The sequence below is a fragment of the Schistocerca piceifrons genome, chromosome 5, assembly GCF_021461385.2.
Source record: "Schistocerca piceifrons isolate TAMUIC-IGC-003096 chromosome 5, iqSchPice1.1, whole genome shotgun sequence".
Taxonomy (NCBI): Eukaryota; Metazoa; Arthropoda; class Insecta; order Orthoptera; family Acrididae; genus Schistocerca; species Schistocerca piceifrons.
The window spans coordinates 72,659,726-72,731,814 of NC_060142.1; the positions used below are offsets into that span (position 1 = coordinate 72,659,726).

The 72,089-nt window shown below is 43.0% G+C and overlaps 1 protein-coding gene across 1 annotated transcript; it reads left to right on the forward strand.

Annotated features, from left to right (window-relative positions):
* Positions 1-5,881: 5,881 nt before the first annotated feature.
* Positions 5,882-51,335, forward strand: LOC124798743 (cytochrome P450 6k1-like; the record flags this gene model as incomplete). Its single annotated transcript, XM_047262271.1, has 7 exons — positions 5,882-6,023; positions 8,213-8,451; positions 18,100-18,362; positions 28,893-29,083; positions 34,382-34,600; positions 40,255-40,506; positions 51,132-51,335. Coding segments are annotated over 7 exons (1,473 nt in total), but the record flags the coding sequence as incomplete, so codon positions are not given.
* Positions 51,336-72,089: the final 20,754 nt, after the last annotated feature.

Below are 72,089 nucleotides of genomic sequence, written 5' to 3' on the forward strand. Positions count from 1 at the left end.
AAATACTTTCAGAAAATACGATTTCCTTGCCATTGTTAGTCTACATTTTATGTGCTCTCTACTTCGACCATCATCAGCTATTTTGCTCCTCAAATAACAAAACCCATCTACTACTTTAAGTGTCTGATTTCCTAATCTAATTCTCTTAGCATCACCTGATTTAATTCGACTACATTCCATTGTCCTCGTTTTGATTTTGTTGATGTTCATCTTACATCAACCGACTTCTGCAATCGCCCCTGGTGCGACGTGAGTACGATGACGTCGTATATTTTCACCTAGAATTAACTAGAGTTTTCGCGAAAAGAATAGAAACACAAGAAACTGAATTAAACTCTCCAAACTGGCTGCTGTTGCGCTGCATTTCATTAATGCGAGCGTTGTGCTACAGCGAGGCTCTCCTATTCCGCAGCTACAGTCCCTCCTAAATAACAACAGCACGACTCTCCATGACATACTGTTCCCACGACAGACGAGCGTTTTCATATTTCCATTCTGTTAAAAGGAATTATTTTGGTCCCAGTTATCGTTTCCTCACCATTGCTTTCGACATTTGAACATCAGAACCTCGATAATTCAAGAAAATCAAGAGTTTGAGGTAACACAACTTTGGTGCATACACTTCCAATGAAGCACTTACTGATTCGCAAGATCCAGCCGATTTTTCAGTTCCCTCCTGTAAATCCTTCCAATGCCGTTTATTTTTATACTACATTGTGTATGTTACCAGCAGGCGCTATTTCTGTTAATTTTTAATGCGCCACTTGTTTCTTCACGGGGTCGGTTATCTTACTGTAGCACTGATAGCCGCCTACGTAGATAAACAAGGACATGGCGCCATGAGGTTAAAAAAGTCGTATCGAAGAATATGATACATCTACTGCCTCTTTAGCTCCCTCTTATTTTTACTTCTATTTGACAAGAAAAGATACGAAAAGTCATTCCACACTAGCGCTGCCTCTCGACTCCCGCATTTGTCCGTGTAGATTACAGAGCCGAACGGAAAACAGGGAGACTGTTTCAGCGCATGATTTACTGCGTATGACGACCGAACATTGGAAGCTGTAAGATAGGTATGCAGTATTTTCCTGTAATTAGCTGCTTAGCAGACATAATGTTTCTATTGCCTTTTTTCGTAGTTGCAGTGTGCAAATATCTGAAAAGCTGAAACATGCGATGCGCAATAGCGCTATAAAAGACTCCTTAAACAACGCAGACTATATTACTCAGGATCGTTGTAATCGCGGACTAATATCGAGAAGTTGTAGATTGTTTATTAGTAAGTAAAGTAAATACGTAGCGACTGATTTCGAATGTGTTCCATCGTGAACGTGATATTATGTCATGATCGATTATCAAAGAAAAGTCGGTCGCAACACCTAACAACAACCAGTTTGAAACTAAACAAACATTTTATGTCATGGGTATTTTACTTTTTATACATGAGACGTATTTATGATGAGACTACATTATTGTTGATCGCTTGCTGTATGCATTGATACAATTCGATCCTTCAGAAATTATATTATAGGATTACTGTAAAAAAAAAACAAAAAAAAATGTTCATCTGCGCGAAGACAATTTCTGATCATCATCATCATCAGTAAACACTTCCGGGCTAAGTTGCCGTGGTCGAACTGTAGAAATTCTTCTCCCTGACGTTTCGTTCTCAACTACGGAGAACACCTTCCGAGGTGAGTCGACGACTGGCTGCTAGGAGATGGGACCGCCGCTTATATGGAGATCGTAGAGGACGCCACACGACGTATCATCCCAGCAGATTTGCCACCTGTCAGCATCGGTGGCACACCTGTTCCCTGGAGACATCATCGGCTGACTTGGCACCTGCACAACCAGGAAGAGGAATCCAATCCTTTAGACAAGCTATACCCCTTTTTGAACCCGACTTCAACGCTTCTTCCACGTGTCGGTGTCTTACTGTACAAGGCGCTCTTCCGCCTTGTCATCAAGTATGCCGCCGTCGTCTGGGGGAAAGCAGCCGAAGATCACATGAAGAAGCTTCAATCTCTGCAGGATCGCGTTCTCCGCCTGGCTCTGCACCTACTAACAGATTTTCCATCTGGACCCTTCACGATATCGTTGAAGTCCCACGCCTGCGCCGGCCGGAGTGGCCGAGCGGTTCTAGGCGCTACGGTCTGGAACCGCGCGACCGCTCCGGTCGCAGGTTCGAATCCTGCCAGGGGGATGGATGTGTGTGATGTCCTTAGGTTAGTTAGGTTTAAGTAGTTCTAAGTTCTAGGGGACTGATGACCTCAGAAGTTAAGTCCCATAGCGCTCAGAGCCATTTTGAACCCAATCCTGCAAGACCGTTTCTGGACGACTGCCTGTACCTTCTAAAAGCAGAGTCAGCAGTCGCAGAAGATGAAGAAACATACGCTGGAACGAAAACTTCAGCGCAGCGTCACAACAAGATGGCCGCATCTCTTGTTGTGCAAGCAGCCCTTATAGAAGAAACCAAAAGATGGACAGATACAAGCTAATCCAAACCTAAAGACCACGTTCATCAACGTTCCAGTGGGAGAAACTCTACCACTTTCAGGCGGCCAAGAGACACCGTGAAGTCCCAGCAGCAGTGAAGCATCACTACTTGAGCACCTGCCTCCGTGGGCGAGGTCGGTGCATGCCGGTGTATTACGTTTTACAAGCTGCGCTCGAAAACAATCTCGACTCGTATTTTCACCTGACGACGACTCACGAGGCCTTGCAGCGCCGTGCACTGTACCGGACACGACTAGCGAATTATTCAGGCGCATTATTCGAGGATCATTCTGCCCACTGCTGCGTTCCGAGTACGAGAAGGCACACTTGAAGAGGACTCACGGAACGTGATTGACCCTCCGAGAAAGCTGTTTAAATGGACTCCCCCCTTCATTAATTTGTGAGAAGACGACTCGGAAGCTTCAGATGGCGGTAGGCGGAAGTAGGATCCGGTGGGAGCTGGGGAACAAAAAAAAAAAAAGTCGCTAATGCACGGCTGTGCGGTGGCGCTTCTCAACCCAGAGGTAAGCTGGTTCGAATCCTGGTGGCGGAAGAAATTTCCACTGCCAGTATCTGGCCTGCAGCAGGACGGGAGGTGGCGGTGTAAAGTTTCTGATCAGCAGACTCTGAGACAAGGTACTGGTTTAAATACCAAACCTCTCCGGAGTCGCTCAGAAGTAAAGGCATGTGACCCTGCTAATGGTGATCCGTCCATCGATTGAGAACATTAAGATCAGCGCGGCCCGCATATTGCTTTTCGAGAGGGGTAGGCTATGTGCCAGCATCAGGTTTCACCTTCTCCCTTCTGACATCACCTCTAACACGAACATGACACTGCACTACGCACACCCCCATTACAATCACCTACACTTAACTTGCGCACATTGTTCTCATACTTTGCGAAGGAAAGGTGCTTCCTTGCACGAAGGATAGGAAAAATCTTTCCAATTAAGATCAGATTAATTACAGCAAGCAGAGGCATTTAAATGATCATTACTCCCAGGCTCCATACGTGAATGGACCGTAAAGAAGCCGTAATAACTCGTACAATGGGAAGTACCCTCTGCCGTGCACTTCACTGTTGTCCACAGTTAGCGGGTGAAGAGTTCTTTTTTTTATTTCAGATTGCCTTTAGACGAGTACCAACAGCGATAACTACGTGTAATCTACTAAATCTCGCTGAATTTTATCTTATCTATGAAAATGCATTGCAGACAATCGAGGCTACGATTACAGCACAGACATTTCGGATGCGCTTCTTTTCATACCGTTACTGCCGCTTCGTCACAAACATTTCGGTTCGCAGCATTTCTCCTTCTTTGATGTATTAATCTTTGGACAGATGTGCACCGTCTACTCTCCACTTTGAGCACGTACAGTACATCCATCCGTTCCAACACTGATATATCTTGCCTTATCAAGATGATCGTTTTCCACTACGTTCAAAATGGTTCAGATGGTTCAAAAAAAAAAATGGCTCTGAGCACTATGGGACTTAACATCTGAGCTCATCAGTCTCCTAGAACTTAGAGCTACTTCAGCCTAACTAAACTAAGGACATCACACACATCCATGCCCGAGGCAGGATTCGAACCTGCGACCGTAGCGGTCGCGCGGTTCCAGAATGAAGCGCCTAGAACCGCTCGACCACACCGGCTGGCGTTCAGATGGTTCTAAGCACTATGGGACTTAACATCTGAGGTCATCAGTCCCCTAGTCTTAGAACTACGTAAACCTAACTAACCTAAGGACATCACACACATCCATGCCCGAGGCGCAATTTAGAACCTGCGAGCGTAACAGCCGCGTGGTTCCGGACTGAAGCGTCTAGAACAGCTCGGCCACCGCGACCAGCTTTCCACTACGTAGGTGGAACTCTATGAAGTATTTTGGCATTCTGAGGTGAAAGCTGGTAACAGTAATTTCTAAGAGATCTCGGCGCAACGAAAAATGCCTTTGTTTTCATAATTGCCAGCTGAACTCGCTTATCAAATCTGTGACACACTCTCCTTTATTACATAAAGAGCTACACTTCACTGAACTGTTTCGGTATCCTCCGTCCACCGTATCTGGTAAGGATCTTACACCGTGCAGCAATACTACAGCAGATGACAGAAAAACGAAGACTAGGCAGTGTCTTTAGTAGATTTATCGAACTGCTAAGTGTTCTGCCGTTTATACACAGTCTTTAGTTCGCCTTCCCCGCAATATTTTCTATGCAACAGATCCAATTTAAGTTGTTCGTAAATTATAATCCTAGAAACTTATTTAAACTGATAATCTCTAAATTTGAGTGATTCATCCTGTAACGAAATTTAACGAATTTTTATTATTTTCTGCTTATGTACGGCGTAAATAATAACTGTTAACAGCGTACCACAGTCGTGTAGGTGAAGTAGAGACGAACAGATTGATGTAGAATACTTGTTGGCAACAGCCTCAAATCGGCCTACAAAAGCCACGTAAGTTACTATGCTTACGTGGTAACACGGCTTCATTTTTTTTCTCGCTAGAATCGTCCTTGACTATTAACAATTTATTCTTCTTGCACCTACACAATGTAAAACTGACGTTTGTGTAAATGTTACCTCAAAATATGGTGAATTTTCACAGCATAAAATTACATCCATTTGTTGTTTGGCCTTCCTAGTACTAAACTACTGTGCTTCTAACAATTTAGGTCCAATTGTAAACGTAATTAGTTTTTTTCTTTCATTACCCTCACGGGAAAGTTTCATTTAAATTGTAACGAAACAGCTGATTAAGCCGGTGGCGTAGGAGAGCTAGAAGACACTGTCAGTAGTAGTCATGCAGTGCGCACTCTATGTGGCTTACGTGGCGCTTGTAGGCCAGTTTGAGGTTTGTTTCCGGGCTTGATCGACCGCAAGTATTTCGTGAATTCGTCCTCACTGCATTTCCCTGCAACACTGTGCTATGTTGTAAACAGTTTTCGTTTACGCACTGTACCGCTCTTTTACTTTACACGTTTCATAAGCGCTCTGCTAATTACTCCTTAGCCGGCCGAAGTGGCCGTGCGGTTAAAGGCGCTGCAGTCTGGAACCGCAAGACCGCTACGGTCGCAGGTTCGAATCCTGCCTCGGGCATGGATGTTTGTGATGTCCTTAGGTTAGTTAGGTTTAATTAGTTGTAAGTTCTAAGGGACTAATGACCTCAGCAGTTGAGTCCCATAGTGCTCAGAGCCATTTGAACCATTTTTTTGAATTACTCCTTACTGAATGTTGAAATTATACTTTAATCGCATGGAATGATAACGCCGTTTATTTATTTGTGTTCCAGACTGAAGATGGGTCTCTACTTCGACTCCTGGATGACAGAACTGTTCGTCGTTCTGTCGGTGGCCTTTTTCACTTTTTACTTGTGATTCGACCGTGCTTACAAATACTGGAAAAACAAGGGAGTGCCCTATGTGGAGCCAAGCTTCCCGTTCGGAAACGTGCAGAAGTGCTTGCTGGGCCAGCAGACTCTTCCAGACTGGGCTTACGACTTGTACAAACAGTTACCAGGTAGGCAATTCGTGACAGATCTCTCCTCGCGGTAACGTCTGCTTATCGACGCGATGACGAAAGTCACTCTTGTTTAATTATAAAGGAAACACCAACACATCAACAACTTCCTGCCCTACATCGTGTAAGGTGATCCCATTTCAAAGTCATCTCATAGTTCTACTAACTTCTCAATAAGTAAAGCTATAATATATGCAAATAAATCCGCTCTGAACTCAACCCCATTTTTATTTACAAGTTTGATAAGAAAAATCGTCTTTCTGGAAAGAAACTGTTTAGAAGAGTGTTGTAGTTACAGGCACATCATCTGAAGCATGTGGTAAATCGGTGGAAATCAGAACGGGGAACGTAAGGAAGGTAAACCACTGGGGAGGGGCATCAACGCAGCGTCGGTAGAGGCAGAACAGAGAGAGCAACCTCTGATGTAGAAATGGTTGTGGTGAAGCGGCAAGGGTTATGATAACGGTCGCTGACAACAAGAACAAAAACTAGAAATAAGAAGTGATAAATGAAAAGTGTGGTCAAGTGTCTAACTGGAACGCTGTGAGGCCCACACATCTCTAGGAGTGGTACCTGATAGATCTCTCACTTCCAAGAGGCACTGCATTGGTTGAAAGTGAAAAGTCTCCACAAGGAACGATATTGTACGGAAACTGACAGGATCACAGCAAGTTAGTCAAAGTGAAACTCTACGGACTTCTGTAATGGCACGTTGCTAGCCTGTAGCAGCATGTTTTGTTTGGTATATTTCAAGATACGCCTAACACGTGAACGTAGCTTTCAATGACATCACGTCGGTAAATGCCAAACGACGCATCGCTTGGTTTAAGGAGCGTAAACATCAGACGATTTAACAGTGGGAACACTTTGTGTGGAGTGACGAATCACGGTACACAAGGCGGCGAACCGGTGGCAGGGTGTGGGTATGGTGACTGCCTGGTGAACGTCATCTGCCAACGCGTGTAGTGACAACAGTAAAATTCGGAGGCGGTGGTGTTATGGTGTGGTCGTGTTTTTCATGGAGGGGACTTGCACTCCTTGTCGTTTTGCTTGGCACTATCACAGCACAGGCATACATTGATGTTTTAAGAGCTTTCTTGCTTCCCACTATTGAAGAGCAATTCGGGGATGGTGATAGCATCTTTCGATCGAGTACCACTTCATAAATGCACGACCTGTGGCGGAGTGGTTACACGACAATAACATCCCTGTAATGGACTGGCCTGCACAGAGTCCTGACCTGAATCTTATAGAACACCTTTGGGATGTTTCGAAGCCCGAATTCGTGCCAGGCCTCACCGACCGACATGGTTACCTCTCCTCAGTGTAGCACTCCGTGAAGAATTGACTGCCATTCCCCATTCCTTCCAGCACCTGATTGGATGTATACCTGCGAGAGTGGAAGCTGTTGTCAAAGCCAAGTGTGGGCCAACACCATATTGAATTCCAGCGTTACCGATGGAGGGCGCCACGAACTTGTAATTCATATTCACCCAGGTGTCCGGATACTTTTGATCACATAGTATAGCTGCGAATAAGCAAAGGAAGATAGCGCAGCAGGAGAGAACCTATCCTGTGTATGGACACGAACCGCACCCGCAACGACTGAAGTCAAGGAGGATTTTCCATGAAACATCGACGGCTCTTAGAACCGTTGCTGAAATACACACTTGAGACACATAAGCACCACGAAAGAATATCCGAGTGGGACAGAAATCGGTAGATCTGATGTACATGAACAGACAAAAAAATGATTAAAATTTCAGAGAATTGGACGATTTATTCAAGACAAAGAGCTTCAGAAAATGAACAAGTCAATAACGCGTTGGTCCACCTCTGACCATGGAAGCTGACGGCTGAAGAATCACTGGAGGAAGTGCATTATGCTAAATGGGTGAAAGGGGGGCGGGGGGGGGGAGGAGAGAGAGAGGAGATGAACAAATCGAAAAATATAATCAAAAATACCGTGACGCTGCCTTCTTGAGATCTTCACAGACTTGCGAAACATAGCGTAATACAAATATCACTCATTAAATGTATTATGTTCAATTTATTACCTTTTCCTTAAGTTTAATCAGCACAGAATCGCGTAGTAGCAGTCACACATTTGTACATGTTTAATTTAGTGCGTAAGCTGTTCTTCCAATGCTCTCACTCACTTGCCTTTTCTGCGTTTTTCTTTTTCCCAGGAGGACGCTTTATTGGGTTCTATTCCTTCCGCCGGCCACACCTTCTGGTACGCGATCCAGACCTGATACGCCACATACTCGTGAAGGATAGTTCAACCTTCGTAGACAGAGGATTCTTCATCGACGATGAAGAGCCTCTCAACTACAACCTGTTTCTCCTGGGAGGGCACAAGTGGAGGCAACTGAGAGTCAAGCTGACGCCTACGTTCACGTCCGGCAAGTTGAAGGGCATGTTCAAGGTAAGCTGAAAGTAGTGCCAGTACAGTGCAATTCACTACGGAGGTGGCATTTCTGAATGAACTGTGGTCTCTGACTGCTAAGAGGGAGAGTAAAACTGTTAGCATAAAACAGGTCAACAGCCATTACTGGCATTCCTCATTCTGTTCTGGTCAGGTCAGAATAATGGGAGACAATTCAAAAACCGAATGCGACTCGGCGAATAAAGAAAAATGGTGGATTCTGAGAGTAATTACGAGAGGAAGGAAAATAGGCAAAAGGAACAGCTAACTTACTAGAGACAAAACGTAATTACGAGTGTTGTTCTTGTGTTCTTCAGTCCAAAGACTGGTCTGTGCAAACCTCTTTATCTCTGCATATCTTCTGCAGCCTACATCTATTGGAACCTCAGTTTTCCTCTGCAATTTATATCCCACACACTTCTCTCCATTACCACAGTGACGAGTCCTTGATGCTTCAGGAAGTGTCGTATCAGTCGACCACCTCTAATGGTAAAGTTATGCCATAAATTTCTCTTTCCTCAATTCGACTCAGTACCTCCTCATTTGTCATTCAATTTACACATCTGATTCTCAGCATTCTTCTATAGCACAGTATTCCATATTTTCTAGTCTTCTCTTCTTTGAAATGTTTACCGGGAACGTTTGTAAGGGGTACTACTACAGTCAGAGGTATGGGCTAGTAAATGGCACCATTCTCCCCTCTCTGGTTCTCTGGAACTATCGGAGCTGAGCACATTTTTTTTTACAGCAGGGGCATTGTCTCGCGGCTAAGTTCAACAATGGCCAAGTGTCACCGGTCAAAACGCGAGGAGGGACACGATTTTCGGATTTCTTGCCTAACGGTAGCGAGTAATTACGTAGCATCCAACTCATTTGAACAGTTTTGTAAAGCGATGAATTATAAGATTGTAAGAACTACGAGATTGGTTTGATAATTGTGAGTAATGACTTACTTTATTTCGCCGAAGTTGCGCATAACTGAATATGAAACCAGAAGAGAAAATACTATCGTCATTCGTAACCAATAGCTTCCATTGGCGGAATGTACTATTATCTCTACACTAGCTGAATATTGGCGTTTCCCAGGCATGTATCTATTCTAGTTTCCCATCTCCTCATTTCACCTCTCTTTGTCCGTCTCCTCTTTCACCCCTCTCTGTCCACGTACCCCACCCTCTCTCTCTCTGTTCACGTCTTCCAACCTCACCCTATGTCCATCTCCTCCTGGCCCTCCCTGTCCATCTCTTCCCTCCCTTTCTGTCAGTCTACACCTCTCTCACTCTGTCCATCTCCTCCTCACCCTCTCTCTGTTCGTCCTCTCCTCCCCCCTCACCGTATTCTCGTCTTTCCCTTTTCTATCAATCTCCGCTCTCCCCACCCTCTGTCCAGACAGACCTCTTCTCTTTCTCTGTCCATTTCCTCTTCCCCTCTTAACTGTTCACCTCATCCTCCCTCTCTCTCTGCCTATCTTTTCCTCCCCCTGTCTCGGTCCATCTCCATTTCTTTCCAGATTGTAACTAATATGTTACATATAATTGGTTAAAACCGTTCCAGGGGTTTATAATTACCTTCTTATCCATGACTTTGCCCACGTACATACATGTCAAATGTATTACACATATATGTTTAAAATACTGCATAGGTATTTGCACACATATTTTACCTGTATCTCTGGCCAATTTCGCCCTGCAGTTTCATGTCCATGGAGCTCGACGTTTATGACCATCTCCTGAACTACGTGCTGTAAAAAGATACAATTTTGCAGCTACGTTCAGTGGCAAATGTACCTACTGTTTGCAAAATGTGTTGGGAATAAAGATAGATGTAAAGAAGTAATAAATTAAAACGATATGCAAGATGCCGCAGTTTTCCACTCATCTCCGTACTCACGACGTCATATCTCCTGACTTATGTCTCGTTCAGTTATATAGTTTTCTGGATACATTCAGTGGCGTATGTGGATACTGTCTGAGAAATTTGTTGTGAATATAGTAGTAAAGAAGTAATGAATTAAAACACCATGTATTATGCGGAAGTTTTGATGCATCTTGGTTCTGACGTCGTATTTTCTGAACTATGAGTCATGCAATGACATATCTTTGTAGGTCCATTCAGCAGCAGATGTGGGTGCTGTTTGTGAAAATTGTTGCGAATAGAGTTTGTAGTAATGAAGTACTAAATTTAAACATCTTGCTTGACGCAGCACTTTTTGACGCATCTCAATGTTTATAACGTCATATCTCCGGAACTATAGTAAATTCTGTGGTATATGAAAATATTGCCTGACAAATGAGTCGTCAATACAGTGAGCAGTAAGAAAGCAATGTATTCAAAAGTCATGCGTCATGCGGTAGATTTTCAGTGTGAAGAGCGAAAATGTAGTAAGCAATAAACTTTTTCCCTCTCATCATTTTGTGGCTGTTGTCAGTGAGAAAAAGGTTCGAAAAGGTTTCAGTTAAGTAAAACGTTTGTTGCAAGTCTCTAGCGATCTAATTCTCAAATAGTGAATGATTGAATTATGGGTATACGCACATCGCGGGCTACTGTGTGTTTTTACCCCCACCACCACCCCGTCGACACGTAGGTCTCCTTACCCCCAAAGCGATGATATCCATACAGCGATAAATGTACCGAGTTTGGTTGAAACTGGACCATAGTTTAGTAGGTGATGTGGAACATATATACAACATCCATTTTTATAATATGGATGGATTTATCAAAAGGCTACTACGAACAGTTGTAACATAAAACATTAATTCGGAAAAGCAATACGGAAACAGCAAACTTTAAGGAGAAAGTGGAATACTTGCATGGTCTAGGCTTTATTAGGAAGGGGGCTACTTGTAAAAAGTCAATGTTCGTGTAGCGGTCTCCAGTCCAAAAACTGGTTTCATACAGATCTCCATGCTATTCTATCCAGTGCAAGTGTCTTCATCTTCAAATAACTACCGCAACCAACAGTCTTCTGAACCTGCTTACTGTATTCATCTACGACCTTTAGCCCCCACACTTATCTTCAGTACTAAAATTCGTGATCGCTTGATGTCTCAGAAGGTGTCCTACCAGCCGATATCTTCTTCTAGTCCTGTTGTGCTACAAATGTCTTTTTTCCCAGTTCTAGTCAGTACTTCCTCATTAGTTGCATGATGTACATATCCAGTTTTCAGCATTCTTCTGTAGCATCATATTTCAAAACGTTCTATTCTCTTCTTGTCTAAATTCTATACCGCCCACGCTTCACTTTCATACATGGCTGCACTCCATACAAATACTTTCAGAAAAGACTTCCTAACACTTAAATCTACATTCGATGTCAACAAATTTCTCTTCTTTAAAAACGCTTTCCTTGACATTACCAGTCTACATTTCATATCCTCTTTGCTTCGGCCATCATCTGTTATTTTGCTGCCCAAATAACAAAACTCATCTACTACTTGAAGTACCTCGTTTCCTAATCTAATTCTCTCAGAACCCCCTTATTGAACTCATCTACATTCCACTACCCTTGATTTGCTTTTCCTGGTGTTCATCTTATGTCCTCCTTTCAAGACACTGTCCATTCCATTCAACTACGATATCCTTTGCTGTTTTTGACAGAATTGCAATGTTATTAGCAAAACACAAAGTTTTTGTTTTTTCTCCTTGGTCTTTAATCCCTACTCCAAATTTTTCTTTGATTTATTTTACTGCTTACTCACTGTATAGATTGCATAACATTGACGGAGTGTCCGAGCGGTTCTAGGCGCTACAGTCTGGAACCGCGCGACCGCCACGGTCGGAGGTTCGAATCCTGCCTCGAGCATCGATGTGTGTGATGTCCTTAGGTTAGTTAGGTTTAAGTAGTTCTAAGTTCTAGGAGACTGATGACCTCAGAAGTTAAGTCCCATAGTGCTCAGAGCCATTTGAACCATTTGAATAACATTGGCGATAGGTTACAACCATGTCTCACTCCCTGCTTGCTCAGTGTAGAGACTGAATAACGTTAGGGATAGGCTACGACGCTGTCCCACTCCCCTCTCAACCACTGCTTCCCATTCATGTTGAAACACCCCCTTAGAAAAATTAAGAATGACAGTGCTGGTAAACCTCTACGTTATTTTATTTTCAAACAGCTGAGCAAAACTGAACATACTCAGACATTTCTCTCTTTACTTATTCTGATCAACACTAAACTGACACAATATTTTTAGCGCAACGCAATCTGACTTTCAATAATCCCTACAAAAGAATGGCCCTGACTAACAATAACCTATACCTTTCATGAGTCACTTACCTCACAAAAACCTTCGTTACTCGAACTACTGCAACACAGCGAGCGCCAATACTGCCAGCTAAATAAAAGATTCTATCTACTGAAGGCACTAACTACTGATAGGCATAGTCAGAAAATGAAGGATTTTGATAGAGAACAAACAATGTATTTACGAGGGCAGTTCAATGAGTAATGCAACACATTTTCTTTCTCAGCCAATTTTGGTTGAAAAAACCGGAAATTTCTTGTGGAATATTTTCAAACATTCCCGCTTCGTCTCGTATAGTTTCATTGACTTCCGACAGGTGGCAGCGCTGTACGGAGCTGTTAAAATGGCGTCTGTAACGGATGTGCGTTGCAAACAACGGGCAGTGATCGAATTTCTTTTGGCGGAAAACCAGGGCATCTCAGATATTCATAGGCGCTTGCAGAATGTCTACGGTGATCTGGCAGTGGACAAAAGCACAATGAGTCGTTGGGCAAAGCGTGTGTCATCATCGCCGCAAGGTCAAGCAAGACTGTCGGATCTCCCGCGTGTGGGCCGGCCGTGCACAGCTGTGACTCCTGCAATGGCGGAGCGTGCGAACACACTCGTTCGAGATGATCGACGGATCACCATCAAACAACTCAGTGCTCAACTTGACATCTCTGTTGGTAGTGCTGTCACAATTGTTCACCAGTTGGGATATTCAAAGGTTTGTTCCCGCTGGGTCCCTCGTTGTCTAACCGAAGACCATAAAGAGCAAAGGAGAACCATCTGTGCGGAATTTCTTGCTCGTCATGTGGCTGACGGTGACAATTTCTTGTCAAAGATTGTTACAGGCGATGAAACATGGGTTCATCACTTCGAACCTGAAACAAAACGGCAATCAATGGAGTGGCGCCACACCCACTCCCCTACCAAGAAAAAGTTTAAAGCCATACCCTCAGCCGGTAAAGTCATGGTTACAGTCTTCTGGGACGCTGAAGGGGTTATTCTGTTCGATGTCCTTCCCCATGGTCAAACGATCAACTCTGAAGTGTATTGTGCTACTCTTCAGAAATTGAAGAAACGACTTCAGCGTGTTCGTAGGCACAAAAATCTGAACGAACTTCTCCATCTTCATGACAACGCAAGACCTCACACAAGTCTTCGCACCCGAGAGGAGCTCACAAAACTTCAGTGGACTGTTCTTCCTCATGCACCCTACAGCCCCGATCTCGCACCGTCGGATTTCCATATGTTTGGCCCAATGAAGGACGCAATCCGTGGGAGGCACTACGCGGATGATGAAGAAGTTATTGTGCAGTACGACGTTGGCTCCGACATCGACCAGTGGAATGGTACCGTGCAGGCATACAGGCCCTCATTTCAAGGTGGCGTAAGGCCGTAGCATTGAATGGAGATTACGTTGAAAAATAGTGTTGTGCGGCTAAAAGATTGGGGAATAGCCTGGTGTATTTCAATGCTGAATAAAACAACCCCTGTTTCAGAAAAAAAATGTGTTGCATTACTTATTGAACTGCCCTCGTACATTAATAATCTTCCAAATATCAGTTCATGATATCCAGTATTACAAATTTCCTCTTTCTGACGGACACACGTCCAGATCGTCTACTCTCCAAATTCCGTCATCTCTCTCCCCACATCCACCACTGCTGGCGGCTCACCTCCAACTGCGCAACGCTACGCGCTGTCCACATCCAACTGCCCAACACTACAATAGCAAATATTCCAACAATACAAACCAGCCACAGACTGCACAGAGTACAATCAGATCAGTGATTTTCATACAAAGCGCTACGTGTCGTTACCAACATAAAAACCTAAACAGCCTACTTACATAGCACCTCCAACTGCGCAACGCTACGCGCTGTTCACATCCAACTGCCCAACACTACAATAGCAAATATTCCAACATTGCAAACCAGCCACAGACTGCACACAGCACTGTCAGTGATTTTCACAAAGGGCACTACGTTGCGTTACGAACATAAAAATCTAAACAGCCTAGACTTCCGTAGCCCCTCAAATCAAAAACATGTGCACGTGAACGTTTCACTAGGTATATCACTGTAATTGGAACTGAAGTAGAAACTTTCTTTCAAACTGAAGTAGACAGGCTACCTACTGTGAGCTAGTATCGGTAGAGGTTATATACGACAGCCAGATTATATTAATAATTAGTTCCTTTCACCGATCGTCCGAAATTGTTTTATGCGATAATTATTTTGAGCAAATAGTTCAGGAGCCCAGACGAAGCGTGTATGGTTGTGATAACATATTAGACCTGGTGCGGAGCGGTAAACAGTGCCGCCGCAGCCTCTCAGCGACAAACAGTCCTAAGGAAACAGAGAACGTCATGACCAGCGTCGTTGGTGACCACAAGATCGCTGTAGCCAAACAGAATACCGTAACATCCATATCCACCAGAAATAAACGCAAAATATATCTGGTAATGCGTGAGATCGTCAGGAAAAGAAAAAGTACTCATTAGTTAGTTTATTAAAGAACGAAATATTCACTCTACAGCGGAGTGTGCGCTGATATGAAACTTCCTGGCAGATTAAAACTGAGTGCCGGACCGAGACTCGAGCTCGGGACCTTTGTCTTTCGCGGGCAAGTTCGCTACCAACTTTTATTTATTTATTTTTAATTTTTTTTTTATATTAGGGCCTCCCATCTCCCCTTCTAGCCCTTCCATTCGCTCTTCTTCATGCGCCTTCTTCGGCGAGCTTCAATGCCTCACTTCATTTTTTTTGTTGTTTTTAGTGGGTTATGAAACTGAATTGCATCTTGAAGACAATGTTAGAAAATTGTAAATTGTAATCCGAACTGATTACGGTGAAAATAACTCTCTCTATAATACTATTGACTGCATTAACGGAACGCAAAATATTCTTCCATTAGAATTTAAACAAAAGTGAGAGAGAAGCAAAGTTAAAAGTAAGATAGGAAATTAAACTTCTTCAGTGATGCACGTCTTTTGCATGAGAATAGTTTTTCCTTACTATTCTTATGCTATGGCATGACTCTGTTCCTTCTTGGGAAAACATGCTTTTTCGGGGTTCTGTTGAGGCCTTCACGGCTACCGTATCGGTCCCGGGGCACACGAAGTCCCCACCGTACTCCACCCTCAACAGCAGTCCTCTACTTTGGCAGTCTATCTTGTCGGGTCGTTTTCATATTATTTAGGTATTAACCGATGCCTTGTTTCTGAAACAAAATTTGCATCATATTTCCGAACTTCTTTTTATGGTCTTTGTTGCGGTATATTTTGAAGTATCCGTCTTTCATATATTCTCGATATTCTTGTAGATTGTCATTGCCTTTGTTGTTAACGACATAATTGACAAAATTTCCGAATAGTCACAAGATGGCATTGTTTTTTTGTGGTGGAAAGGAAATTTCTTCTGGGAAGAGTATATCGATTAGTGTGATTTCTCTTCCATCGGTCCGTTTGAGAAAAGCGACTTGCAATACAATGTCATTCCAAATATTCTTGTATCCATTACAGATGAAGCGATGCTTTAAGGAGTCCAAATTGTGACATTTTTGGCACACATTGGTTGCTTGTAGTCCTATTGAATAGTTTTTCATTGGTACTAATAATGTTGGTGACAACACTATACCATGTACCAACTGAGCTACCCAAGCACGACTCACGCAGTGTCCTCACAGCTTTACTTCTGCCAGTACCTCGTCTCCCACCTTCCAAACTTTACAGGAGCTCTCCTGCGAACCTTGCAGAAGTAGCACTCCTGAAAGAAAGGATATTGCGGAGACATGGCTTAGCCACAGCCAGGAAGTTTCATATCAGCGCACACTCCGCTGTAGAGTGAAAATTTCATTCTAGAAACATCCCTCAGGCTGTGGCTAAGCCATGTCTCCGCAATATCCTTTCTTTCAGGAGTGCTAGTTCTGCAAGGTTCGCAGGAGAGCTTCTGTAAAGTTTAGAAGGTAGGAGACGAGGTACTGGCAGAAGTAAAGCTGTGAGGACAGGGCGTGAGTCGTGCTTCGGTAGCTCAGTTCGCCGGCACGGTAGGTCAGCGTGTTTGGTCAGAGGGTTAGGTGCCCTCTGTAATAAAATAAAATTAAAGAAAACACAAAAACAAAAAAAACTGAGTTAATCGATCAACAACGAACTTAAACGGGTGTCTTACGACGTCCGCCCCGAGCAGATGCAACGAACAAAAGCGAGCAAAATGAGATTTTTTTTAAAAGAAAGAAAAAAAGAGGTGGTAGCGCACTTGCCCGCGTAAGACAAAGGTCCCAAGTTCGAGTCTCGGTCCGGTACACAGTTTTAATCTGCCAGGAAGTTTAGTTTATTAAAATTTATTAAGTTATTACAAAAATTTTAGTTCCTAGTCAAATGGTACAAATGGCTCTGAGCACTATGGGACTTAACTTCTGTGGTCATCAGTCCCCTAGAACTTAGAACTACTGAAATCTAACTAACCTAAGGACATCACACACATCCATGCCCGAGGCAGGATTCTAACCTGCGACCGTAGCAGTCCCGCGGTTTCGGACTGCGCGCCTAGAACCACTAGACCACCGCGGCCGGCGGTTCCTAGTCCGCATTTTCATAAAGCACATAATTTTAATTTCTTTACGTAAAAGTGGTCTAGGCATGAAAGTATTTTGTAAAAGAATAAAGTTTTAGCGAAATATGTTAAAAAACGAAAAAAACATCCGTTTGACGCCTTCCTGAGACAAGCACTCCACTCCTTCAAATTTAACTACATTGACGAGAAAACATCAAAAATAATTAATGCAAAGTAATGAAATTTCGGGAATACGTTTGTCTAGGTAACATATTTAAGTGACTAACACTTCAAGATCTTCTTCAGTATCTTCCGGTATGCATTACTGCTAGAACACTGTCAGAGAGCGGTGTCTCTTTTTTTCTCCAGCAGTAAAACTTCCCTTTATAAGAGAACGCGACACTGGTCTCCGACAGTATTCTAGTAATAGTGGATACCGGAAGATACTGAAGACGATCCAAGCAGAGGGGTCCAAACGTCGACTATTTTAGAGGAAACATGACGCGGCCCAACACCCCAGAAGATTTTAACTTTAGTAACCAGTAAGTGTTGTTGCTGATAATTCTTCCGGGTTATATGGCCGTGGTCCATGGAATTTTTCTGTTCCTAACGTTTCGTCCAATACTACGTTGGACATCTTCAGAGGTATGGCTGGTCCTGCTGAGTCGGCAGCCATACCTCTGAAGATGTCCAACGTAGTATTGGACGAAACGTTAGGAATAGAAAAATTCCATGGACCACGGCCATATAACCCGGAAGAATTATCAACAACAGTACCATCCGGTCGTGAAAGCCTTCATTGTATAACTAGTAAGTGTGTTGGCGGGAAGTCCAGTTCGGCAGCTGAACTCTGTGGTCGGTGCGGGCAGACGCTGCAGGTGTGCGGCCAGCAGATGGTGGAGGCGCTGGAGACGCCGGCGGCGCGCGCCGAGGTGGTGGAGATCCGCGAGCTGGCGGCGCGCTTCACCACCGACATCATCGCCTCCGTCGCCTTCGGCATCGAGGTCGACAGCCAGCGCCAGCCCGACAACGAGTTCCGCCAGTGGGGCCGCAAAGTGTTCGAGCCCTCCGTGCCCGGCTACTTGGCCGTCGTCATGAGCTTCCTCAACCCGGATATAATGAACCTGCTAAGGTTGGTGTTTCTACACAGATGACCTCATTAAACAGTAACCACATTGTTGACAGTAATAAAGCATTATGAGGGGTACAACCGACTGTTATCTCCTCGCCGTCTCCTTCCACCATTGAAGGGGTGGCCAAGAATTCGGCTGACGAGCTCGGGGGGAGTGGCGCGGCGCTCACCCTGGACGGCACGCTTCCCACACCGCCGTGGAGGGGGAAAAGGAGGAAACTGAGGATGCGTCGCATTTGAGTGGCGGTGCAGTTGCACAGCATGCGACTTGGGTGTTATATTTCACGTTTCTCAACAGCACAGATAAAAAATAAAACAAATTTCCAGTATTATTCAACAATTTCACAGTGTTTCACACTAAAGTTGCCATCTGATCGTGGTGGTGGTGGTTAGTGTTTAACGTCCCGTCGACAACGAGGTCATTAGAGACGGAGCGCAAGCTCGGGTTAGGGAAGGATTGGGAAGGAAATCGGCCGTGCCCTTTCAAAGGAACCATCCCGGCATTTGCCTGAAACGATTTAGGAAAATCACGGAAAACCTAAATCAGGATGGCCGGAGACGGGATTGAACCGTCGTCCTCCCGAATGCGAGTCCAGTATGCTAACCACTGCGCCACCTCGCTCGGCCATCTGATCGTGACCTATATAGTTTAACCCTTTCAGACTCTGTGGTTACAATTGTGTACTTTAATTTTCACGACGTCTTAACAGCAATAGAAATATTTTTCCTCAATTGGGACCTGATGTACACATTTGTGAATGTTCATTCCTTTCACCGTGCACAAGTGCTGCCATCTGTTATACAGCGCTATAAACATATCAACAGATTAATGTAGCAGGGCAGAGCAGTTTGTGACCTTGAAAGTACCTGGTTTGTTTGATTTATTTATTATAACAATCAATATTTCAAAATCATTTGTTTTAGTCAACAAAAAGAAGCGATGTTTTTCTGTGTGCACAATTGTAGCCATGAGGACTCAAGAACAGTGTTTTAGATAACACTGAGTATCTTGTGTTTCCTTCACATGAAGTGCTTGTTGGAACAGTTTTTTTTTATCCTGACGATTGTATGAGTTTTGACTGGGATTTATTCAAAACATATGAAGTAAGTTGTATTACTAGGTATTGTTACGAGCAACAATTAGGAAAATAGACATAGCATTGAAGCTCCAGTTGATGACAATGTCGTTAGGTCTACTGTCAATTATTATTTTGGGGAAATACCACTACTGATATTATTATTTGTGAATATTTCAGTTCTGTTCATCATGTCGAAGAAACAGTATTTCAACACTGAGCGAGATGCAGATGCAATTTTAGTGATGCTCCTGAATGGAGAGGTATCAGATTTCGATTTATCATCAGATGAAGAATCAGTTCCTGATGAAGAATCCTACTGTACTTCAAGAGAGAAGGAGGCGAGAGCGGGGGCTGACAAAATAAACAGGGGAGAAATCAATGATGAGTCAACTGCAAATAATGAAAGTGATGTGTGCAGTGACAATGATAACAACGATAGTGATATTCAAGACAGTGATCCACTTACCAACAATGAGCTCAGTGATGTAAAATACATTTTGTCTGAAAAAAAGGACATCAAGTGGCGTCATCGTTCTCTCTCTATACTGGATTCATATTACGAATGCGAACAATGTATTCAAGAACAGGAAATACTTTCTCCTTCAACTTATTTCAGCAAGTACATTACCGATGATCTGTTCAGTACTATGGCTGATATGACAAACCTATATGCCTTGCAGAGTGGAACAATTAGCAATTTCAAACAAACTATAACAGTGGAACTCCAAATCTTGTTTGGGCTTCATATAATTATGGAAACTCTAAAATTTCCTAGACTCCGAATGTATTGGGACACAACATTGAAAATGCAATTATTATTGGAGAGTACGCCCAGAAAAGATTCTTCCAACTTAGAAGAAATTTACATCTTGTTAACAACATGGCTATACCAGCAGACAATAAAGACAAGTTCTATAAAGTTTGGCCTGTATATACTGCCATCTGTAACAGATGCCTGGAGTTATCTGTGGAGGAAGAGCTTGCTGTTGATGAGGCAATGATCCCATTCACAGGGAAGCTGTCAGTAAAACAGTATGTGAAGGGAAAGTCTTCTCCGTGGGGTATCAAAATGTACATGTTATGTGTTAAGAGTGGACAAGCCTATGATTTTATTCTTTATCAGGGAGAATCGACTGAATTTCAGACATCTTTGTTGAAGAAATTTGGCCAAGGTCCAACAGTAGTTTTACAATTAGCGCAGAGAATAATAAACCAAATGGGGCATAAGATATTTTGAGAATTTCTTTTCTTCATACAAGCTTTTCCAAGCGTTGAAACAAGAAAAAATTTGTGCTGCTGGAACTGTCAGAACTAATCGTTTTGCAAATCCTCCTCTAATACCAGATAAGGAGGAAATGAAGAAGGAAAGAGGATTTTCAGAAGAAATTTGTAGCACAGATGACATAACACTGGTAAAATGGGTTGACAACAAAACAGTTGTTCTAGGCTCTAATTTTATTGGAAAAGGAGAAATTGACAAAGTTGAACGCTGGGACAAAAAAGAAAGTAACTATGTTACTATCGATAGACCAGAGATTGTAAAATTCTACAACCATGGCATGGGCAGAGTTGATCTTTTTGATCAATTGATGTCATAGTACAGAATTTGTATAAAGTCAAAGAAATGGACACTTTGAGCAATTTTCCATGCTGTAGATTTTGCTGTGGTACAGAGCTGGCTCGAATACAGGAAAAATGCCAATGCAGTTGGTCTACGAACGAAGAAAATAATGGATCTCCTACACTTGCATATGAAGCTGGCTGATGTTCTAGTGTTAAGTGGGATGGATACCTCAAATAGAAAACGAGGCCGACGATCTACCACACCCCAGATACATCTGTTCAAAGATGACAAGGAGAAACTAGGCCTCCTGAAGAGATTCAGTATGATGGAACACAACATTTGCCTCTTCAAGAAAGTGGTGCTCTGCCTATCAGGTGCAAATTTCTGGGATGCAAGGTGCTTTCACGAATAAAATGTGAAAAATGTAACGTACACCTTTATTTGTCAAAGGGAAAAAAATTGTTTCCGTTCATTTCATGTCAATTAGAACCACATAATGAACATAATTCCTGACTCATTTCATTTTTAATCAAAACTAAGGTGAATTTTGCATGTCTTTTGTTTGTAAATGATTTCAAATATATGTGTGATGTTTAAATAAATTAGTTTTGTCTGCTATGATTTCAGTGTTGATTGAGACACAGTGTACACAAATGTGTACAAAATATTTTTTTAAAATGGTAACATATATTTTTATAAATGTTGCTTCTAAAATCATCAAAAATCAAATGCACGAATTTTCGTCGAAATATTGTTAACACTTTTGGAGCCTCATTATGGAGACGTGGAAACTCTACCTGAGGAAACCGACGTTGACGCCCTAGGCAGTTTTAGTGTTAAAGGTATTTGTCTGTAAAACAGGAATTACCTTGCAGATCAAACAGTTACATCTTCATGCATAGGGGCGCTTTCAGCTGGATCGGCAGACGGTCTCGAAAGCAGCTTGAAAACAGATGTAATACTGGCAGTGTCCTCGAAACGATTAGGAAACCATCCCCGAAATTAATATTTTGAAGGATCAGCCTCAGTTTCGCAAATTTTCTGGTCTTTATCAGGTTTCGGCTAAATTAACCTAGCCTTCTCCAAAAGCATAAAATTACTGTAACATGCCAGAGTGAGGCACAGTCAACATTACAATTAAGACCTATAGTACCATGGTCCCATGTCGAATTAAAACTACTGAACTGAAGTGCAACCCCGGCATCATTTCACGACGTGGTTGGTTGGCAGCGGCAACTACGTTGGCACTGACCGTTGCACGCGGAATTGCACTGAGCACATAGCATCTCGTGCGCGTGCGCATACGGAGATTCAAGGCTGTATGTCATTGGCTGTCTGTATATCACGTGTTGGGGCCTGATAACCGTAATTGTAAGCAAACTAAGCATTATGTAGATGAAGTCCCTATGTGTGTTAACCATACGCAAATTGCATTAAATGGTAGGAAATTTGCTTGGTTGGGTGTACAAAGTTTAAGGTTAATCTTTACGACTTTAAGCACATATGGTTATCGTGTAAAGTATCCCCACTAAACATGCCTAATAGCGAGCACCTTACTTGTCTCACTAATTTAAAACCTCAATCATTAACTACAATTTAATTAGGGTGTAACTGGGCGCACAACGCCCCTGTCATCACACTTAACTAGTACTGACCGTCATAGGTCACGCATATTAAATAGAGTGTGGCGGAGGGCACAAGATCTCCGTCATCACGCTTATGTGCTATTGACCGACATAGGTCAAGTGTACTAACATATAATCTACAATGTACCTTGGAGAGGAATGTGGTGGTCGATGTAACAGGTTGCCGCATACCATGTTCAGACATCAAGCCTCACGCTTCTCTTTAAATTTAAATTTGCCCCACTACTCTTTCACGAGAGTTTGAACGCCATTATAGTTGAATTTAACAATTATGCAACACAGTAAGTAAAACTTAGCTGCTTCAAATACTTCTCCTTTCTATGATACTATAACGTTACGCGCCATGTCGCCTTACTTACAATGTTACCTGTGGAAGAAGATTCCAGTCAAAAGTACATTGTAGATTATATGTTAGTACACTTGACCTGTGTCGCTCAATAGCACGTATGCGTGATGATGGAGATCTTGTGCCCTCCGCCACACTTTAATTAATATGCGTGACCTATGACGGCCAGTACTAGTTGTGATGACAGGGGCGTTGTACATCCAGTTACACCCTAATTAAATTGTAGTTAATGATTGAGGTTTTAAATAAGTGAGACAAGTAAGGTGCTCACTATTAGGCATGTTTAGTGGGGATACTTCACACGATAACCATATGTGCTTAAAGTCGTAAAGATTATCCTTAAACTTTGTGCACCAAACCAAGCAAATTTCCTACCATTTAATGCAATTTGCGTATGGTTAATACACATAGGGACGTCATCTACATAATGCTTAGTTTGCTTACAATTACGGTTATCAGGCCCCAACACGTGATATACAGACAGCCAATGACATACAGCCTTGAATCTCCGTATGAGCACGCGCACGAGATGCTATGTGCTCAGTGCAATTCCGCGTGCAACGGTCAGTGCCAACGTAGTTGCCGCTGCCAACCAACCACGTCGTGAAATGATGCCGGGGTTGCACTTCAGTTCAGTAGTTTTAATTCGACATGGGACCATGGTACTATAGGTCTTAATTGTAATGTTGATAGTCCATGCTACTGCAAACGTCGTCGAACTGTTCGTGCAGATGGTTGTTGTCTTGCAAACGTCCCCATCTGTTGACTCAAGGATCGAGACGTGGCTGCACGATCCGTTACAGCCATGCGGATAAGATGCCTGTCATCTCGACTGCTAGTGATACGAGGCAGTTGGGATCCAGCACGCCGTTCCGCATTACCCTCCTGAACCCACCGATTCCATATTCTGCTAACAGACATTGGATCTTGACCAACGCGAGGAGCAATGTCGCGATACGATAAACCGCAATCGCGATAGGCTACAATCCGACCTTTATCAAAGTCGGAAACGTGATGGTACGCATTTCTCCTACTTACACGAGGTATGACAAGAACGTTTCACCAGGCAACGCCAGTCAACTACTGTTTGTGTATGAGAAATCGGTTGGAAACTTTCCTCATGTCAGCACGTTTTAGGTGTCGCCACCGGCGCCAACCTTGTGTGAATGCTCTGAAAAGCTCATCATTTGCATATCACAGCATCTTCTTCCTGTCGGTTAAATTTCGCGTCTGTAGCACGTCATCTTCGTGGTGTAGCAATTTTAATGGCCAGTAGTGTACATGCCGGAAACTAACGTCTGTTGATTTATGCTCTCTTCATATCTCTGTTTCTGTCTCTGTGTGTGTGTGTATGTGTGTGCTTAGTCAGGACGAGTTGTAGAAAGTTGAATGTAACAGCTGTCAGAGAGTGGCTGAAAGTTACAGTGTTCAGGTGATCTGAGTCTTGTGAGTCTTGGTTTAAATCAGGGCCAGACACGGCACGCTAAATTTCACGCGTGCAGTTTGTGCGGGCTGCGGGTATGCCAAGGGTCGGCCTGTCACTCGGTTTTGCTCGGTCCTTTTCGGAAGTACCCGAAGTAGCGCTGCTTTTCATTTAGCATTGCGGTGCAGCACTTTTCGGTCGGTGCATCTCTGTGAGTTCGGCAGAATCGTTTTGTCAGCGTTGTTTATCCTTCGCTATTTCTTTCTGGTATAAGAATGTTCACAAGTCCAGTGGGCTGTTTGTGCAAAAAGAGGTAATCTAGCGATCCATCATCACAATGCTTTATAATGAATGGGACTGACAGTAGAGAGGCGTGAGCATTCTCAGTTCGCGTAACCGATGGGTACTGCTTATTTCCTATAAAACGACACTTCAGTAGCATGCAGAGAGAATTTCAATATTTAGATGATAATGACAAAGCTAAAAATTACAACTATCGACAGGCGGGATTCACTGTTCTGTACATCAAGAAGTACTTTGTGCTAATTTTGCAGGCAAGGAGCACTTGAAGAAATTGGCGGTACGAAGAGTAAAACTCCTGAGGTCGCACCATTTATTCCATTGTCAGATGCAACAATTTTCAACGGAAGTCAATCACGATTATGGACTATTACTGTAGAGTATATCGGTTAGTTCAAGGGGAATACCTGGAACGATTTTTCGATTTAAGACTCGGTGTCGTTGAATTGATGTAGGAAAAAGGAGTGCAGGAACGAAAATTAGAACATCCGGAATGGTGTGCACACTTCGCATTTTAAGTGGACTTGACTGCACTCTGCCCACAGTAAAACACTGCAAGGTAACTTCTTTCTGAATTGACACCGTTTGCCCTTTCAATTTAATGCGAACTGTGCATGTGCATAACTGATTGACCCGCAAGGTAATTCCTGTTCTAGTGGCAATTATTTTACATTAAACCAGCGTCTACATTGCTTTGGTGAGATAGAGTTTCCATGTCTGCATAATAAGGATGCAAAACTTCTACAATATTTCGTTCGACATATTTGTGTGAAAGATCTTTATTCGATTACGAAACTAAGTAAGTCACAATTACGAGGCAACTTGTGTGTGAAACTCTGTGAAAGAGTGTGCATCTTTGCGTATGTCGATAGTCTGTACCAGACAACAATTATATTATGGCGAGCTGGTATCACATGGGCATACAAAAACTGCCACAGCAGCTACAAAAATGCATCGACAGAAATGGTGATTATGTCTAATAATAGCTAAATGTTCAAGGTATAAACTAATGTAAACCATTGTAGAAATAAACGGGTCTATGTACTCATAAGAAATAGGAGACCTTACTTTTGGGATTACCCTCGTATATGTCACTAAGAGGCAACTTAAAAGTGAGAGTGGCATCAAGAAAAGGAATGTTTTGCCATACTAGACCTCAACGCATTTCACCCTTTCCACATATTGCTCCATCAACGATTCAGTAGCAGTGACTTTCAAAATTATTATTCTCCAAATGGAATTCACAAAAACCACAAGGAAATGCGGAGCTTCGATGCAAGAAGTTGTTTACAGATGAAGCAATGTTTACAAACCGTGGGCTGATAAATCTTCTCAAAGTGAACTACTTGTCATTTATCGTCCGATCTGGTTCCACGTAAGTTATATAGGGGAAAAATCTGGGGATCTTGCTTGCTACAACAGTGCCTCAGCACCTTGCTGATAGTTCACAGAGACTCACGCCATGTATTGACGAGCATTGCCTTGTTGAAAAATGCCAGCGGGATACTGTCGTATTAGAGTTGACACGCGAGGACGGAGAACGTCTGTGACATACTGTTGTGCCGTCAAAAGTCCCACAGTCACTACAAGCCATGCTCTGATACCATAGCCGATGGCTGCCCACACCACGACGCCAGAGGAAACAACGCTGTGTCTCTCGAAATCGTTGGAACTATGAGACCTCTCGTCACCATATTCGCCGGCAATGGTCATCCTCAGCAGTGCAGAACGAAGGTTCATCGCTGAACACCGTTCGACGTCATCCACCAGCCGTCCACATTTCCCTATCACGGCACTACTCCTAACGCACCCGATAGTGTTAACGGCAGCCTATGCGTAGAACCGTAATTCCCTGGGCCGTATGCTGCTGGTCTACTACAAACGGTACGGGATGGCAAAGAATGTCGCTGGCAGTCCTTTACTTGTTCTCAGGTGGCAGGCGCAGATGTGAAGGATTACGTTGTTTAGGTGCACAATACAGCGGTCCTCCATTGTGATGGTGAGACGTGGTCCATTAGAAACTTGATGAGGAGTACGATTGGTCTCGCTTTAGCATGCAGTCGAACATCAGGCCACTATCACACTGGAATGTACCACAAATATGGATACTGCACGATTCGATAGACCAGCCAAACGGAAACCCACGATTAAAGTACTCGGTAGTGAAGCCACTTTATAAAAAGGGAGACAGGGATAATGTTGACAATTATAGACCTATTTCTATGCCATCAGTGTTTGCTAAAGTTATCGAGAAGGTTGTATATACAAGGTTACTGGAGCACTTAAATTCAAATAATTTGCTGTCAAATGTACAGTTTGGTTTTAGAAATGGTTTAACAACTGAAAATGCTATATTCTCTTTTCTCTGTGAGGTTTTGGATGGATTAAATAAAAGGTTGCGAACGCTAGGTGTTTTCTTTCATTTAACGAAGGCTTTTGACTGTGTTGACCGCAAGATATTACTGCAGAAGTTGGACCATTATGGAGTAAGGGGAGTAGTTACAATAGGTTCGCCTCTTTAAGAACAGAAAGCAGAAAGTAATTCTCCGCAATATTGAGAGTGGCAGTGATGTTCAGTCCCAATGGAGCACTGTTAAGTGGGGCGTTCCCCAAGGGTCGGTGCTGGGGCCACTGCTCTTTCTTATTTATATAAATGATATGCCTTCTAGTATTATAGGTGATTAAAAAATACTTCTGTTTGCTGATGACACCAGCTGGGTAGCGAAGGATCTTGTGTGTAATATTGAAACATTATCAACTAACGTAGTTCATGAAATAAGTTCGTGGCTTGTGGAGAATAATTTGATGCTAAATCACAGTAAGACTCAGTTTTTACAGTTTCTAACTCACATTCAACAAGAACTGATATTTTGATCAGACAGAATGGGCATATTATAAGCGAGACGGAACTGTTCAAGTTCCTAGGCGTTCGGATAGGTAGTAAGCTGTTGTGGAAAGCCCATGTTCAGGATCTTGTTCAGAAACTAAATGCTGCTTTATTTACCATTAGAACAGTATCTGAAATAAGTGACAGTTCAACACGAAAAGTAGTCTACATCTCATATTTTCATACGCTTATGTCATATGGTATTATTTTTTAGGGTAATTCTTCTGATTCAAAAAGGGTGTTTTTGGCTCAAAAACGGGCTGTTCGAGCTGTATGTGGTGTAAGTTCGAGAACCTCTTGTCGACCCCTATTCAATAGTCTGGGAATTCTGACATTGCCCTCACAGTATATATTTTCTTTAATGTCGTTTGTTGTTAGCAATATTAGCTTATTCCCAAGAGTTAGCAGCTTTCACTCAGTTAATACTAGGCAGAAATCAAATCTGCATGTGGAATGCACTTCCTTGACTCTTGTGCAGAAAGGAGTGCAGTGTTCTGCTGCATCCACTTTCAATAAGCTACCACAGGAACTCAAAAATCTTAGCAGTAGCCCACACTCTTTTAAGTCTAACTGAAGAGTTTCCTCATGGCTCACTCCTATCCTGTCGAGGAGCTCCTGGAAGAGCTAAAAAATTAAGCAAATTCTAGTGTTACATTGTTGATTTTCTTTATGTAAACTTACGACTGGTCGCCTGAATATGTTTTTTTATATTTCATTTTATCTGTTTCTACTATCGTGTTATAATTTCATGTATTGACTCGTTCCATGACCATGGAGACTTCTCCTTAATTTGGTCCCACGGAACAATAAATAAATAAATAACAATGAGTCCACTTTCAAAGTCTTTCACATGCCGATTACGCCGTCTCAAACGACCACGTGGCACCTCCGCGTCCTGCGCTATGATCACTCAGTACCTGACGCTGCTCACGCCCTCCGTATACTCTGCAGGGTCTGGTATAAACACTAAACACAAACCACACTAATTCAGTCCGATGGCCGTTCTACATGTCACAGAGAATTGCAGTTCTAATAACTGACCTCCACACCGATGGTGAGTACAAGACCGATGTTTCATAGACATCTGATGTCCTCTGGGTCTTTCACTCTTCGGCAGACAATGTACAAAATTTGACTAATTGCTTTTGTTTTTGTGTCACATAATATATTATTTCAGCTTAAGACAGAATAGCTAAATAGCTTCATCCATAGTTTCGCCTTGCAAAAGGTGAATCTGTCTCCAAAATCATCACTATTTTAATTAATAATTATTTTTCTCTTGTAGGTTCAAAGGTGGAGCGGCAGCTATTAGTCACTATTTCAGACGGATGGTTCGGGAGACGGTAAATTATAGAGAGGAGAAAAACGTAAGCAGAAAAGACTTTTTGGAACTTCTCATTCAGCTGAAAAACAAAGGATACGTTGACGTTGACAAGGGGGACGCTGGTGAACTGAATGGCACCGCCGACGTCAGCAGTGAGTTTTCAGTTATATGAGAAAATGTGCACACACTTAACAATATTATTAATAATTATAGTTAAAACTCGGAGATCGATTTCAGCACAAACATGCATAACTAAGCACGATCCTATTTGAGATGGAATGCTATGTCTTTGCTCACTAATCTACTGAACCGGAAACATACACGCGTCATCAGTGTCTTAAAAAGGAGGAGGACCTGTGTCAATTTCATCATGCCGTGTGTGTTTCCAGTTCAATAGTTACACTGGTACATCTTATTGTGTTATGTTTGCTGATCCGGTGACAAAACAGGCATATTGGCTGCTTATTTTCCAGCCAACATGTGAACTTCATATCTGAGACAGCTGTGACCGTATGTGCAGTGGTTGTCCGGAACTATTACTAACCGCTCCGTCGTATGTTGCTTTCTCACACACTGCTGTGTGGGTCCTCTACCATCCTAACTCCACACAAGTTCTCCTTCACACCTAGCAGGACTAGCACTCCTGGAAAAAAAGGATACTGCCGAGAAATGGCTCAGTCACTGCTAGGCGTTAATCTAGAATCAATTTCCACTTTGCTACGAAGTATGTGCTGACTTGTAACTTTCTTGCAGATTAAAACTGAATCCCAGACTGAGACACGAACCAAAAACCTTTTTCTTTTTTTGTGGCAGAGTGATCTACCGTCTGAGTTAAGCACGCGAGGGTCACGTCCACCCTAACATCCTTACCTCCCCCCCCCCTACCCCCTACTCAGAACTACTACCGCCAGTAGCTCTTTCTGACCTCCCAAATTCCAAATACATTTTCCTGCATACCTTGAGGTACCAGCACTGCTGCACGAAAGAAGATTCCGGAGAAATGACGGAAGTAAATCTGTGATGGGAGGTCGTGAATTCTGTCTGGGTATCGCAGACGATAGAACATTCTCCCACAAAAGGTAAAGGTCCCAGGTTCCAGTTGCCAGCCTGATACACAGATTTAGTCTGCCAGGAAGTTTCATATTAGCGTTAACTGCGTTGTAGAGTGAAAATTCATTCTGAAAACAATGCTTCTTGCCATGAAGCGTGATAATGCCCAAGAGTTTGAAAACAGTTATTTGATAATAACGAAATAAAGTGTTTACGTCGAAATTAAGGGAGCCGCCGATGCAGGTAAATTCTTCGTTTTAGGAAATGTACAGCATCTGTGGACACACACATGATTACCCCACCTGTTTCCTAATACAGCTACACTGTGCTATAGTAAGTAATAGCCACTAACTATTAGATATAGGCTCTCAGGTAGATGCTATTTTTCTTGACTTTCGGAAGGCGTTCGATACAGTTCCGCACTGTCGCCAGATAAACAAAGTAAGAGCCTACGGAATATCAGACCAGCTGTGTGGCTGGATTGAAGAGTTTTTAGCAAACAGAACACAGCATGTTGTTAGCAATGGAGAGACGTCTACAGACGTTAAAGTAACCTCTGGCGTGCCACAGGGGAGTGTTATGGGACCATTGCTTTTCACAATATATATAAATGACCTAGTAGATAGTGTCGGAAGTTCCATGCGGCTTTTCGCGGATGATGCTGTAGTATACAGAGAAGTTGCAGCATTAGAAAATTGTAGCGAAATGCAGGAAGATCTGCAGCGGATAGGCACTTGGTGTAGGGAGTGGCAACTGTCCCTTAACATAGACAAATGTAATGTATTGCGAATACATAGAAAGAAAGATCCTTTATTGTATGATTATATGATAGCGGAACAAACACTGGTAGCAGTTACTTCTGTAAAATATCTGGGAGTATGCGTGCGGAACGATTTGAAGTGGAATGATCATATAAAATTAATTGTTGGTAAGGCGGGTACCAGGTTGAGATTCATTGGGAGAGTGCTTAGAAAATGTAGTCCATCAACAAAGGAGGTGGCTTACAAAACACTCGTTCGACCTATACTTGAGTATTGCCCATCAGTGTGGGATCCGTACCAGATCGGCTTGACGGAGGAGATAGAGAAGATCCAAAGAAGAGCGGCGCGTTTCGTCACAGGGTTATTTGGTAACCGTAATAGCGTTACGGAGATGTTTAATAAACTCAAGTGGCAGACTCTGCAAGAGAGGCGCTCTGCATCGCGGTGTAGCTTGCTCGCCAGGTTTCGAGAGGGTGCGTTTCTGGATGAGGTATCGAATATATTGCTTCCCCCTACTTATACCTCCCGAGGAGATCACGAATGTAAAATTAGAGAGATTAGAGCTCGCACGGAGGCATTCAGACAGTCGTTCTTCCCGCGAACCATACGCGACTGGAACAGGAAAGGGAGGTAATGACAGTGGCACGTAAAGTGCCCTCCGCCACACACCGTTGGGTGGCTTACGGAGTATAAATGTAGATGTAGATGTAACATATTTCACACATAACACTATTTATGTTCCCTAGATATTACAATTCCTACCTATCTTCATGAACAACGCTTATCAACACCAGTTGAGTCAGCGCAGGAACACGTAGGGATCCGGTGATGTGGAGTTCCATGTTCAACAATGGCCCTTGAACAGTGTGCTCCGAAACGCTTGTGCTTGCACCATCGTTGTACTCTTTCCTCAGATCTGTCACATGTCGCTGCCTATCCTGGATTACATACTGGGCGATTCTCCGACCTCGTACGTTTTGTGCTGAGATGTGGTCGTGCAATTCCATACGGCCCACTGGATATTTCACCAACATTGATCCGCTTTCCATAGGTTCTCACGACAGTAGTACGCCAAAAGGCGACTAGATCCGCCGTTTCAGAGATTCTTGTTTCCTGTCGCTGGGCCACAACAATGTGCCCTTTGTTGAAACAGTTAATATGAATGGATTTCCGCATTTGCGGCCCGTATCTTCGCTATAATGACTGCCCGGTCGCCTATCTTCCGCTTACACTCTTTCCTTACTGCATCACGTTCTCGCAACACTACCAGGAGGCATTAAACCTCGCGGTAGGCTGTGGTCATTATGTTTTGGTTCATGAGTGTATGTTGGAAACAAAGATTATGCTTGAGTGCAGGTGTTCGTCATCCTGTTTTATACGAATGTGGACCTGGACCCCATACTGCGCAGGGCGCATTACACATAAAACTGCAAGACGTGATTCCCTGGTGTCTATGGCTGGTCCATCGTGCACCACCTGCCAGAGGTAATCACTTCACCTCATACCCTGCCTCTTTCCTCCGAAACGCGATCCACAATTCCCAGAGGGGTTCTGCCGGACACCAACTCACTGGCCTGGGCTTCTATGCGGAACCTAGCTCATCACGTACCCAGCTAAACTACAGGGAATGTTACACGCAAATATCATTAGGAAAGAGAAGGAATTAGTACAAAAGTAGATGGTTCAATTCTGGCAATCACTGATTAAATACAGAGTGCGTTCCATAAGTAATTCGACCAATTTTTTCTGACACATCGGCACACCACAGCGTGTAGTAACCGGCAGGGCAAAGTGGAGGGGGGTATCAGCTTCAAAACGCTCTTTGTTTCATTCGGCTGCGAGCTGCCACAGAGTCAGCATGTGCGTTTCCGTCAACCCCGTTTTGAGTTTATGTAACACGGCACAATGGATAATTCTGTAGAGCAATGGTACGCTATCAAATTTTGTGATAAACCTGGGAAGTCCGCCACCGAAACGTTTTCATTACTGCAGCATACTTTTGAGACTGATTGCTTGTCCAAATCACAAGTTTTCCGGTGGCACAAGTCGTTCATGGAGAGCCGAGAGGAGATCACCTACAAACCTCGCAGTGGACGGCCACCAACCGCACGAGTCGACGAAAACGTGACGCGTGCGCGCGATTGTTTGATCTCTGACGGATGACTGAGCCTTCAATTGATAGCAAAGACTCTAAACATGTCAAAAACAACCGTTTTCCGCATTGTGACTGAAGATTTGAATATGAGAAAGGTGTGTGCCGAACTCGTCCCAAAAGCGTTGATCGCTGAACACAAGCATATGCGAGTGCTTTGGTGCCGAGAAATGTTGGAAATTTGTGAAAATGATCCATATTATTTAAACTCAGTTATCACTGGTGATGAGTCGTGGATTTTTGAGTACGACCCTGAGACAAAAAGGCAGAGTTCAGGGTGGCACGCCCCATCGTCGCTCCATCCCAAGAAGGCACGCATGAGCAAGTCCAGGATCATAACCATGCTCATTGTCTTCTTTGACGTCAGAGGCTTTGTCCACCATGAATTCGTACCTACCGGGACTACAGTGAACTCAGCTTTCTACTTGGAAGTAACTCAAAAGACTGAAAAGGAGGGTCTCGCGCTGCCGAAGTGACATCAAGGACACGAGGAAAGTTCACCACGACAACGCCCCGAGGCACAGCGCCTTCATTGTGAACGACTTCCTGGCCAGGACCAAGACCCCATTGGTTCCCCAGCCTACCTACAGTCCTGACCTGGCTCCCGCTGACGTTTTTTTGTTTCCTCGGTTAAAAGGAGTCATGAAAGGAAAACATTGGGACACGATTGAAAGCATCCAGGCACATGTTACATCAGCTCTAAAGGACATTCCGGAAAAGGCATTCCAGGATGCCTTCCAGGCATGGAAACACCGCCTCCAGAAGTGTATCGTCGCAAGATGATGTTATTTTGAAAATTTTTGATTATTTGTTCGAATATATTAAAAAAAATTTTGAAATGTGTGTGAAATCTTATGGGACTTAACTGCTAAGGTCATCAGTCCCTAAGCTTACACACTACTTAACCTAAATTATCCTAACGACAAACACACACACCCATGCCCGAGGGAGGACTCGAATCTACGCCGGGATCAGCCGCACAGTCCATGACTGCAGCGCCTTAGACGGCATGGCTAATCCCGCGCGGCCGAATATATTCAATAAATTATTTTTTTATGAATTTCGTCGCATTACTTATGGAACGAGCCATGTATTTTATTAACTGACGAGTATGGAATTCAAATAGTAATAACTTTAAATCAGTTATCAATAACATGTGAGACGCACCAGTCAAGCAATGGATAGAAGATGAAAGAAAAATTATATTTGTACAGAATCTAGACTCTGGTAGGAAGGATGGATTAGCAGTATAACTGCATATTAAGGGTGCAGAGTTGGAAGTGGTCGAAAACCCAGCAAATGTTTTATTTAGAAAAGCGTCTATATGAAGAGATAGTATATCATTATGATAAGAGTTGCTAGTCCTGTTATGAAATGGTACCCTTTCGTAGTTTTTCATATTTTGCTTACGTGTTGTTCCTGATATGATATTTTATTGAGCCACTTTTCTCTGGTCTGCTTACCGTATGTTTCCATGTTGCTTACAGAACTGACAATGGACGAAGTGGCGGCACAGGCGTTCATCTTCTTCGCAGCTGGATTCGAAACTTCTTCGTCGACAATAAGTTTCACTCTCTTTGAGTTGGCTCACAATATCAGCCTGCAGAACAAACTGCAAGAAGAAATAGACTCAGTGCTCAAAGAGGAAGGGGACATCACTTACGAATCGATTGCTAAGATGACATACCTCGATAAAGTTGTGTCAGGTAAGTTCAGCAAACTGTTGTTATTGTTGTTGTTGTAGTTGTTGTTTAAATCAGGGCAGACGACAGCGCAGTTATGAGCCCTCGAAGCAACAGATGTAAAACAGTAGATAAACAGAGTCAATGGGAACAACTTCACCTATTTCCGGATCCACATCTGTCCCGTGTTGCTAGAACGACATAACCGTTGCTCCACCACGTCTGCAGAATGTCGTGTTTATTTCATTCACTTTGCCGTTTTCAGTCCGTACCTGGATAAAAACCAATACCACAAACTGTACACCTGTAGCCCATAGGGAAACACGTTACACCTCACGAAAACACTGAAGTTTATAACAATTTTGAAAAGTTAGTTATACAGGGCGTCTCAGGAACAGTGGTCAGTATTCAGGGATACGACAGAAACGAACATTCGAAAGAGACAAATCCAGTAAATAATGGGCTCTATAATACGTACTTTAAGACCTATGAGTGCTTCTTCATCTTCGCTACTGCGAAACAAATCTCTTTGCTTTCTGTATTTTGGGAGGTGGTAGCATGGGCCAAAACAAGAAAAAAGGACATCAAGTAAACACTGCAAAAAAGAATTTTTCTGACCAGGCATATTCCAGACATGTTCAATGGGCAACTTGTCAGGAGCGTGTACTGTCCAATAAACCAGTGGTCAGTTTCGAAGAAGTCCCTACCATAACTCGCCGGCCATTACACTTTGCTTCGTGGGGCTGCATGAAGAAGAGACCTCTCGGATTGTACAGGGTGTTACAAAAAGGTACGGCCAAACTTTCAGGAAACATTCCTCACACACAAATAAAGAAAAGATGTTATGTGGACACGTGTCCGGAAACGCTTAATTTCCATGTTAGAGCTCATTTTAGTTTCGTCAGTATGTACTGTACTTCCTCAATTCACCGCCAGTTGGCCCAATTGAAGGAAGGTAATGTTGACTTCTGTGCTTGTGTTGACATGCGACTCATTGCTCTACAGTACTAGCATCAAGCACATCAGTACGTAGCGTCAACAAGTTAGTGTTCATCACCAACGTGGTTTTGCAGTCAGTGCAATGTTTACAAATGCGGAGTTGGCAGATGCCCATTTGATGTATGGATTAGCACGGGGCAATAGCCGTGGCGGGGTACGTTTGTATCGAGACAGATTTCCAGAACGAAGGTGTCCCGACAGGAAGACGTTCGAAGCAATTGATCGGCGTCTCAGGGAGCACGGAATATTCCAGCCTATGACTCGCGACTGGGGAAGACCTAGAACTACGATGACACCTGCAATGGACGAGGCAAATCTTCGTGCAGTTGACGATAACCCTAATGTCAGCGTCAGAGAAGTTGCTGCTGTACAAGGTAACGTTGACCACGTCACTGTATGGAGAGTGCTACGGGAGAACCAGTTGTTTCCGTACCATGTACAGCGTGTGCAGGCACTATCAGCAGCTCCACGGGTACACTTCTGCGAATGGTTCATCCAACAATGTGTCAATCCTCATTTCAGTGCAAATGTTCTCTTTACGGATGAGGCTTCATTCCAACGTGATCAAATTGTAAATTTTCACAATCAACATGTGTGGGCTGACGAGAATCCGCACGCAATTATGCAATCACGTCATCAACACAGATTTTCTGTGAACGTTTGGGCAGGCATTGTTGGTGATGTCTTGATTAGGCCCCATGCTCTTCCACCTACGCTCAATGGAGCACGTTATCATGATTTCATACGGGATACTCTACCTGTGCTGCTGGAACATGTGCCTTTACAAGTACGACACAACATGTGGTTCACGCACGATGGAGCTCCTGCACATTTCAGTCGAAGTGTTAGTACGCTTCTCAACAACAGATTAGGTGACCGATGGATTGGTAGAGGCGGACCAATTCCATAGCCTCCACGCTCTCCTGACCTCAACCCTCTTGACTTTCATTTATGGGGGCATTTGAAAGCTCATGTCTACGCAACCCCAGTACCAAATGTAGAGACTCTTCGTGCTCGTATTGTGGACGGCTGTGATACAATACGCCATTCTCCAGGGCTGCATCAGCGCACCAGGGGTTCCATGCGACGGAGGGTGGATGCATGTATCCTCGCTAACGGAGGACATTTTGAACATTTCCTGTAACAAAGTGTTTGAAGTCACGCTGGTACATTCTGTTGCTGTGTGTTTCCATTCCATGATTAATGTGATTTGAAGAGAAGTAATAAAATGAGCTCTAACATGGAAAGTAAGCGTTTCCGGACGCATGTCCACATAACATATTTTCTTTCTTTGTGTGTGAGGAATGTTTCCTGAAAGCTTGGCAGTACCTTTTTGTAACACCCTGAATAGCATACGTGATGTGCTGGTTGTCTTGTGCAGGACAAGTAGCAGTCGGGATTAGAGGCTGCCCAAACAGTTTCCTTCAGCTGCGTTCCTCATCTTCCTAAAGCCATTTCATCTAGGATTATTCATTGTTGATTATGTTAGTTTATTATTTTGTCCCTAATAGCTCATTTCGAGCTTCTGGTTCTTATCGAGCGATGCAAGTACTTTATGCAGTTTCGGCCAAAACATCCGACCACCAGCTTAATAACGTGTCGGTCCGCTTGAAGCGCACTGCATGTTGCTGTGCAGTACAGGACGAGAGTCCAGCTCACGTCAGCACGGACCCTGGACCCCGCTAGTCCGCCACCATGCGCGCCAAATGGGAACGGCTTTGACTCCGAACGAACACTACAAAATGCGCACACATCCCGTCTCTCAGAAAACTTCAAGATTTCTAGCTGAACCGTACAGCCTGCTATTCCTTCCCCTCAAACAGGACATGGCCGGCAATCGCAAAGTATCAACACTCTTACGGCCAATGTCGAGCTTCCTTCATGCACAATAACGAGGCCAAGAAAAACGCGCTGCGATAAAATATCAATGACTTTTCGATTCACCCTTCTTCTTCTCAAAAGCTGCTCTTTCTGATGCGCCTCTGTGACGTCAAAAACATATTTTTTTTCCAGTCACGCGTTTTCGGCCAGTAACTAGCCTCGCATCAGAGGTCCTCTGAAAGTAAAAAACAGTGCCCGATGCTAAGCTCTTATATTTTCTGCAAGCCATGTTTCTTTAGGAAACCGTAAGATTGTTGTCTTCTTAAAGCACTCATCCGAACACGAGAAATCGCCGGCCTCCCACTGACAGAGGGCCTTCCTTGGCCTCAGCTCGGCCACAGGGTAGGCCTCAGTTTAAATGCACAGTAGTTGACAGCCCCGTGGGTAGCCCGGTATCGTAACTTTCATGGAGTCTACACTAGAGGCTGCCCACCTGTGCAGGTGCCGGTGGGCTGCTGTTTTTCGTGATGTCAGTCACTTCATTGCCTGTTCCTAATCCACCATGCTTTCATTACCCCCCAATTAGTGTGATTTTCTCATATTAAACGAAAATGGGCTTTTCAAAAAAATTTAGTTTTCCAACTGATCACCACATTTATTAGAAGACAAACTACGGTTCTGAGCCGAATATTATGATAAAATAGTTTCCACCCATTACATATTACAGTGTTTATCATGCATGATGCGTACACACAACTTGCCATGGGTTGGAAAGGAACAGCTTCTGCTTTCCAGTCACGTGTACGAATAACCTTAGTTGGATTAGATTTGGCTATTTTTCTAGAACCGTTCATATTTGACTTGTTTAAAGTAATGATAGGTAGTTATCCAAGCAACGTAAGGAAATTATCCCAAAATATTTGTTCATTGCCTATTAAAAAGAAGCCTTAGTGGTCTCCAATGAATGACTTTGCAGCTTGATCAATCACCATTAAATATTGATAAAGTCAAAATGCACTTTCTTAATAGCTTGTTTGTCCGTCTTTGGAACGAAATGCATCACTGATCCTGCGTACCAGGGATCCGACAGTTTGTTGGTAAGTTTGAAGTTTGTGGAGGTATATATCATTAGATGTCTAGGCACAAATCATACACTTCGTGTAAATAACGCGCCACTGATTTGCGTACCCGGTGATGGCGCCCGATAGTGACCCACGTGAGTTCCATATGATTTAAACCAGGCGAATTTGGTCGCCGAGACATCAACAGGAGCTCATCAAACCACAGTAACACGGTTCTGGCTCCTAGACAACGACAATCGTACTGCTGAAAGACGACATCGCCGTCGGGGAACACATCAAGCATGAAGGGATGCAGGCGGTTAGCAGCTGTCAGCGTGTCTTCGATTACTCCACAGGTCCCATGCAAGTGCAGGGGAATGTCTCCCATCGCGTAATACTGCTCCACCAACCTACGCCGGTTGTGCGCTGCACGTTTCGAGCCACCTCGATGGTGGTGTTTGTGGAGACAACTAGCGACCTTGTGTAGCAAAATTGTAATTCACCTGAAGATCCGACACGTTTCCATTGATCGACGGTCGAATTCCGATGGTCCTGTGCCCACTACCATCGTAACTGACGATTTCGTTGGGTCAACATGTGAACACATAGGCGTGGCCTGCTGCGAATCTCCATGTACAACAATGTATGATGAACGGCGTGGTCCGAAACACCTGTGCGTGCACCAGCATTGTGCTCTTTCGGCAGGGATCGCACACATAGCCATATATCCTACTTTACAGAGATGACGAGTATCCGAACCCCGCTTGCTGCTGTGGCCGAGTGGTTCTAGGCGCTTCAGTCCGGTTCAAAATGGTTCAAATGGCTCTGAGCACTATGGGACTTAACTACTGAGGTCATCAGTCCCCTAGAACTTAGAACCACTTAAACCTAACTAACCTAAGGACATCACACACATCCATGCCCGAGGCAGGATTCGAACCTGCGACCGTAGCTGTCACGCGGTTCCAAACTGAAGCGCTTAGAACCGCACGGCCACACCGGCCGGCTCTTCAGTGCGGAACCGCGCTGCTGCTACGGTCGGAGGTTCGAATCCTGCCTCGGGCATGGATGTGTGTGATACTCTTAGGTTCCTTATGTTTAAGTAGTTCTATGTCTAGGAGACTGATGACCTCAGATGTTAAGTCCCATAGTGCTTAGAGCCATTTGAACCATTTTTATCCGAACACCACGGTCTGTGAAGAGTCATAGACTTCCAACGATTTATCGCCTAGTGGTAACTTCACTGCCCTTTTGTCTCTTTCCATAGGTGCTTACGACAGTAGCACGTGAACATTCGACCAGCTTCGACGTTTTCGAGATGCTCGTTCACAGGCTCTCCGTAATAATAATCTGCCCTTTGTAAAAGTCGCTTAAGTCATTTGATTTCCCCATTTAAAGCCCATATCTTTGCGACGATGAACCCGTGTCTGCTCTGCTTACGCACTTTTGCTACCATGCCACGTGCCCGCAATGCAACCAGGTGTCGCGGCGGGCAGTTGTCATAATGTTTCAGCTACCAGTGTAACTGTCACATGCGCCAATGGAGAGAGGAAACAGCTCTTAGTAATAAATGAAGGCGTCATTAAAATTATCCGCCACTGTACGAACACAATTCCAATGCTACTTTTGGTTGCTTCCTGGTTGCGCTCGTATACGCTAGAGCCTGGATCTTGCTGCTTTCTTTATGGCGTTGTAACTTGTATTCGACTGATTTGAGAATTTCGCGTATTTTGTTACCATGTTTGTCAGCTGTGATTCTTAGCCGAGAAAGTTAACTGATGTTTCATTCACTTCCAGAAACACTGAGAAAGTACCCGCCACTGGCTTTCTTGAACCGGGAGTGCAACAAGGACTACCAGGTGCCGGGCAGCGATCTCGTCCTGGAGAAGGGCTCCACCGTGCTGGTGTCGACGCTGGGGCTGCACCGGGATCCCGAGTACTTCCCGGACCCCGAGCGCTTCGACCCCGAGAGGTTCACCGAGGAGCAGAAAGCCCGCAGGCACCCCTATGTCTACCTGCCGTTTGGGGAGGGGCCGCGCATATGCATAGGTGAGTATTCTCTGTTCAGCTGTACAGTTCGTCACTGACACGTTGATCTCCACAACCCTTATATTTTCCTTCCAGGACCTAATATAACATGGACTACGTCAATCCCTTCCCACAGCAGAATGGTGACAATAACCATCGAAGGGCCAAAGAAACTGGTGTAGGCATGCGTATTCAAATACAGACATAAGTAAACAGGCAAAATACGGCGCTGCGGTCGGCAACGCCTATACACACTATGTAATCAAAAGTATCCGGACACCCCCAAAAACATACGTTTTCCATATTAAGTGCTTTGTGCTGCCACCTACTGCCAGGTACTCCATATCAGCGACCTCAGTAGTCATTAGACATCGGGTGAGAGCAGAATGGGGCCCACCGCGGAACTCACGGACTGCGAACGTGGTCAGGTGGGTATCACTCGTGTCATACGTCTATAATCGAGACTTCCACACTCCTAAATATCCCTAGGTCCACTGTTTCCGATGTGATAATGAAGTGGAAACGTGAAGGGACACGTACAGCACAAAATCGTACAGGCCGACCTCGTCTGTTCACTGACAGAGACCGCCGACAGTTCAAAAGGGTAACAGGCAGACATCTATCCAGACCATCACAGAGCAAATCCAAACTGCATCAGGATCCACTGCAAGTATTACAACAGTTAGGCGGGAGGGCAGAAAATTTAGATTTCATGATCGAGCAGTTGCTCGTAAGCCACACATCACGCCGGTAAATAACCAAACGACGCTTCGCTTGGTGTAAGGAGCACAAACATTGAATTACTGAACAGTGAAAAAACATTGTGTGGAGTGACAAATCACGGTACACAATGTGGCGATCCGATGGCAGGGTGTGGGTCATCTGCCAGCGTTTGTAGTGCCAACAGTAAAATTCGGAAGCAGTGGTGCATGGTGTGGTCGTGTTTTCATGGAAGATGCTTGCACCCCTTGTTGTTTTGGGTGGCACTATGACAGCGCAGGCCTACATTGATGTTTTAAGCACCTTCTTGCTTCCCACTGTTGAAGAGCAATTCGGCGATAGCGATTGCAACTTTCAACACGATTGTGCACCTGTTCATAATGCACGGCCTGTGGCAGAGTGGTTACACGACAATAACATCCCTGTAATGGATTGGCTTGCACGGAGTCCTGATCTGAATCCTATAAAACGCCTTTGGGATGTTTTGGAACGCTGACGTCGTGCCAGGCCTCACCGACCGACATCGATACCTCTCCTCAGTGCAGCACTCCGTGAAGAATGGACTGTTATTCCCCAAGAAACGTTCCAACACCTGATTGAACGTATTCCTGCGAGAGTGAAAGCTGTCATCAAGGCTAAGGGTGGGCCAACACCATATTGAATTCCAGCATTACCGAACTTGTAAGCGAGTTTCAGTCAGGTGTCCGGATACTTTTGATCGCAAAGTGTAAGGCAACAAGTGTCTGGCACGGTTGTTAGATCGGTTACTGCTGCTACAATGGCAGGCCATCCAGATTTAAGTGACTTTGAACGTGGTGTTACAGTCGGAGCACGAGCGATGGAACACAGCACCTCCGAGGTAGGGATGAATTGGGGATTTTCCCGTACGACCATTCCAAGAGTGTACCGTGAATATCAGGAACCCGGTAAAACATCAAATTCCCGACATCGGTGTGGGCGGATAAAGATGCTGCAAGAACGGGACAAACGACGACTGAAGAGAGTCGTTCAATGTGACAGAAGGGCAACCTTTCCACAAATTGCAGCAGATTTCAATGCTGGGACATCGACAAGTGTTAGCGTGCGAACTATTCAACGAAACATCATCGATATGAGCTATCAGAGCCGAAGGCGCACTCATGTACCCTTGATGACTGCACGACACATAGCTTTGCGCCTCGACTGAGCACGTCAACACCGACATTGGACTATAGATGACTGGAAACATGTCGTCTGATCGGACGAGTCTCGTTTCAAATTGTATCGAGCTGATGTACGTCGAAGTGTATGGAGACAACTCATGACAACTCAAGAATCCATAGTCCCTGCATGTCAGCAGGAGACTGTTCCTGTTCAAGCATGGAGTGGGGCCTGTGCAGTTCGAGTGATATGGGACCCCTGACACGTCTAGACACAACTTTGTCTGGTGACACGTACGTAAGCATCCTGCCTGATCTCCTGCATTCATTCATGTCCATTGTGCATTCCGATGCACTTGGACAATTCCAGCAGGGCAATGCGACACCCCACACATCCAGAATTGCTACAGAATGGCTCCAGGAACACTCTTCTGCGTTTAAACACTTCCGCTGGCCACCTAGCTCCCAAGACATGAACATTATTGGGCATATCTGGGATGTCTTGCAATGTGCTGTTCAGAAGAGATTCCATCCCCTCGTACTGTCACTGATTTATGGACAGCCCTGCAGGATTTATGATGTCAATTTTCTCCAGCACTAATTGAGGCATTAGTCGAGTCGATGCCACGAGTTGCAGCACTTCTGCGTGCACGCAGGGGCGCTACACGATATTAGGCAGGTGAACCAGTTTCTTTGGCTCTTCAGTATAAATAACTCAAACGCAGACACAGATTAATCATGAATTACGTTTCTTTTTCTAATTATGAAATGTATCCGTTCACACTTAGAAGGAACATAAACACATTAAAAATTGGAATACACAGCACTGATGTTGCAAAATGTTTATTTTATATTGCGTTGTGAATCGGCTTTCAGCCTTCCAGGGGATTAGCAGAATACTGAAGACTGAACAGGCAGTCCACACAACATCAAGGACAGCCTCTATTTGCGCAAAGCTTGTTCTTTCGAAAGATCTGTAACCATTTCACGACTACATTTCCATACGAAAAACACAAATTATAACGCTTCAATGTTATAAGGGCATGAAGAAAGAAATATTCTGTAATTTTAGGAACTGAAGATGTAAGTGTAAATTCCTACACCCACTGATTGACTGACGTAAATATCTTGTACCAAGCTAGTTGTTCAGATATTTCTTAACGTCTCTCAACTATACAAAAAATGGTCAACTGTCATTAAGGATACTGAAACAGAAACGAAGAAGGTATGAACAAATATAACATAGATTACACTCAAAGATTAAAAACGTAAGAATATAAGGCTAAAAGAATACACAAAGTGAGCAAGTGAGTGCCGATGCGGACTACAATGTTAGGTGAAGAAAACTACTGATAAAAGTGATGAACAAGCGAAGAGAGAGAGTGGTGGCGGGAGGGTGAGGTGAGGAAGGAGTCAATGCAGTGTGCGGAGTGGGGAATGACTATGATGTTTACAACAAATATATTATCTAATGGTGGGGAAAATGTTAAGTGGCAGCTTCAACCTTAGCAATGGTGAATAGTGGAACTGTATTTGATCATGCAGGATTAAGTCAGGATTCTATGATTGATGTTTATTGATAGCTAGAGTTTTAATTATCGTCAGCCTTCCGCCTTTATTTGCTCCATGGGCGATATCACATTCAATATCGTAAAAATGACATTGAATCAGGGCATGCTCAGCAAATGTTGAATCTTTCTTTCCCAATCTCCACCTCATTTCATGTTAAGTCAGGATAGTGTTATAACCAGACCTGGCTGACCCACATATAACTGGCACACAAACTGCACAAAATCCTATAAGTCCCACTACGTTGTAACGGTGAAATTTTATTTCTGCTATTGAACGGAATGTGGACAACATCATTCCGAGCACAAAAAGTTGATACGTGAGTGTATTTTCGCAGTCTAAAATTTTCAATACATCATTGCAGATTATTTCTAGGTTTGTACACGTATAGAATTGAAGAACTGTAATTTGCATTTGTTGTATAGGTGTACGGTAGTAAAAAGTTGCATGTCTTTGGAAATAACAAGCTGTGTCCAAGTAGAAATTTTCTCTCATATTGTATGGACTGTCTGCTCAGTCTCAAGTTTTCTGATCATGGTTTAGAAAGCCAAATGTCAGTTCAGAACGAAATACAAAAGAAGTATTGAGGAACATTATATTGCGTATTTCAGTTTTTAAATTTTTTAATGATTTTTAAGTCATCATTCTTCATTTATACTGTTTTGACGCTGTGTTACAACATTTACAGTCTTGCGCTAGTATTTTTCTTTCTCTGCTTAGCTATTGCATCCAGCACAATGTATAACCTCTCGTCTTGGCTTGCCCCCACAACTTTTCCTCTCTACTGCTCTTTCAAGTGCCAACTTACCTAGTTCTGTAGGCTATAACATATGTTCCGTCCTCTGGTAAATGTCTACCATAGACTTCTATTCCCGAATATTCCTCCTAGTACTTAATTTCGTGTTTCGTGGGTCCACTTAATTTTTCAGTCTATTCGATAGCAGCACATTTCAGATACTTTCCGTTTATTCTTCTCTGGACTTCAGATGCTCAGCATTTTACTTTGACAAAATACTGTGCACCAGATACAATTATACGGACCTCTTCCTCAGTTCTACGTGAATATCTGATATCAGTAAAAGCTCTTCTATTGACGAAAGTGTTTTTCAGCTGTGCCAGTCTAGAGGGTGTTCAGCAGGCGCTGACGCACACTTATAAACAGAGATTTAAAATCGAGTAGCATAAGATGGGTGGGGGAAGAGGGAGGAGAGATCCTGTGGGGCTATATTAACTACATGGCGTCCATTTTGGAAGCCGCCATATTGGATGAGATTCGTAATTAAACGGACAAGGTATCAAGTGATATACTGGGTGGTTATAATTATGTGCAGCTACTGACGCAGGTGTACTGTGGGCTGTAATTATCGTACGGCACCGAAACTTGCTAAATTTTCTGATGTGTTAATGTGGAACCAATTCACGCTGGAAAATAATAGTTCCAGTTTTGGCCACCAGGCGGAATTTTAGCGCAGTGAGTAAAGGAAAGGCGTATAGAAATGTTTCCGTATTAATGGATTAGGAACGGGACGTGGGCAGAAAAGGTCAAACAAGTGAGGAAGGCATAATGTTGATTTTATTATTAACCGCCATTAACATAATTTGTTCAGAATGAATATTGTAAAACGACGTGATCAACAGTTGCTCGCAGCAGTTTCGATAAAATTTCAGCAACGTGTCCTTGGTTACAGGCCTTCATATCAGGTAGAGATCAAACGTGCAGCAAGTAAACGCGTTCTTTCAGATATCCCCAGAGCCAAAACTCACGTCGATTCAGATCAGGTGATCTTACAGGCCATCCATCTGGAAAATCTCTGGAGACAAGACGTTCGTGGAACTGGATCTAGTATGGCTGCCAGTGTAGAACAGAGCGTAAAACTTTCCGTACTGTTGACTATGGGATGGACAATTCTCGTGACACTGCAGAGCCACTGCACTCTACCCAGGGCACTTGCTGCATGGTCAGTTACAGCAACAGCAACCTTGTAGATAACTTCCACCGGAATAGGACGTCTTCCTCTTCCAGGTAACGCACCAAGTCCACCCGAGTTTTCGAATTTCATTATCATCTCCTGTAAACAATTTAATGACATCGGGTCTCTTCTCAGACGTTTCAGTTGGGGATACTCTCTCAATGCAGCGCTGATTGCTGACGTTCACAAAACACAGTTTCACTAACAGTGCACCGTCTCTCTCCTCAATAGCCATACTGTTCACTCACTTTGTGTCTTGTCAAATGACAGTGTGGACGTCATACCGCCACACAAACGATGTACAGCCCGAGTTTTGCACCTGCTGGCCACAACTAGAAGTAATTTATTTTCCAGCGTAACGCAGCAGTAGCGCATTACCGTATCTATAAAATTACGCTGCCATACGATAATTCAGCCCACACTGGACTTCCGTGAGTAGCTGCACTTTAATTATAATTATAGCCATCCAGTTGCAAAAAGATAGGGAATTACAAGAGAAAAATAGCGGTGCTTTCATTTGAGCATATTAGACTTGGCAACTGTTTCTATGTTTCGATACAGTGTATCGATACGTGGAACTGTTTCAGTGTTTCGGAACGGCAGTGGTTCACTGTTTCGAAACAGTGGTGTTTCATTCCGCCCCTGTCTCGGATGACCGGACCAGATTCGATCTCGAGCCAGACACATAAACTGTATCGTTGTTTCAAAATAAGGCTGTTTCATTCCACCTGTGCTTGGAACGGACTAATTGTATGGAAACAGTGATGTTTCATTCCGCTCTGTGTCGGACGAGATTCGGGCTCGGCACAGTTACTGAAACACAACATACCACTTCATGAAATACTTTCAAGAGTGTCGAAATCTTTTTGACAAGCAATAGCATGAAGCTTAAGATATTCGATAATAAAGCTTCGTTTCTAGCTGACTGTCCTATTCCGAAATGGCGTAACATCTGCTTTATAAACAATAACCAAACAATAAAACAACGCATGCTATTCACATTCAAAATAATAAAAATGTGAAAATCATTCAGTTAAATTACACTTTTTTTATAACATACGCTTCTCTGTTCATGTACAGTAATCATATTAAGAAACGCAAGTAAGCCTACAACATTTTGAATAACAAAAGGCGTAGAGTGACAGTTATTAGACATATACATAAATTTAATGTAGGTATAATTGCAAGCAATCTGTTTGACACATCACTGATAGTGTAATGGTGAACGGGAAGGGCTGGAAAGCATGGTGAATTTATAGTAACGGTTCGAAACACATTGCAAGACAAAATTTTTTTCTGTTATATTTTGTTGTTTATTCGAGTTATTTGTGAGTCTATAGTCACTGTGCCTATTATCCACGATTCCCTTAGTGTGCATGGAAATTAGCAGGATGGGTATATTACCCATACTAACGGAATGTGGGAATCCCAGTAGCATATCCGTTGTTTCTGCAGTTTGCTCCCACCTCCAGTTCCGTTCGTGATGGTTCTTCTGTCTTCAGCTATGGCTGTCCTCAGCCACTTGAAAACTATGAAAGTCACACGACACGAAAGCAGCGCATTTGCTGCCGGAAATACGAAACTGCCAAGACGCCTAAGTGATAGTTTCATACTTCCTGCGACATGATCAGCGCTCTCGCACCTCATTTGTGTTTATATGGACATACTTATAGAGTAGACATTCAAGATGATAAAATGTGTACGTTTATTAGATTAGAAAACACAAACTGTTTCACTGTTTCGAAACATCGTATCGAAACATTACATTGTACTGTTTCATTTGTTTCGAAACAGTTACGTGTTTCAGTTTGCTCATCTCGAGAGCATATCTTTATTTATTCTCGTGTTCCGTAGCGTTCTGTACAGAGCGAGGCAGATGCTGGTGGTAACATAAAGGGGCTACACGATATGCTCGACGTGTTGACCAGCGCCTTGTAGCGTTATTGCTATCCGCTTTAGCCACTGCTTATGGACTTTAACCATCGCATGTGCTGAAGAGCGAGCAAAAGCATCAAGATCCCATATGCAACGGCATGCGTAATTACAACCAGTCCTCTGTACGTGATCACAGCTTACCGGAAGCAGTAAATTCTGAACTGTAATTGAACCATATCACGACAGATATCAATATTCCTTCGTCCGTAGCCACTTTACATCGTCCAGCTCATAGTCTGCCTGCGAGAGAGCAGTTTTCACGGAATTTTCAGAGGGGTTCCACATCAACACTGAGTGGTCTGTTGTTTGGTGGCGTTTAAATCCTTCGCTATAACATGGTTGTTCCCCCCCCCCCCCCCCCCCTTGATATAGCTACGGTGTCAATATGTTCGGGTTGTGGTTACACCATCAACTTTCACACCATCAAAAATCAATCATAATTCGAGAATGTACAAAGCTATGCTCAAATGAAAGACGTAACCATTTTTTCTCTTGTAATTCTCCAGCTGTTTGATCTGTTATATGCAACCCTTTGCATGTGAAAACTGCGAGCTGCATCTAAGATGGAGGTTCTCGAAATGGCCGCCTTGTTGGTAACGCAGCCTCACAGATTATTCCTCTCTCCCATTTCGCATTACTTGCTTTAAATCTTTGTTTATCCGCCCGTTTACTTTTTAAAAGTATGACAGTCACCTATCGACCACCCTATGCTTTAATCTTCCTCAGATCTTCGTTTGCCTCACAAAGACACGTGTAGACAGACGTCCAACACATGAAAGTTACACCAAATTTGTAATGCGAACCATGAATTTAGCTAAGCACGAACTACACGTTCAGCAAAAAGTTCTTTCACTACACCACGGCAGACAAGAATGCCCACTCCAGTTCCAGCTCCAGCGTTTCTGGCGCGGCAAGTAGCGATCTGATTGGCTCGCTCGTCTGTAAACCTAAGCTTTACTTCCCGTACACTGCAAAGACAATCCATAGCGAACCAAGTCGTTCGTTATTGATGCTAGATACAGAATAGCATCTTTTCCAGAGAGTCTGCAACGACTAGTGTGCGAAGTAATTGAAATATTGATGTAGTAGACACAAATATAAAAGCTGTGAAGTAACAGCCAACTTTCAAGTTCAACGTAGCATAGAGTATGAGGTTATGAGAGACCAACGAATGCTGCAGGGTGGCTATAATTAAAGTGCTGGTACTCACGGAGCTCCAGTGTAGCCTGTAATTTTTATATGGCAGCGAAACAGGGGCACATACACTAATGCGTTAATGCGGAACCGATTTATACTGTAAAGAAATTGGTTCCAACTGTGGCCACCAGGTGTAAATCTGGCACTATGCAATATTTGTATCACGATATGACATCCACGCTATTATTTAGCAAGCCACGTCATTGAGTCAACAATACGGCTCTCGAGAAGAGAAACCGTTCCTTGTTAATGAAAATATTTTATGTAAACGGCAGCAGTTACAGGGCTTCACTGAGAGAGTATCGCTATCTGAAAGGTCTGAAGACAGGCCTGATATCATTAAATGGTTTGAAGACGATGTTAATGAAATCTGAAAACAACTGTGAGCTTGTTGTGGTAGCAGAAAAATGATGGTGATATTTGGTTTATGAGGCTCTCAACTGCGCAGTTATCATCGCCCGTACAAATTCGCAATCTTTTCACAGTCCCGTCACGTCACTTTTCCTAAATGATGATGAAATGATAAGGACAACACAAACACTCAGTCCTCGGGCAGAGAAAATCACCAACCCGGCCAGGAATCGAACCCGTGACCCCGTGGTCCAGACGCAGCAACGCTAGCCACTAGAGCACGAGTTGTGGACACCAGTAAAACGAAGGCGACCCATCGGGGTGGGAATTATTGACGAGGTTTCCGTTGCTGTAACTGACCACGCATCAGATGCACTGGCTGGTGGTAATGCCCGGGCAGTGGCACGAGAGTCGTCCATCCCATGGTCAACAGTACGCAATGTTTTGCGGTCTGTTTTACAGTCATACCCATAGAAGATCCAGACGGTGCAGCAAGTGAAACATTATGATCCCCTGCAACGTTCAGAATTTGCTCTTTGGCTTCTGGCACAGATCGAAGATATTAACGTGTGGCCAGACAATATTCTGTGGAGTAATGAGGAACATTGTACTCTTCAGGGTACATTGGATATACAGAAGTGCCTAATTTGGGGTGCTGTTAAACAGCGTTTTGGGGCACGAAGAGCCATTGCACTCGCCATATGTGACTTTTCATGTGGATCCACAAGCACCTTAATTCTCTACTCGTTTTCCTTTGAAGAGAATAACCCAGGGGGGCTGCCAGATGTACCACGACGTCTACATGTTATAGAGATCTCATTCTTCATTCTTTGGAAGAGCGCAACTCTGTGGAAACCACTGTTTTCACGCAACATGGGGAAATACCTCACGCCTTCAGCCAGTGAAAGATCTACTTAACGCAGCCTTCCGCGAAAGTATTATCTCCAGAGGCTTTCCAGAAGCATGGACTATATGACACCTGATCTGAACCCATGCGATGTTCGCTTTGGAAATATCTCATGGAACTTGTTTACCAGAACCACGTTCGATCTCTACGTGATCTGTTGGCAAGTATTCAGGAACAATGAATAGCATTTTACCGGAAATGCTGCGAGCAACTGTTGATCACTCCCGTTTTAGGGATGCAGCATCTCGTCGACATCTTAGATACTCGCACTGAACAAATTGCGTAAGCGGTGGATAGTAAATAAAATCAACATTATGCTTTGCCCACGTCCCGTTCCTGATCCATTACATGTAGAAACATTTCTGTACGTCTTTTTGCATTCACAATGCAAGAGTTGCACATCGTGGCCAAAATTGGAACTAATTTTTTTTCCAGCGCAAATCGGTTCCGCATTAACGCATTAGAAAACCGACCAAGTTTCGCTGCCATACGATAGTTACAGCCCACACTCGCCAGCACCTATTGCATTTACGAGCGTCAATATCACTCATAAGGTCTTCTTTGTGGTGTTTCTACTGTCTTTCTATGTCGAACCCTTGATATTCAGCTTTCATTATTGCATTCCATATCGCCAAAGTACATTCTAATACTTGCAAACCACGTGTATGAAAACCTGCGGTTTTTGTTGTTGTTGCTTTCGTTGTGTACTATGTTTTCAGTCCCATCGTTAAACCATGGCATTTGACGCACATATCTTGTAATATCATGTTCCACCATATTATATTGATATTTCAGTTGTAATAGGACTTTTGCCAAGACACTGCCTGTTCGTTTCACCTCTGTACCTTTGTGTTTCAGGTATGAGGCTGGGGCTGCTGCAGACCAAAGTCGGACTGGTGTACATCCTGTCAAAGTACAACTTACGAACTGTAGAGCACACACCATCGAAGTTGGATTTCCACTCAAGGTCTTTCATACTCCTATCGAAAAGCGGTATTCACCTCCGCCTCGAAAAGAGGAAATAAAACAAAATTCCAGACAAATAAAACTTTTAAAATTCTAGAGTTGCAGTTATGACCCTTCTTCTTCCTTAAAACAAGTTTGCATCCATTTTGCGATAGGCCTTGTTGAATTCTAACGTACATTGTAATACATCTAATTATTTTCGAAGATAATAATGAGTAATGAAAACGTGCAGTCACTTTGAACGTTGGTACTGAACTTACGGCCAGATGGAAAGAGGTTCACAATTTCAGTGAGACATGTTTCAAATATTTATTTTATGCAACTAAACTGCGTATATCAATGTGTACATCACCACTGCTCAAAAGAATTAGAGGACCATGATTTTTGGGTGTCTGCGTACTCCAGAGAAAGAATTGAGGAGTAGGTGTGTTACAAAATGATTTTTTTTTTATTTGCGAATTGACCACTTAGGATCACACTACAATTTCATTTCTTCTTTGTCTAAAGTTTTCTCCTTCATCTACATCTGCATGGATACTCTGCAAATCACATTCAAGTGCCTGGCAGAGGGTTTATCGAACCACCTTCACAAATTTCTATTATTCCAATCTCGTATAGCGCGCGGAAAGAAGGAACACCTATATCTTTCCGTACGAGTTCTGATTTTCCTTATTTTATCGTGGTGATCGTTCCGCCCTATGTAGTTCGGTGTCATCAAAATATTTTCGCATTCGGAGGAGAAAGCTGGTGATTGGAATTTCGTGAGAAGATTCCGTCGCAACGAAAAACACCTTTCTTTTAATGATGTCCATCCAAAATCCTGTATCATTCCTGTGAGACTCTCTTGCATATTTCGCGATAATACAAAACGTACTGCCTTTTTCGATGTGCTCCGTCAGTCCTATCTGATAAGGATCCCACTCCACGCAGCAGTATTCTAAAAGAGGAGGGACAAGCGTAGTGTAGGCAGTCTCCTTAGTAGGTCTGTTACATTTTCTAAGTGTCCTGACAATAAAACGCAGCCTTTGGTTAGCCTTCCCCCCCACAACATTTTCTATGTGTTCTTTCCAATTTAAGTTGTTCGTAATTGTAATACCTAGGTATTTAGTTGAATTTACGGCTTTTAGATTATACTGATTTATCGTGTAACCGAATTTTAATGAGTTCCTTTTAGCACTCATGTGGATGACCTCACACTTTTCATTATTCATGGTCAACTACCAGTTTTCGCACGATCCAGATATTTTTTTCTAAATGGTTTTGCAGTTTGTTTTGATCTTCTGATGACTTTATTAGTCGATAAACGACAGCGTCATCCGCAAAAAAACCGAAGACGGCTGCTCAGATTGTCTCCCAAATCGTTTATATAGATAAGGAACAGCAAAGGGCCTGTGACACTTGTGGTGTCACCGCCAGACACCACACTTGCTAGGTGGTAGCCTTTAAATCGGCCGCGGTCCATTAGTATACGCCGGACCCGCGTGTCGCCACTGTCAGTAATTGCAGACCGAGCGCCACCACACGGCAGGTCTAGAGAGACGTCCTGGCACTCGCCCCAGTTGTACAGCCGACTTTGCTAGCGAAGCTACACTGACCGATACGCTCTCATTTGCCGAGACGATAGTTAACATGGCCTTCGGCTACATTTGCTACGACCTAGCAAGGCGCCGTATTCAATTGATATTTATTATGTGAAGCATGTATCATCAAGAGAGGTGTTCTACAATTGTGGATTAAAGTTAAGTATTACATCATCTACGTACTTTATTCGCAATTCTCAAGATATTGTCCTGTTCCAGACCTCACGCCAGTCAGCGTGTAATTAAACGCGTGCATTTCGGCCTCCTCTAGAAACACAGTGTTGGCTCTTCTGCCAACACTACAACACTACCTTGGGGAACGCCTGAAATCACTTCTGTTTTACTCGATGACTTTCCGTCAATTACTACGAACTGTGACCTCTCTGACAGGAAATCGCAAATCCAGTCACATAACTGAGACGATATTCCATAAGCACGCAATTTCACTACGATCCGCTTGTGTGGTACAGTGTCAAAAGCCTTCCGGAAATCCAGGAATACGGAATCGATCTGAAATCCCTAGTCAATAGCACTCAGCACTTCATGTGAATAAAGAGCTAATTGTGTTTCACAACGGTGTTTTCTAAACCATTGTTGATTGTGTGTCAATAGACCGTTTCCTTCGAGGTAATACATAATGTTCTAAAATCCTGCTGCATTCTCCATTACTACTTCATATGGACCCTGTGCTGTTGTTTCTGTTTATCAGTCGAGGCTCTTCCAGTCTTCTCAGTTCTTTAGACTTGAAATCCTTCCAAATTTTGAATCTTGTTCCGAAATGTATCCGTATTTAACATCTGAACATTTGCAGAACTTTACGAGCTTCCTTAATCCATGTCGTTGCCGTCTTCTTTTTCCACAGGTAGTCGAATAACCTTTTGGTCATTCTGGTTTTGTTCATTCTGATAACCTCCTCTTTTTCAAGGTCTCCGAGATTTTCACCACCTTTTTGTAGATTTCACTATTGCTCCGTAGTTTCCAGCCAGTTTCAACCTGGGTTGGTCCAATGATTTTCCGTAATATCTTTTTAGTATCTCCAGCTTTTCCAACTTGTAATTTAGTGAGAGGCATTCGCTGGCATACAGGCACTCTGTTTTTACCACATCAATGTAGTGCTTTATTTTGGCATTCCAAGACATGCATTTTTTGGTGTAAAGTTAATTCGTAAGCTATGTCCATTTTTGACACCTGGTCCCCCACAGCACCTAATTTCAGTCAGTTGTTTGGTATAGTTTCACCGGGGTACTTGAATCTTTTTACCCTCTCAATCTGTCCAATCTCTGCTTCAAGGAATTGTGATCATGTTTGACACTTGTCGTGAATTGGGTCTTCTCTATCAAGATCCTAAGTCCTGTTCAAATCGTTCAAAAGGCTCTGAGCACTATGGGACTTAACATCTGTGGTCATCAGTCCCCTAGAACTTAGAACTACTTAAACCTGACTAACCTAAGGACATCACACACATCCATGCCCGAGGCACGATTCGAACCTGCGACCGTAGCGGTCACGCGGTTCCAGACTGAAGCGCCTAGAACTGCACGGCCACACCGGCCGGCCCCTAAGTCCTGTCTTGCCAGCGATACTTTCCAGTGCGTTGATCTGTATGGCCGCTTCTTCTAAGTTCTCTGAAAGTCTTACAAAATCATCAGCAATAGCCAAGCAGTTGACTTTGATTCCTCCCGATTTTCTTCCTAGACAGATCGGGCTAATCCCTTGATTTTCAAGCTCGGAATTCCAAATTCGCACATGCTTCTCCAGGACACAGATAAATAGTATTGGTGATAATACACATGTCTTGAGTTCAAATGGATGGGACAGTTCTCCCATAAACTTCACTTTGGAAGATGTGCCTGTTAAGTTTTCTCTGATAATGTTTGCCAGCTTGTTTTTGACCCCAAATAGTCTAATGATCCTATCTAGGGTCTCTCTATCCACCGAGTCAAAGACTTTTTTTAAGTCAGTGAAAGAAACCACTATATTTTTGCCATTCAGCTTTCTGTGTCGGATTACTGATTTGAAATTAAAAATTTGTTCGGCACGGGAGCGGCCTTTCTAGAACCCACCCTGGTATTCTCCAAGTTGTCTATCTAGGATTCCTTCAGTTCTACTCAGCAGTATCTTTGAGAGGACTTTGTAGGTGACTGGTAGTAGTGACACGCCTCTGTTACAAAATTATTCCCTTATTTTTCACAAATTAACTGAACTCTAAATCTTCATTATATCCTTGTTCATTTACATAACAGGAAATGAAATGTCCTACAGGTGTCAAAAACAAAGTGGAAACAGTCATTCATCCCGTCGTACTGGGTGCTGTTCAATGGACTTTGAGAGCTTCAATTACGCGTATGCCCTCCATGAGCGTTTATCGCTGCCTGACACCTACGTGGCGTGCAACGTAAAGCCTACGAAAGTCATCCTGTGGTATCTGATCTCATTCTTCAATGAGAGCCCTTCAGAATCCCTGGGAGTTCTTGGACTGTCTGTGCTGGAACAGGGCGACCACGAACACATCTGCCAAGCATGTCGACACATGATCTATGGAGCTTAAGTTTCCATAACTTCAATATCCAGGCTTCGCAAGACATCCCTGGTGATGCCCGACACTGGGACCTCCCATTATCGTGCACGGTAAGGAATTCAGGGCCACCATCGTATGCAGAAGCCACTGCTTTGTCCAACAGGATCTCTGGCTGGAGTAAGGCGACAATGACAAGATGCGTACGGATGTCAACAATGATGCCTGCCCGCACCAACACAGAAAATTGAAAAGATTTCCTGGATAACATTTGGCAAGTAACCCTTACAACGGCGTCACCTTGCGTCGGAGGGGATACGGCCTCGTTTGTTAATAACAGTTTCCGCCAGTTAAGAAGTTGCCAGTTGACATGGGAACGGCTGGAACTGAAGGCGAGCTGCGAGATGTCGTAGCAAGCGCGGTACTTGAACAAAACATTTGGGTCGTCATGTACTGTGTCGTAGCTTGTTGCTAACAGTCTGATCGGACACAACGGCTCCAGTAGCCCTTCTGTGACCGTCTTGCAGAGCTCTGGCGATATCCATACGACGCCGCAATGCAGGGAGGGCCAGATATACAGAGTGGTCCATCTGAAGATTCGGATGAGTTTATCTCGGAAACTATACATAGGGTAAAAATAGTGGGTAAGACAAGTTCGTAAGCTCAAAGGCAGACATCAAATGATTCTACATGTGAGTGGGTGGGGCAGGGGGCAATTTTTAAATCTCAAATGGAAACACCCATTTTTTATTGCAGATTCTGATTCTCCATAAAAAAAAGTAATCAAGTTTTGTGTAACATTTTTTAAAACCATTGACAGATGGCGCTGAAATGGAGAAAAATTAAAATTGGGGAAGAACTGCGATTGATCCGAGAAGGACGCATCAAATTGATGCAAAATGTGCACCAATTCTGTCGGTACGCCAAATTAAGCTATTTTTTTACAAAATGTAACCTACCCGCCATAGTTTTTAATGGAGGGAGGCGGAATGTTATTAAAATCACGTTAGGGAACTCTTCAAAATTACATTACTGACCCGACTGTGGGGGTACTGTGGCCAAACCACGAACTATGGCTCAGTATAAAGGTCGGTGCAGTACGATAAGACGTCACTTCACTTTCAGATTGTGAACCATAAACATCAACTGACGAAAGTAAATTATTCTTTAGCGAAACATGGCTCACTATCCTCCTACAGAGATTGTTGATATGATGTTAATTTTAGGTGAATACCATAACAACTACGCTGCAGCTGCGCAGTCGTTATCCAGACAGACGACATCCAAGCGTAAACATTATTCGAAATTACACTCAACGAGCTCGAAATGGATACATCCACCGTCCACCTCGTTATCGCGAATACAATGAAAATGACGCTCTACCCCTACCGTTCTCGCCTGTGTTCAACTGGATCCCCAAATTAGTAATCGTGCGATTCAGAGACAAACTGGAATACCGAAATAAACTGTTTTGAGAATTTTGAAGGCACATAAATATCATGCGGATCATATCACACTGACACAGGCATTAACGCGGAAAGATATGCAAATACGCCTGCATTTCTGCCAATGGTCCTTGGAAATGATATGAGCTGACAATGATTTTTTTAGATACGTTATGTTCATCGATGAAGCCACATTTAAAAACCCGTTGACAATCACCACAAATGGTCGTTAATGGTCTGGTGTGGAATTTTAAGCGGTTACTTGGTAGGACCGTTTTTTTTTTTTTTTTTTTTACCGTAATGTTACTGGAGGATCTTATTTACAACTTATCCGCGATGATTTGTTGGGGCTAATGGAAGATGTTGATTTAGAAACTAGGTAATGAATGTGGTTCCAACAGGAGGGAGCAGCTCCCCATTATGCTAAAAATGTGCGGAAAGTTTTAAATTTGCGGTACCCTGGTCGGCGGATAGGACGCGGCTGACCAATTCAGTGGCCTCCACGTTCACCAGACCTAACATCTCCTGATTTTTTCTAGTGGGGTTATTTAAAAAATATTGTTTATGAAAGACAGCCCACAACCAGAAGCGATATGGAGAAACGCTTTCGAAGAGCGTGTGCAGCTACGCCACGGGATGTGCTGCTCAAGACTGTGGACAACTTTCGCAGACGATTGACTTTACGCATTGAAGGAAATGTGGATAATTTTGAACAATTTCTTCGTGGCTAATTTTATTAATTAAGCACCACAAATTGTGAGAGGCAAGGGGACTCACACTAATGAAACACCCCATGGGAACATCATTCTACTACGTCCATGTCGTTGTTCCTGGGTAACGCTAAAAGTAGGATACAGTATATTTTGTACAAAAATAGCTTAATTTGATGTCACGAAAGAATTGGTGCACATTTTTTATCGATTTGATGCGTCTTTCTTTGATAATTCTAAATAAATCAGAGTTCTTCCCCAATTTTACTTTTTCTCGATTTCAACGCCATCTGTCAATGGTTTAAAACAATGTTTCAGACAACACTTAATTACTTTTTTAAGGAGAATCCGTATCTACAATAAAAAATTGGTGTTTCCATATAAGATTTAAAAGTTGCCCCCCCGCCCCACCCAAGGGGGATGTCCCCCTTTCAGCTTACGAACTTGTCTTACCCACTATTTTTACCCGATGTTTAGTTTTCGAGATAATCTCATCCGAAACTTCAGATATACCACCCTATAGGTCTTCAGGTGGGGTTATAATGCGTCGACGGCCTCGCCCAACTCTCCATGTGTATTGATCTGTCTCCTATGGACGACATATGGCGAGATATTGCTGTCTGCAGCAAGACGACGAAAAGTCCACCCCTGTTGGATCAAACAGACTGCCCTTTCCATTTGCACTGCATTAAGGCGTCGGACTGCATGTGCTCAATTGAATACAATGTCCTCAGATACTAACTGCCGTCTATGTACCTCACTGCATAACACTGGGACACTAATACTCACTTTCTTGTCAGGGGTCAACTGATACTGTAATGCATAACACAGCCAAAAGATACATACAGTACTGGCCGTTAAAATTGCTACACCACGAAGATGACGTGCTACAGACGCGAAATTTAACCGATAGGAGGAAGATGATGTGATATGCAAATAATTAGCTTTTCAGAGCATTCACACAAGGTTGGTGCCGGTGGCGACACCTACAACGTGCTGACATGAGGAAAGTTTCCAACCGATTTCTCATTCACAAACACAGGTGAACGGCGTTGCCTGGTGAAACGTTGTTGTGATGCCTCGTGTAAGGAGGACAAATGCGTACCATCACGTTTCCGACTTCGATAAAGGTCGGATTGTAGCCTATCGCGACTGCGGTTTATCGTATCGCGACATTGCTGCTCGCGTTGGTCGAGATCCAACGGGTGTTAGCGGAATATGGAATCGCTGGGTTCAGGAGAGTAATACGGAACGCCCCGTGCTGGATCCCAACGGCCTCGTATCACTAGCAGTCGAGATGACAGGCATCTTATCCGCATGGCCCTAACGGATCATGCCGCCACGTCTCGATCCCTGAGTCTAGAGATGGAGACGTTTGCAAGACAACAACCATCTGCACGAACAGTTCGACGACGTTTGCAGCAGCGTGGACTATCAGCTCGGAGACCATGGCTGTGGTTATCCTTGTGGTTGCATCACAGACAAAGGCGGGTGCTATAGTGTACTCAACGTCGAACCTGGGTGCACGAATGGCGAAACGTTATTTTTTCGGATGAATCCAGGTTCTGTTTACAGCATCATGATGGTCGGATTCGTGTTTGGCGACATCGCGGTGAACGCACATTGGAAGCGTGTATTCGTCATCGCCATACTGGCGTATCACCAGGCGTGATGGTATGGGGTGCCATTGGTTACACGTCTCGGTCACCTCTTGTTCGCATTGACGGCACTTTGAACATTGGACGTTACATTTCAGATTTGTTACGACCCGTGGCTCTATCCTTCATTCCATCCCTGCGAAACCCTATATTTCAACAGGATAATGCACGACCGCATGTCGCAGGTCCTGTACGGGCCTCTCTGGATACAGAAAATGTTCGACTGCTGCCCTGGCCAGCACATTCTCCAGATCTCTCACCAATTGAAAACGTTTGATCAATGGTGGCCGAGTAACTGGCTCGTCACAATACGCCAGTCACTACTCTTGATGAACTGTTGTATCGTGATGAAGCTGCATGGGCAGCTGTACCTGTACACGCCATCCAAGCTCTGTTTGACTCAGTGCCCAGGCGTATCAAGGCCGTTATTATGGCCAGAGGTGGTTGTTTTGGGTACTTATTTCTCAGGATCTATGCACGCAAATTGCGTGAAAATGTAATCACATATCAGTTCTAGTATAATATATTTGTCGCCGGCCGTAGTGGCCGAGCGGTTAAAGGCGCTACAGTCTGGAACCGCACGACCGCTACGGTCGCAGGTTCGAATCCTGCCTCGGGCATGGATGTGTGTGATGTCCTTAGGTTAGTTAGGTTTAAGTAGTTCTAAGTTCTAGGGGACTTATGACCACAGCCGTTGAGTCCCATAGTGCACAGAGCCATTTTTTAATATATTTGTCCAGTGAATACCCATTTATCATCTGCATTTCTTCTTGGTGTAGCAATTTTAATGGCCAGTAGTGTACATTGAAATCAGAGTTCTCAGGCTATCCAATAACACCACAGGTACAGCTCATATAAAAATAGATTAAACATAGCGGACGTCGATATAGGTGGTCCGCCAATTCTGTTGAGCAGTGTGTAATCCTGATTTCTGCATCGTCAATAAGATCATCGATCACCCTTTTGCTATAATATGCGACTTTCAACACGTTAGTAATTTGACCACTTCACAAAACTGAACAACATACCCATCGTGCTGCTGTCGAAGCTGGGGCGCCAGAAGATTACGACTTAGTCATTATAGAAGGAATGCATGTTGGTACTGAGGGAACGATGGGGAATAAACTCGGCTTTTTCATTTCCAAGAGCTTCACCCTGGATTTTTCCCTTAAGCTATTTGGGGAAACCTAAATCTGTGTGGTCGGCTGGGTGTTGCTGGAAGCTGACTCTTAATTGTGCTCTGTGTATGGTATTCGTTGACGAATCATAAGTATTTCAGCGGGTAATGTTTGCCGTGAAGGCATAAAGCAACAGCAGAAGGTCGGAATATAATATGTAGCACACAGACTCTAAGCAGACAACTTTTGAATATCAGCCATCATTTTTCAGGTTCCCTGTAACAAATTTACTGACATAAATGTGGGAACTCTACGAGAAATCTACTTACCAGGACAACTGCTAACTTTGTATGATGTATTATGCTTTAAAATATCGTAAGAAGACGTTTTTTAATTGCAATGTATTTTTACGTTGACTTAAGAAAAGTACTTTTTATCAAAACTAGTCGTCAGTAAAGCATTGTTAACTAAAATCAATTTATGGTAGTACCATGACTTTCTCCTGCTATACCATAGTAGACACAGGTAGCCACACTATTTAGTAATGACAACTTTTTTGCTGGCAAGACAGCTCATTGAGAACTGTAGAATAACACACGTACAGTCTGTACTATTTCAGATCATGGCAGACACACGTAGCATGATGTCAGAAGCGAACAACTCACAGAGCCATGCCGTGTGATACATGCCTACAGCTCGTTACAAACAGGCCAACCACATGCGGCAGTGTAAAACTATTTCACAGTTCTACGTTTTTTTTTTTTTTAACTAATTATCGATCTCACTGGAAAAAGTTCATAACAGTTTTTTTTAATAGAAACATAAGACTTCTTAAAAAATTTTCTTATCTTATAATCCATCACTTATCTTTGAAAAGCTTTGGGGACGTCACGAAAGCAATCGGAAAATGAGCAAAAATTACCACAGTGAACACATTCGATTCAACAATTGGAATCAGCAAAGCGGTGTTCGCTTCATGATTTCATTTCTTCCTCTCATACCAGTCAACAAGACAAACATGACGTTCCTACCACCTGCACTCGCCACTTCCAAGTACGTGGAACGGTTTCGCGTAGGTCATAACAAATACAGTTAGCAGTGGGAAGATGCCGAACACTGTGAGAATTGAGAAAACTTCCTGACTACGTTGTTGGGCCGCGCGGAGTGGCCGCGCGGTTTGAGGCGCCATGTCACGGACTGCGCGGCCCCTCCCGCTGGAGGTTCGAATCCTCCCTCGGGCATGGGTGTGTGTGTTGTTCTTAGCATAAGTTAAAGAAGTGTGCAAATCTAGGGACCGATGACCTTAGCAGTTTGGTCCCTTAGGAATTCACACACTACGTTGTTGTGCCCCGAAGCGATTTACAGGCTAGCGATGCAACGAGACGTCACATTCGTACAGCGACATTTCAGCTCCGGCGCCACATCTGATCGACGCGGTTCTGCACATCTGGCTGCAGCTTGTAAACCGGCCTGCCCGCCACGAATGGCCGAAATTACGGTTCACCATGCTGTCGAGATCACAGACCGTAGCTGTATTCGAATGGCAGGAGACACTCTCAATCCGATACACGTGCCTGTCACATATTCAAGATGCAGGTCAGCAAATCACGTAACCGATTTGACTACAAAACGGTCCTACTGTCTACTGCCATCTCCCATAGGGACCACGAAGACAAGGTATAAGAAATCAACGCTTGTATACACTGACCAGCCATATTATGACCACCTACGTAACAGCCGGTAGGCATAGCAGCGGCGAAGAGTCGTGGTATGGAAACAATAAGGCCTTGGTAGGCCGCTGGAGGGAGTTGGCACCACATCTACACACGTAAGTGACCTAATTCTCGTAAATTCCGGGGAGGGAGGCGATGAGCTCTGACGCCACGTTCAATCACATCCCAGATGTGTTCGATCAGGTTCCAATCTGGCAGGTTTGGAAGCCAGCACATCAACTGGAACTCGACACTGTGTTCCTCGAATCAATCCATCACACTCTTGGCCTTGTGATGTGGTGCATTATCTTGTTGAAAACTGCCCTTGCCGTCTGGAAACGTGATCGTCACGAAGGGGTGTACGTGGTGGTAAGATCTTATGGGAGCAAACTGCTGAGGCCATCAGTCCCTAAGCTTACACACTACTTACTCTAACTTAAACTAATTTACGCTACAGACAACATACACACCCATGCCCGAGAGAGGACTAAACCTCCGACGGGAGGAGCCGCGCGAACCGTGACAGGATGACCCAGACCTTGCGCCTTGTATACGTGGTCTGCAACCAGTGTACGATACTCTTTGGCCCTCAAGAGGCTTTGCTCGAGCTACACTGGACCCGTAGGTGCCCATGTAAGTGCTCCCCAGAGCATTATCAAGACGCCGCCAGCTTGTCTCCACCCCACAGTACAGGTGTCAAGATGCAGTTCCCCGGAAGACGACAGATTCGCACACTCCCGTCGGCATAGTGAAGAAGGTATCGGGATTCCGCAGAGTATGCAACGCTCTGCCACGGCGCCAACGTACAGTGCCGATAGTCACGTGCCCATTGGAGCCGTAGTCGGCGATGTAGTGCTTTAACATTCGCACATGCGTGGGGCATCGGCTGCGGAAACCCAGCGTTAGGAGTGTTCGGTGTACGGCGTTTCAAACACACTTGTACTCTGCGCAGCATTAAATTCTGATGTTAGATCCGTCACAGTGTGCCGCCTGTCCTGTTTTACCAGTCTGCCCAGCCTACGACGTTCGACGTCTGTAATAAGGAGTGACCGCCCAACCCCACGACGTCTGGAAGTGGATTCACATTCGTTTCTTCACGTGGTGAAGACATTCACCACAGCACTCCTCGAACACCCGACAAGTCGTGCAGTTTCCAAAATGCTCGTGCCGAGCCTCTGGGCCGTCACAATCTTCCCTCGGTCAAACTCGTATAAATCGCGTGCGTTTCCCATTCTACGCCAGGACAGCATAATCACTGATTCCGTGCATCTTGCATATGTCTGACTAGTAGTCATTCCTCTCTAGGCGACGCAGTTATCGCCCCGCCGGCCGGGGTGGCCGAGCGGTTCTAGGCGCTACAGTCTGGAACCGCGCGACCGCTCCGGTCGCAGGTTCGAATCCTGCCTCTCACAATTTGTGGTGCTTAATTAATAAAATTAGCCACGAAGAAATTGTTCAAAATTATCCACATTTGCTTCAATGCGTAAAGTCAATCGTCTGCGAAAGTTGTCCACAGTCTTGAGCAGCACATCCCGTGGCGTGGCTGCACACGCTCTTCGAAAGCGTTTCTCCATATCGCTTCTGGTTGTGGGCTGTCTTTCATAAACAATATTTTTTTAAATAACCCCACTAGAGAAAATCAGGAGATGTTAGGTCTGGTGAACGTGGAGGCCACTGAATTGGTCAGCCGCGTCCTATCCACCGACCAGGGTGTGTGATGTCCTTAGGTTAGTTAGATTTAAGTAGTTCTAAGTTACTGGGGACTGATGACCTTAGAAGTTAAGTCCCATAGTGCTCAGAGCCATTTGAACCATTTTAGTTATCTCCCGGACGGGTTTATGTCGATAGTAGGTCGGTAGTCATAATATCCTGGCTGATCTAGATACTGTCCCCCTTGTACCGTGTCTTGGCTTGCGAAGTACGAATATAGATGTGGAATATCGGCGAGCGTGAAATAGGTCTTACATTTTAAGAGAAGACCACATTACCTTTGAAACGTAACCGTTAGTATTTTGAAGTCCTCCTTAGTTGCTAATAAGAGATGATTTATTAACAGTTTTCATATCCGGCTGTAATTCTTCCCAGGTCCACACAGTTTAATCAGCTGTTCTAACGCGATTTGTAAACATGTGAAACACAGACAGATGAGATGTGTTAAGGTGTGGTAATGCTAATCGGGAAAGAAACTGACCAGCATTGCCTCATATTAGTTACCGCTATTACCCCTACAGCTACTGATATTTTTGGATCATTCATACACACTTACGAAGTATTCTGCAATAAAAGCAAATATAATATTGAATATGTACTTACTACAGTTGGGTTCACGGTAGTTGGAATTATTACCTCAGTGAAATATGAACACTTACCTAGGTTTAAAAACTGTTATTTCTTAGATGAAAACTTTCGGACTGCAACCTCACTACTCTGCAATTGGAGAGAGTTTGCCAATAACGATGCTTCTTCACCAGTAGTTCCCGGAAACGGCGACGAGATAGTAGCACCACGTAGAATGCTTCTACAGCACAACAAGATTTTTTACACTTTAGTGATGATTATCACCTTCAGCCAAGTCTCCGGTCTGGCCATGGGGAACAGAACTGCAAATATAATCTGTCCTAAAGGAACAAGAGTTAAAATCAAGCGGATTTATGAGAATCATAAGAAGAGTGCTTTGAGGCGTCCTTATGGTCTGAATTGGTTCTTTCTTGTTTATTGACATAAACGTCTTACTACTCATAGCAACAACAACATAACTGTTGTAAGTTACGGTCAGCCTCATTGTACGTATTACAACTGTGAACAAAAATTTTACACATTTTCGTAGGTATCCGTGCTGTATTCTGTTGTACGATGAGGTAAGTAGGTGGGGCCCTACAGAACTGCACCTCTTCTGTTTCTACCGGAATTTCGTACAACGACGACTTCATGAATGAAATAAATACAGCGTGCACATACGGTTCGTTATATACACGGTGTACCATTCATTTAGGCGACCTCTGGCAACTTCTTGTCCAGAGCGAAATAAAAAATATTGCAAGCAAATGTCGTTGGGCATTAACAAGCATGATTGCCTTTCTTATAAAATTGTTCGTCATGAAGACGTAAACAGCAGTACGTTTTTTTAAATAGCTCCTTGTATTTACTATTCCGTAATCCATTCCCTTCCCTAAACATCTGTCCAAAAACGAATCACAATGTATCATTCGCGTACACATGGCGTCATTAAAAATGTTACACAAAATTGTCTTTGATTCTTTTATAATAGCACACTGTCGTCGTACGTGGGGTACCACTACTGAAGCTGGGAACACAGGGAAAATATATATTTTTTTCTTTTTTTTCCTATAGCAAGACGGTTGTGTGCCAAGTAATCCACAATTTTGGATTGACTTCGTTCCATTTGTGGAACAAGAATATTTTTCATTTAATTTGTTTCAATGGACAATTACTGGGTGTCCTCAACTGGCCTGGCTTCGTATTTTCGCGACCGTGAAAGTTTGAAACATTGCAAGTGCGATCCTATAATTCGCACTGGGCAATCTGACCTTTTAATTAAATAAAGTGCAGGTTCTAAACAGTTATTATAATTCGTGTTCATCTCGGTGAGATGGTCGCAATGGCGGCTACGTAAACTACTCCTAGGCCGGTTATTGCCGTATTTCCAATTGGTAATCTGTTAATGACATAAAACAGAAATTAATGTTAAGAAATAATAAAACGAAAGTCATTACTGGTGTAAAATAGGTAATTATTTCCCAATACAATTAGAAGGAGGAAAGGAAACGAAGCAAGTGATAAAAGAACAAAGATAGACAAATGACAAACACTACTTCACAAAGACGTTGTAATTTATAACCCCTCCTCCAGATTTTGGAAAACTATGCATTCAGCGACTCAGAATATAATAATTATACTTGGTAAAAGTAATTTTAGTAGCCCAGGAAAAACAAGAAAAAAATACTAATATGTCGTTATACAGTCCCCTTTGATTCAGACAAGGAAATAATATTTACTTGACGAAATAAAACTTAAAAGTCTTTCACTAACGGCAAATGTACAGGAATGATAGATACTAAGTACCCTGAATAGAGCAAAAGTTTGAATGATAGTACATCCATAGATAGAAATAAAATTTTCAATATTCCCATAATCGGATACACACGGATTAAAGATAAGATTGCCTTTCAATATGTTCACTACGTTCAACAGTTTTAAATTTTATAAAGGAACAACAGTTGGTTAACTGCCAAGGAGAATAATTTACACTCAGTTTTTCTAGTCATTTAACACATAAAACTAAAACACAAATGATTCAGTTTCGCTTACGTTTTTTTTTTTTTTTTTTTTTTTTTTTTTTTTATAGGAGGGGAAGGACGTAAAACGGGCCGACTTGGAGCAGGAGAGGCATCACAGGACATTTTAGTTTCCATTGTCTATACTTTTACAAATAAATTCATAAAACTTTGTCAGCACGACCAGGAAGGATTCAGGATTCACACTCATAGCAGTGGAAGTTCAAAAACATAACAAAATAAATTCTTTTTAGATGTAAAATTTCATCATTTTTTCGCTTACTGTCGCCTACATTTCCTGCTATAGGTATACTGTTCTACTTAAGTAACTGAGATTCTTCCGTAATTTTGCACAGCATACAAACTATACTTACAGGTGTATGATACTCTAGAATCTTCCAAAGCTATTAAAAACTGTGGTAAAAATTGAGATAAATAATTATAAAATTTGATTTTTTTAACATGAAGTTTAAAATGTAACAGCTCATTCATTTTTTCATAAATTAAATGAATTCTAGAGTTTCATACACCCGTAAGTATGGTTTGTATGCTGTGCAAAATTCATGTAAGAATCTCTCTTACTTATGAAGAAAAGTGTACCTATAGCAACAAATGCAGCCAAAAGTAAGCGAAAAAATGATGAAATGTCGCATGTAAAAAAATTATTTTGTTATGTTTTCGAACTTCCACTGCTACGATTGTGAATCCTTCCTGGTTATGCTGACAAAGTTTTATGAGTTTATTTGTAAAAATATAGACAGTGGAAATTAAAATGTCCTGTGGTGCCTCTCCTGCTCCAAGTCGGCCCTTTTGCCGTCCTACCCCCCTTAAAAGCTTCGGAGAAAGTTGTTTATTAGTATTTCAATTAAGAATCTCAGCTGGATAGGACTGGTGACGTGGGTATTCAAAGCGATGGACCATGTGCAGGACTGCAGACGCAACGTCGTGCTGTCCGCGACCACCCTGCAAAGTTACTCGGAATTAGCCAACCGGATACCTCTCAGTTGAGGATTGCATGCAGGTTATGACGACGTTCATATTCGGTGGATTACATGACAAAGTAGGCAGGCTCGTGTTAGAATAGTTGCGCTCACGAAATATCTACGTGTGCGACAGTAAAAACTTATATTAGAGTACAGTTTTCATTTGGTAATAATCGTTGTTACTTACATCAGGATATATTAGGTTAGTGCTTAAGTTCGTAGAGTCTTTGTTTTATATGTTGGTATTTCCGTTGCTATGGGTTTATTTACTGATTGTCATTTTTATTTGTAGTTCACTGTTGCTATTTGAGTTTGCATGTTGTTAGTTCGTCACTTGGCGATAGTGAGTGGAGATGTGGATGCTAGAAAATGGAGTAAGTAAAAATTTCCGACATATTTTTCTTTTTGAGTTCAGTAGAGGGGTGAGAGCAGCAGAGGCAGCCAGGAACATTTGCACCGTTTATGGGGATATTGCCACTGAACAAAGCGCGGCAAGAAAATGATTTTTTCGTTTTAAGGAGGATCGCCTTCACACTCCACGTTAAGGAAGATCTTCGGTGTGTCATGAAGGTTGTTTAAACGCATTAATACAAAATGATCCACAAACCAAAAGTACAGAAATCAGCGTGTGGCCTTATGTGCATCGCTGCTCGCTCGTCATCAGTTGGCTCGTGAACAGATCACCAAACGATAACAGAAGTTTATCATCGAAAAACAAATTTATTTAAAAAAACAGCGATAATGACTGATTACAATACCTACTTGCTTATTAGCTTTGCGCCGTGCACAGTTCTGCACGTAGCGAAAAGCGACGTAAAATTAAACTGACCGACCGACTTAAATAAACCGACTCGACGATCGGGAATTCCCCTACATTTGTCTGCGGTGTTGTGATGTTTGTTTTGTTTGCAGTTGTTACTAACTGTGCTCTACGGTATTCTTTGATTAAATCGTCGTTTGTCCGTTTTGTTTTGTATTAGCGACTATTTTCGGTGTAAAAGTAAGTACTGAATTATAATATAAAATGTCGAACAGGACATATCCTAGAGAGTATGCAAAAAGGAAAAAAGCTGCACATCAGAATGAAGTTACCAAAATTAACAGCATATTTTACTACTACTACTACTACTACTACTGGAGAAACTTCTCTAAGTAGCAATCAAATAATAAATTTTCCACATGATGAATCGTGTCGATCACAAATTGCGGGAATTTCTGAATGTTCGTGTTCTACACTAATTTCAGATTTCTACCAATTTAGGAAAAGAGATTGAATCAGAAAGCGATCGCCCCTAATACGAATGTGCAACAACTTCGGTGACTTCACCAACACCGACAACTGTGTCAGTTGAACATCAGTTTTCCAACCCAGAATCAATATCACACGATCCTGCTGATTATTTTCATGAAAATTTTACAGAAAGAAATCCCAAAATTTTCATTCATGAGGGACCTGTATATTTCCAAATTAAAGATTCCGACTTTTCCAAGGCATCCAGAACCTACAAAGGTGGTAATAAATTAGTAACTAGGTATTTCAAGAAAGCATTATTTATTCGCAAAGTAAAGAACAATGAAAGCGTCGAAAGAAATTGGTTGCTGTACTCGCCTTCCAAAAACTCTGTACTTTGTTTTTCATGCTACTTATTTAACCCTTCTGATGTAAATCTATGTTCTCCGAGTGTATGTAACGATTGGAAGCACAATAACGACATAATTTTAACACATGAAAACAGTCCAGCACTTAGGTAATCTATGATGACTTATCTGACACGAAGTAAAGCCGGTTGGTGGAACAGATATACACTTATTATCTCAATATCAAAAAGGAGTGGATTACTGGAGAAATGTACTTAAACGGATTGTAGCTGCTGTAAAAGTTTTGGCATGGAGAGCGTTCCGTTTCGCGGTGAAAATGAAATCTTAGGATCTCCCAACAATGTAAATTATTTGAGATATGTTGAATTATTGAGTGAATTCAATCTATTTCTTACAGCTCACTTACAGAAATTTGGGAATCCTTGAAAAGGTAATACTTCTTATTTATCAGCGAATATCTATAATCACTTTATTAATGTAATGGGAAAACAGAACCTAACAAAAATTATAAATGAAGTTAAATTAGCAAAATATTTTTCCATTACTGTTCACGGTAGGCCCGATCAGTCTCATGTGTTCCTGTTGAAAGGTTCGTGAAATTTATACCTATTAAAGACGATAAATCTGAGTATTTAGCGGAAACCGTCTTGAATTCTTTAGATAATCATGAAATTCCCATAAAAGACTGCAAAGGATAAAGCTAGGACAATGCTTCAAATATGTCGGGAAATTATACTGCTCTACAAACAAGAATCAAGAGAAATGTGCATTTGCCACCTTTGTACCACGTGCAGGACATTCACTAAACTTTGTAGGTGTCCAAGCTGCTGAGAGTGTATCAGAGGCAACAAAGTTTTTGAAATGGTTCAGAAAGTGTGCAACTTTTTGTCAAGCTCTACCCACCGATGGAATATATTGACAGAACCTTTAGGTTCAAAAAAAGTTGTTAAAAGTCTTTCACAAACCAGATAGTCAGCCCGAGCTGATGCAGTAACCGCCTTGCATGAACGTTGTAAAGAAATTATAGAAGCTTTGACGTCCATCGCAGGAGATATAGAACAGGAAAGAGAAACTAGAGACGAAGCCCTTAGTCTGTTCTTAAAAAATGGAAAGTTAGAGTTATGTATTGGAAAGAACAGACAAAATAATTATCCTCAGAAAGAAACAGTAACACTGCACCTGGCAACTAATTTACTCGCTTCACTTCATGATTTTGTCATTAACCTCATGGATAAATTTGATGACTTCGAATCGTCCGCCTAAGAAGGAAACCCGGAATCTGATTACAAGGACCTAGCTCAAAGAACATAATGTAGAAGCTCATTCCAGAGTTTTTTCGAGGGCTCTGCACCGTCAGTCCAACTGAATGGAAAAGAGAAATTCAAAGTAGAAACCTTTCTTTTTATAATTGATACTCTGAGCGGTCATCCAAAACAGCGATTAAGTTCGTATAAGAACAGTAGTCAGAGTTTTGGTTTATTTTTTCGCTTGAAAATTCTGAATTCCGAGGAGCAGATACAAAGTTGCAAAGAATTTGATGGAATTTACTATGAAGATGTTAACGAGCAAGAGTTGGGAACAGAATGTCTGGATTTAACAGAATACTTGAAAACTGTTCATAGTAAATATGGGGGAACTAATAGTATGTTAGAAATACATCATCTTTTGAAAGAAAACAAAACTGAAGTCACATTTCTACGTATAGAAATCGCATTGAGAATCTTTTTAAGCATAAAGGTAACCTACTGCTGTGCAGAACGCACCTTCTCCAAATTGAAGAGAATAAAAAATGAATTAAGAAGTACATCTACATCTACATCCATACTCCGGCGGAGGGTACCCTGAGTACCTCTATCGGTTCTCCTCTCTATTCCAGTCTCGTATTGTACGTGGAAAGAAGGATTGTCGGTATGCTTCTGTGTGGGCTCTACATCTCTGATTTTATCCTCATGGTCTCTTCGCGAGATATACGTACGAGGGAGCAATATACTGCTTGACTCTTCGGTGAAGGTATGTTCTCGAAACTTTAACAAAAGCCCGTACCGAGCTACTGGGCGTCTCTCCTGCAGAGTCTTCCACTGGAGTTTATCTATCATCTCCGTAACGCTTTCGCGATTACTAAATGATCCTGTAACGAAGCGCGCTGCTCTCCGTTGGATCTTCTCTATCTCTCCTATCAACCCTATCTGGTACGGATCCCACACTGCTGAGCAGTATTCAAGCAGTGGGCGAACAAGCGTACTGTAACCTACTTCCTTTGTTTTCGGATTGCATTTCCTTAGGATTCTTCCAATGAATCTCAGTCTGGCATCTGCTTTACCGACGATCAACTTTATATGATCATTCCATTTTAAATCACTCCTAATGCGTACTCCCAGATAATTTATGGAATTAACTGCTTCCAGTTGCTGACCTCTTATTTTGTAGCTAAATGATAAGGGATCTATCCTTCTTTGTATTCGCAGCACATTACACTTGTCTACATTGAGATTCAATTGCCATTCCCTGCACCATGCGTCAATTCGCTGCAGATCCTCCTGCATTTCAGTACAATTTTCCATTGTTACAACCTCTCGATACACCACAGCATCATCTGCAAAAAGCCTCAGTGAACTTCCGATGTCATCCACAAGGTCATTTATGTATATTGTGAATAGCAACGGTCCTATGACACTCCCCTGCGGCACACCTGAAATCACTCTTACTCCGGAAGACTTCTCTCCATTGAGAATGACATGCTGGGATCTATTATCTAGGAACTCCTCAATCCAATCACACAATTGGTCTGATAGTCCATATGCTCTTACTTTGTTCATTAAAGTACAGTGCTTCAAGAGAGATTAACCAGTTTATCGCTGATGTCAACAGAATGTGATATGCTAAAAAATATAGATTTTAAAGAAGTGATTAACGATTTTGTCCAACTCAAATTTAGAAGGGTATCTCTTCAATCAACATAGATTTTTAAGCACTAACCTGTGTGTGCCAAAAGAGTTACTTTTGTGGATTATATTATATTATCTATTCATTTAATGTGACTGTAAAGAAATTAAAATGTATCTAGAACCTCGCTTATCTACTTTCTTTTCTATTCTAACAAAATAGTGCCCTGTCAAGATCATGTTGTTGTTGTGGTCTTCAGTCCTGAGACTGGTTTGATGCAGCTCTCCATGCTACCCTATCCTGTGCAAGCTTCTCCATCTCCCAGTACTTACTGCAACCCATATCCTTCCGA